Source organism: Taudactylus pleione, unplaced genomic scaffold (assembly GCF_031769625.1).
Source record: "Taudactylus pleione unplaced genomic scaffold, aTauple2 ptg000314l, whole genome shotgun sequence".
NCBI classification, from domain to species: domain Eukaryota; kingdom Metazoa; phylum Chordata; class Amphibia; order Anura; family Myobatrachidae; genus Taudactylus; species Taudactylus pleione.
Window position 1 is genome coordinate 1,441,102 of NW_028284715.1, and position 72,089 is coordinate 1,513,190.

Sequence of the window (72,089 nt, forward strand, 5' to 3'; positions counted from 1 at the left end):
TACACCACTGAAGCTAATACAGGATATATACCGTAGATCACAGGTTCTCAAACTCTGGGCCTGATTCAGGTGCTCGCAACCGTGTCGATGGTGGCCCAGAGCGCATGCGCAAGACGGAGTCGGCTCCATCATGCGCATGCGCGAGACCTGGATAGCGGCGGACAATCCGTCGCTCCGGGTCTCGTACCAAAGGGGGCGTGCTGTTGATGTTGAGTGACAGCACGCCCCCTTTGGTGGGCGGGCCGGAGGAGTGGCTGCCCAAACGGAGGCATTCCCATGTGAACGCCTCCGTTTGGGGGCGGCCCCACTGACATCACGAGTGATGTCAGTGGGAGAGATTTCGGCTCTGTTAGAGCCAAAATCTCTCTGGGGCTTGCGGCAACGAGACCCTACCACAAGGGTCTCGTTGCAAGCCCAATGGTCGCGATGGTCTTGACCATCGCGATCATCTTCCTGGCCGCACGCTATAGCTGTGGGTGGTCACCCACAGCTATGCGAGCAGCCAGGAGGCCATTCTAAAAACAAAAAAGACCGGCCCTTATTCAGAGTGAGCGCTCTGTCAGAGCGTCTGGCTCTGAATCAGGGCCTCAGTCCTCAGGACCCCAAACAGTGCATGTTTTCCAGGTGTCCTCACAGAATCACAAGTGAAATAATTATCTCCCCTTGTGGATCTTTCAAAAAGTGTCAGTGAGCAATAAATACACCTGTTCACCTGCTAAGTGACCTGTGTGGGGTCCTGAGGACCGAGTTTAAGGTCACACATCCACATGCCAACTAGGGAAAGACAGTACGATTACGACATCGTTATCATAACGTCGTACCTTATCCCCTGCAGTGCCTACACCCAGGGGCACAAGAGGGGGGGCAGGTACTATTTACCTAGGCCCGGGCTTCCTGAGGGGTCTGGCGGGGCCCCAGCGGAGGCCCGACATGGCGCCGCCCCCCCCTCCCTTCCTCACAGCAGCCCAGCACACAGCGTGGGAGACTGCTTGCGGCTGTTGAGCAGCAGCCACAGCAGTCTCTTATGCTTGTGGGAGGGATCGATCACACTGATCGCGTCCCCCCTGGCTTTGCGCCGGGCTGAGGGGCTCGCAGCGCCCCCCTCCCCAGCGCGAAGCACCGCTACAAGGTACTGCAAAAGTATTTTAATTTTTAAAAATTAAACGGATGTGGACACGGCTCCTATGATTAGACCACGCCCCCTTCTTCACCTAGGCCCGGCAGGGCTCTCTTCGCCCCTGCCTACACTGATCAATCAGTCGTACAGTGTAGGCACCCTCCATCATCCCTGAAAATGGCCAATCTGTTGTTATCGGCAGATTGACCAGCATGTTCGGGCGATGATTGATGCCGGAAATGACCAGTGGGAGCACGCATCGCTGGTCGTTTCCGACATTTGCATGCCCGATTTGTGCCCGATTAATAAGCGATTGAACGATAACGATGTCATTATCGTTATATCGCTCTGTTTATTTGGGTAGTGGATGTGCGCCTTAAGAACCACTGATATACTGTAGATCAGAGGTGGCCAACCTGTGGCTCTTCCATTGTCCTGATGCGGCTCTCCTGCTGGCTCCCCTGACTGACGCTGACTGCTGGAGTGACACATGAAGAGGATGAATTGTATTATGTGAACCTGTTTTTTTTCCAATGCATTTTTTGTGGAAGTGGCTTTTTCAATGTATTTTATATGGATGCGGCTTTTTCAGTGTATTATTTGTGGATGTGGCTTTTTCAGTGTATTTCTTGGCCGGTGTTCATCTGATGGTTGCGTCCCCGTACACAAACCATGGATCTGTGATGCTGCCAGCAGGGCACCTCAATACAATTCTAGGTAACTGCGACATTCGCATATTTTCGCCCACTCGCTTCGTACAAGTTTGCAGAGGCGGTGGCATTAGCGTCCATCTATGATTGAGGCCCTATGTGCATGTGAGTAGATGTGAGCTTCTGTGCAGTAGATTTGTGCATTGACCTTTGTCGTTAATGTTTATCTGTTTTTTCTAAATTGTTTTTCTGTGGCACTATTTTAAGAAGGGCTGTACATTTGCTGTACTTATTTGTGCCAGCACATAACAGTGGGCCTGATTCAGTAGTGAATGCAATTACGATTACGGATGCACATCAAGCGATTGTTTGCCATTGCACATGCGTCTGAGCCGCACCGCACGTGCGCAGCGATCACATTTCGATTACAAATGCACAGAGGAATCCATCGCAAAGTTAGTGACAGGCTGTCAGCATTTGGGGGTGGTGATGATGGGAAAGGTCGGAAAAACGCAGGCATGTCTGTACGTTTGGACGCTGAGGACCTCATTCAGAGCCGGACGCACAGAGCGTGCGGTCGGTCTGAATGAGGGGAGGACGTCTTGAATTTTCAAGACGTTCTCCTTTGCGGTGGTAAGGCTGTGGGTTAACACCCACAGCCTTACGACCGCCTAAGGTGATGGTCACGATGGTCAAGACCATCGCGACCATCGGGGCTTACTACGAGACCCTAGGGTAGGGTCTCCCTTGTCGTAAGCCCCGGAGAGCTTTCGGCTCTGTCTGAGCCGGAAGCTCCCCACTGACATCACTAGTGATGTCAGTGGGGCCGCCCCCAAACGGTAGGCGTTCCCATGTGAACGCCCCAGTTTGGGCTGCCACCCCCCGGCCCGCCTTCCAAACGGGGCGAGCTGTCAATCAACATCGACAGCTCGCCCCCTTTGGATCGAGACCCGCTACGACCGGCGCTGTCGGTCGTAGCGGGTCTCACGCATGCACACGACGGCGCCGGCGCCGTCGTGCGCATGGTCTGTGGGGGGCCATCGACCCGGTCCGAGCGCATCGGCGCTAACGACCGGGTCTGAATGACCCCCAGAGTGTTCACAAATTAGCCGTTGTGACTGCATGCGCAGGAGGAGAGCTCTCTGCGTGCGAGGAGACTGGCAGTGTCTGCGGCTGGTCAGACTTGTTGTAAACGCTGTGTGACTGCCCGATGTTCGTCGATGGCACCGATGTTTCCACAGAAGAGCGACATCGGACAGGAGTAAGAAAGCAGCTAGCAGGTTTCTTTATGCCGGCTGAGCTTTGGCAGTATAAGCATATTTTCGCAGGGCCTGATTCGGTAAGCAACGCAAAGGAGAAAACGCACACACTTGGCCGATATTTTTGCTCTGCGCATGCATATGCATCGCACTGCATGTGCACGAACAAGCCAGTGCGATCGTATTATGGTACGTAGACTACACGCAACGTGCAAGCAGACCCATCCAGTATTGATTGACAGGAAGTGCCGTTTGTGGGTGGTGACGGGGGGTGGTCGGGCGAAAGCAGACGTTATAACGCCATTATAGGGGCGTGCATAATTAATGCAGTGCGGTGGCATACGCAGCCATACCGTAAGCTGTACACAGGAAACGGACAAAACCCTGCGGCAGGTCAGGTCCCACTATTGTGCATATGGGTCTGATGGTTCTCGATGTTACCGATGTTTACGCTATCTTGCGTGCTGACCAGGCAGTGAGTAAAGGGAGATGGGCAGCTTAATATGGGGCTGGACGTCTGCATTTTGTGCTGTGGTCTCCGAGGGTATGCATTGATTAGCATAATCTCGCAGCGGACTGGTGCATGCGTCTGCGTCCGTGTGTTCCTTGCTGAATCAGGCATAAGATACATCTGTAGGCTGTTATTGTGAGGATTATCCCAGATCAGTAAGAATGACAAGAGGGCTCTGGGGAAAGGGAAATATATAAAATAAAAGGATTATTGTATGTAATTTCTCTTCTTTGTTTGCTCAGGTCAGCATACTAGCAAGCACTGGAACAGAAACTGACTAAAGTTACATAACAAAACTATTTTTACGAATTCCGCACTTATTATATACAATACTCAAAACCCCAAAATATTATAGGGCTAGAAGAAACCCTTTTAATGTTCAAGGTTGTGATAAATCCATTGTATCTAATGAGAACAAGCAAGTACTGTTAGTTTCTTGGAACTGGCAGAGGGTCTGAGGGCCTGATTCAGAGCCGCTCGCACGATGTGTATGCAAATTGCGTAGGCAGTGCTCCCGCACAGCAATGCATTAGCACGCCGATTATTTCTTAGAGAGCGATCACATAGTGTATGCAGACACCCACCAGCCTGTTTTAAGATGCTCACTTGTGCACGTCATGTCCAGGAAGTGTATGCAGCCATCAGTACATCGGATGCTATCGCAGCGCTTGAGGATGACCATACCCTGCCGCAAGCACTGCGATCACTTCAGTGTAAAAACAAGCCAGGTGACGTGTACTATGATGCTGTCTTATAATTATGCACATCTCTAAAACGCCGTTGAGATGCTCAGGCACGCCTGCGTTTGCACCTCCACTCCCCCGGTTTTAATGGCCAGCCCCTGTTACCACCTACAAACGGCTTCCTCTGTCACTCACTCTGCTGGACTGTCTATGTGCAGCGAGCGACCACATTGTGAACTTTCGCTAAGGTATGCGCATGCGCACAATGCATACACACTGCATACCATCAGCAGCAGAAAGAGTATGCATCTTAGCGAGTGTTCTGAATGAGCTCCTGAGTACCTAGAAACCTAGAAACCTCCCTCCCACACTGATCATCTCTGCACCAAATTTTCTATTGAATGATGGATAGCTTTCTCTCCATCTCGTCAGCCCACCTTGCTCTTGCTCAGATATGGCTGCATTACATCATTTAAAAATTTTTAATTTCTCCAAAATCAACCATTTACTTCTTTCAGAATCCAGCGTTTTCCACTGACTGGGGTGGAGGAGAACAGAATACAGCAGGCATATAGGCTGTCAGGGCACAACATCACGGTAAGTGGTAGGTAGTGTATAGATCCCCTTCAGTAGATGTACCTGGAAGTGACGTGGAGTGTACCCCCTCTATGTCTACGTGGATAGTAACTAATGAAGTTGGAAAGTAACGGACGACATCAGGGTACATCTACTGAAGGGGATATATCCACTACCATCAGTGGTAATACTGTAGTCCAGCTGACCTGCACATTCTCCTGGTTAGGAAATGCAGTCCTCTTGAGGGCATTGTTCAAGCAGTGAGCAGATAGTGAGGGCAATGGTGTCTGATGTTTATAAAGAACTTTAGATAGAGTTGATCTTGTATCTTTAGAGAGACAATTGTGTCTGTTGCATCGGGGAGATGTATTAAACCTTCTTCTAAAGAGGACAAAAAAGCAGCCAATCAGTTTCTCACTATCATTTATCAGATACATTCTATAAAATAATACCTAGAATCTAATTGGTTGTTATGGTCAAATTCTCCATCTTTCCTCTTTAGAAGGTTTGATGCACCTCCCCCATAATGTGTACATGTCAACTAACCCACTGTGGTGACTCTAATACACCCTTCCTGACCTTCTTTCCTGATTTCTTTTATCGCCCATTCTGGTTACATTTAGTAAGAAATATGTCTCGTTTATTGTATATATCACTATTTAGTAATATGGATACGGCTTTATGACAAGTTGCTATGCACAAGTCTAAGTTCTCTTTGAATTGAGGTCCTATTAATATTTACATGGTGACACTTTGCCAAATATGATTTTCCTCCTTGTGCCACAGTTACACTGCCCAGCACTTACACTCTTCAATTTACAGTATCTCCTGCCTGTCTGACAGAAGTCTGTTCCCCGTGTTAGTCTGTCACCTTAATCTCCGTTCTGTCTTCTCTCTCCGTCACCTTTCCCACTGATTCAGTTTTTTTTGTTAGAAATCTTTGCCTTTGTTGAGTTTCTGCAGTTCCCTAAATAAATATGGATGAGTTGCTAAGCAATATAGGTTTCGTTTTATATATAACATTTCATATGCTTTTGTGTTCCTTACTTCAAACTGGGAGGAAGTCCGTTTTGGCATCTCGAAATCAAGTTCCTGTAGTTGAGAAGAAAAGTGTATTATATTTCATCATCGGTATAATGAGTAAGGATTCTGCCTTTGAACCTCTATATACCCCTGCCTATACCTTCCAATATCCTACCTATAAACCTCTAAAGATGACGCTAATTTGCGTACGCAGTCATAAGTAAATAAAGACTCCAGACCTAGAATCAGTGGTTCCAAAGCACAAAGTATTATTCAAGTAAAAGTACAGCAGTTACACGCTATGATCCTCATATAATCTTAGCGCAAAGAGATTATACAGACCCAAGTACAATTATACATATGCAGCGCTCTCTGGTCCAGATGTTAGGCATCAGCAAGAAACCCCTCGTCAATCAGCATTCAGCACAAAGACTAGGAACCCAGGGTCAGCACACATATTTATACCCCCCAGAAATAAACAACACAATAGAGAAGTTTGTTGCTAATACCATTGGTCCTAAAGGAGAGAGCATATGTTACAAGGCATTTAACAGGTTGATTCAAATAGACACAACCCAGCCTCTAACAATTGGGGGTCTCTGGTTTCCAGCCTCATGCAACATCCTAACAGTTGCTCATTTTTGTTGCTTGAAGTGTCTGCGGTCCATAAGTTGAGAATGCATGATGCGATCTCCACACCGATGGTACCGGAATACTGTTGAAAGAGTATGCATCAGAGCAATACCAATCTCGGCTTACTTATCATGTATAAAACCTTAGTTACCAAATAATCTTTATTTCACAGCATTTATGCTAAATGAACAAACTTAAATCTTATACTTTAAAGCTTATTAAAACGTTTATGTGAATATGTATTGTGTAAGTATGCGGGGTGTGATGTAAAGACACTAGTTAACTTGGGGCAGATGCGTGCGCATGAAGCTAATAAACAGCGTTTTCATATAGGATCTTATGCATTCGCTAATATGCGACTAGTTAACAGCGCAATTGTGCGTATTAATGTGTGTATGAGAAATGGTGCACTTAAATCTCACTTAAACTAAGTGAACACCTAGCAGTGTGGATTGCTGAGCCTTATAGTTCCATGACTCGCTCATGCCCCAGCAGCCCCCACCATTTTCAGGCTCCAAAATACTGGCCTTTGTTCTCCCAGGGCCTGTGTGAATGCAAATTAGCACAGCTACAAGACCCAAACCTCAGATAACACTCTTGGCTTTGAAGGTATTTTATTGTAGGAAGCCTGCTAATGTAAGGTGCTACAAACGACCCTCTTGCTGTATTCGAGCAGGGCCACCTGGAGTGAGAGCAGACGTTATGTCTACGAAGCTTGTCTACACAGGCTAGTTGTCACGTGGCCATTTGCTCTGTTTAGCTAATGCAATCCAATTTTGACATACTGTACAGCCATTTCTGAAATATATCCTTTAGGGGAATTATAATAATATACACACTTTATCCAGAGCACCCAAACTACGTAAAGTCATGAAATGGGCTTTTGATCAATCACCGTAACTTATGGCGATGGTCACAGATCCAATCACATGATGCTAATAGTAATATCGCCACATGTACTAAAGTGTGAGTTTACCTAAAATGGCGCTTAGGCGGCCATTCGCAAAATGGCGTCTTGCGGTCTCATTTTAAACTGACTTGTCTCAGCCAAATATCCAGCTTCGATAGTCCACCCTTTGATAGCGAACAACATACTATCACAATCTGATTTTAAAATATAATTTAGGCTTACATTTATATACTATTTTGTGTTATTATGGGATGGCACAAGGTGGTTCTTAATCCATCAATAATGTGTCTCTGAGTGGGGACATAAAACTACTATTATACGCACACCGCGGATCTTGGAAGATCATGTGAAAGGTGTGGGGATACACCAGTCCTATAAAGGCAGTCTTGAAGGGGAATTGAGACTTTACATTATCTGAGGTGTTTTTAAAAATAACATTTCAATAATACATGTCTAAATATAATACATTAAATGATGGTATTTCCTAGTTCAGGGTTGTAATGCAGTTCTGTATTTACCTCAGTATTCATACTGACCACCATCATAATTTCGTTCTTTCATTTTACTCTATTTTTACATTTTCCACACTTCAACACAATAGGAACACACCGGACACATATGCCAATTATTATGATGACAATCAGTATAAGGATTAAGAATTTGCCTATACTGGCGATCATTTCCTGGACCCCTAGACCTGAGAACCATTTCACTGGGTTCAGCCATGAAACCCATCCTTCAATCTTCTCCCCTACTTCAGCCACTGAAGCGTTATGGTTCTTACGAAACTCCCATTTTAGCTGCAGAATTTCATCCATCTTCCGGTCTATCACCTCCTTGGGGACGCTGGTATCATTGGTGACATAGGTGCAACATTTTACTCCAAATTGGTTGGCCAATGTTATGCAATACCCTCCAGTAACAGCAGTTAAATAATTTAACACTAGCCTGTGTTGCACCAGTTCTTTCTTGTATTCTTGCAATTCTCTCCCTGTATACCTGAATGTGTCATCGTACATCTCGGTGATATTATCTATCAATTTAGCAAGTTCCTGAATATATCTAAAGTTTAATGTACCCCGAGTGATCCTGGTGGGATCCAATGCGACTAAAACTTGAAAGCCAGTTGTCTCACTAATTAACTTAGTGGCTTTGTGCACGTCACCAGGTATCATATTTTGTTTGCCTCTATGTTCACATTGTGTGTGAAGATATGGTGACGGTGTGTTTTTATGTATACCAAGCATTTCAACATGTGTGAGGGTCATAACTTCTGGGACTACTCTTCCCAGGTAACACAAACCTTCGGAACTTGGGGAGAGCCACTTATACGCTTTTCTTCCACATATAAAATATACATTATCAGGGAGAACATAAGGAATGGTATGCATCATTATCATTAAGCACATTTCCCTTGCAAACAATCCTATTTCTGGGTCTTCCATCTGGTGCATGCAAGTTTCTGGCTGTATTATTTTAGCACAATAACCATCTGGCACCTTACCAATAATTTCTTTGGTGGAACTCAATGTATACCGATACCTAAAATGTTTCCCACTAGATTTAAGTGAGCCTAACAGATCATGGTTTATGGACTCATTATCAGCTCTTTGTGGGAAGATCATCGTCTGATTATTCCCTGTCACTTCCCAACTCCCGGGTTTATTGGGGTTGGTTATGTTTAAACACAAAAGTGATCTATCTACTTGGAATTGATAGAGTTTGAAATGAGGTGGTTTGGATGAGAGGAATTTTCCATCCAATGTTTTCCCTTTCTGTAATTCTAAAATTTCCGTGATATTCAGCGGAAATGGCACCAACCCTACATTATGCTGTCCCTGTGGCACATGAAAACACACCCAGCAATCAGTTTGATTTAACACTTTGCCTACCATGCTATGATAATCCTCTAAAGGATACCCACCCCAGTACGGGTTATATTTAGGCTGGCACCGTTGGATACAGTTCTCATCAACTAGGGACCCACAAAGCTCACAAATATAGGAATCTTCAGACAATAAACCTCCACACCGTCCCCGAGTATCCGGAATGACAGCTCTCTTAACAATAACAGTACTAAGATTGGTCAGACACTCCCCCAATTGGCATTGCACTCCTCCTGACTCCACTCCATCAGCACTGCCATCAGCTCCCATTTCCTCAATCGGTCTCCCATAACAGAAACTGGATATTCCCGAACCGACCAGGATGGTGAACACTCTAAAAGAGAATATGAAAATGAACACAGCAGGCCCGTCCATTGTCACAACAAGACCTGCAAATTTCTCTTAGTTCAGGTATCTCACTACGACCTTTTCGATCCTCCCGGAACAAGCTCACGAGCGACAGGTCCACGCTATCAGCCTTGTCTCCAACTTGTTTCTCCACCGGTTGATTGACCTTTTTGCAGTGAGTGGAATGGACCCAGGTATCTCTCTCAGCCACCTTCAAAGATGTAGTACTTGTCAGCAGCACCTGATACGGACCTTCCCACCGATCAGTCAAACAACCTGAATGCAAGAAATTTCTTATCATAACATATTCTCCTGGTTCAACATCATGACAGTTAGTTTCAGGCATATCATGGGACAACAATTTCAGTTTCTGCTGCTGTTGCTTTAACTGCTTACTCATTGATATAAGATACTTTACAGTTACCTCGTTGTTACGCTTCAAGTCTTCCTGTGGACTTATAATCAAATGAGGTTGTCTACCGAACAGTATTTCAAATGAGGACAGATTTAGAGGTGGTCTAGGAGTGGTCCTTATGCTATGTAGGACCAAAGGTAACGCTCCTGGCCATCCTAGTCCAGTCTCTGCCATGATTTTACTTAACTTATTTTTAATAGTCCCGTTCATCCTCTCTACGTTGGCACTGGCTGACGGTTGGTAGGGGGTGTGAAGTCGGCTATTAATACCCATCAGCTTACACATATTTTGAAAAACATCACCTGTGAAATGAGTACCCCTGTCACTCTCAATGATTTTAGGGATACCGTACCTGCATACAAATTCCTGAACTATTTTCTTGGCAGTAAACGCAGCAGTATTAGTGGCCGCTGGGTAGGCCTCAACCCAATTAGAAAATACATCAGTGCACACTAATACATACTTAAGATTCCTGCAGGGTGGTAATTGGATGAAATTAATTTGTATCACCTGGAAAGGTCCATCAGTGGGACAGTTCGGTAGGCTTTCCCTATGTTCTTCCTCAAGCAGGTCAGACAGGACATTGCTATCTTTTCTGCTTCTGAAGAAAAACCTGGTGGGCACCAGTATGCTCTCACCAACTTGCACATACCTTGTTTACCCAGATGAGTCAGACCATGTGCTGCCTCAGCCAGGCTGGGGTAATATGCCTTTGGGGCTACTGGTTTACCTTGTCTGTCCCTCCAGAGCCCGGAGGACTGTTGCCCACATCCCTTGGACTTCCAAATGGACTTCTCCTGAATTGAACACAAATTTTGCATCTCAATTAATTTCAGCATATCAATTGTTTGGAAAGACATAATTTTTTCAGTGGGAGAAAACATTTTTAACCCTGCTGCCCATTTTGCAGCTTCATCGGCTCTGTTGTTGCCCAGTGACATCGGATCATCCTCACATGTATGGGATTTACATTTAATTACTGCCACCGCTTTAGTTGGATTGCTTCTAAAAGATGTTTTATGTGTCGGGAATGTGCAACTGGTGTGCCTGCTGCTGTCATAAAATTTCTCAGACGCCATAGAGCCCCAAAATCATGCACCACCCTGAACGTGTACCTCGAGTCAGTGTAAATGTTAGCAGATTTGCCTGCTGCCAGTTCACACGCTCTAGTTTTGTGGTACTAACTCTGCCACCTGGGCTGAGTGAGGAGGACCAAGAGGTTTAGCTTCTATGATGTCTGTGTCATTTACAACAGCATAACCTGTACATAATTCACCTGTGTCTGTTTGTCTATGGCAACTCCCATCCATATAAAAAGTCACATCTACATTCTCTAAAGGTGTGTCATGTATGTCAGGTCTAGCAGTAAAGGTCTGATTCAGATATTCCATACAATCGTGCGTATCATTATGTCCACTGAACTCACCTCCCACCAGAAACTCGCCTCCTTCCACCCTTTGTACATCATGTTGTACATATGGTAAATACGTTGCTGGATTCAGCGTGCTGCAACGTTTAACAGTGATGTTTGCGGGTGCGATTAGAGCTAGTTCCCATTTGGTAAACCTAGCCAAAGAGACGTGTCTGGTTTGAACTGAGTTCAACAGAGCAGATACAGCATGGGGGGTGTAGACAATCATATCATGACCCAATACTACGTCCTCACTTTTACTCACCAATAAAGCGGTAGGTGCTACACTTCTCAAACAAGTGGGGAGTGATCTTGCCACAGTGTCCAATTGGGCACTGTAGTATGCTACGGGCCTACTGGCATCACCATGTTTTTGTGTAAGGACACCTGCAGCACAACCATCGGCTTCCGTACAATACAAATCAAGAGGTTTTTCATAATCAGGTATTCCCAATGCAGGAGCTTTTGTCAGACTATCCTTAAGATTAAGAAAAGCCTGCTCTGTTTCCTCTGTGTGTATGACACGATCGGGCTTTGAGGAAGTGACTAATTCTTGTAAAGGCAAGGCCAAAAATAGAAAAACCTGGGATCCACATTCTACAGTATCCACACATTCCCAAGAAGGTACGAATTTGCTGTTGATTCTGCGGCAATGTCATGTTCTGTATGGCCTGGATTCTATCATTTGTAAGATGTCGTAACTCCTGGGTTAGGCAGTGTCCCAAATATTTTACTCTGGATTGGCACGGCTGTAGTTTGTCCTTAGCCACCTTGTGTCCTGTATGCGAGAGATGAAGCAACAAAAGTTTAGTATCATTCAAACATGATATAAACGAGTCAGAACATAGCAATAAATCATCCACATATTGAATTAGAACAGATCCATTGGCAGGTTGAAAAGATTGTAAACAGTCGTGCAATGCTTGGGAGAAGATACTGGGGCTGTCTATGAAACCTTGGGGTGACCGTGTCCATGTGTATTGTACACCTCTGTATGTAAATGTGAATAGATACTGACAGTCAGAGTGGAGAGGCACAGAGAAGAAAGCAGAACAGAGGTCAATGACAGTGAATGGGTTGCATTTGGTGGGATCTGCATCAGGATGACAGCTGGATTTGGCACTACAGGGAATTGGCTCTCTACTACCTTATTAACACCTCTAAGGTCTTGTACCAACCTATAACCCCTCCCACCACTCTTCTTCACCGGGAAGATGGGACTGTTGGCTACACTAGCTGTACGAACTAAAATTCCCTGTTGCAATAATCGCTCAATTATTGGAAAAAACCCTAATTCTACCTCCTGTTTTAGTGGGTACTGAGGAATTTTTGGAGCTTGCCTACCGCTTTTTAAATTTACCATTACAGGGCTTACGTTTGCCATTAATCCAGTGTCCTGTCCATCCTTAGTCCTAAGGGAATCTGGAATTTGGGACAATTCATCTACCTGAGATGGATTTTCATTTAAACTTGTCGAGTGATACATTATCCTTTGGGGAGTGTCCAACATATCCCGCACCTCGTGTGCAACTCTCTCTGGGATAACTAAAAATATGCCATTAGGGGTGCAATATATAACACATCCCATCTTACATAACAAGTCTCTACCCAGCAGGTTAGTAAGAGTCGCAGCAGCAAGAAGGAAAGAATGCCTGGTATGCAACGGCCCAATAGTAACCTCTGTGGACTTTGTTAAAGGATAATGTTCCACTTTACCTGTTACACCCATTGTTGGTACTGTCTCGTTGGTCACCTTTTAATTAACGGGAGATTTTATCACTGAACTGGTTGCCCCTGTGTCCACAAGAAAAGGATATTTAGTACCAGCTACATCAACCATCATGACCGGTTCTTCCCTAGTACTTCCCGTTAACCTGACTATCTGTAGACTACAGGTATGACCTGACCCCTAGTGTTGGCTACCATTCTCCAATAAAGCATTCATGGCCACAATTGGAGCTGGTGCCTGCTGGACATTTGCTGGTCTCTGTGCATATCCCTTATGGGGATGTCCAGGTCTTCCCTGATTTGGGGTTCCTACGCTTTTTACTGTACAGTTTCCACTTAAGTGTCCTGTTTGTTTACAATTAAAACATGTTCGTGGATCGGGTGAAGACACATGTTGTTGTGAGCTTTGAGCAGAGGGTAAAGGTGGTGGATATGGGTTAGGATAGGGAGGGTAAGGGTATTGTGGGGGATATGAGGTTTGTGAGTAGTATGGGCCCTGTGGTTGTATACGGTTTGAGGAATAGAGCTGTGTTTGTTGTTGCGTGGGGTTAGTGAGGGCATATAACTGTTCAGGTGTAAGCGTGTGTGCAGATGCGAGTGTGTCTGTTGGCTGTGATGTTACCGTCATTCCCTCCAGAGCTTGTATACTAACAGCCATTAGTTTTTTCGCTCTGGGTCTCTCTCTTCTTTGAGATGTTTTTATCATGTTCTATGGCAGATTCTATGAGGGTATCTATTGTGACTCCCCTCCAGCCAGGTTGTGAGGTCTGAACCCGAGTCTTTAAATTCTCTTTCAGATCGTCCATGAGTACCGTGACTATCATTCCCCTGTGGTGAGTGCTATCTTTAATATCTTCTAACCCAGTGTACTGGGTGATAGCCTGCAGAGCCCGGTCGCAATAATCTTCTGCAGATTCACTCTCCTTTTGCTTAATGGTGAAAATTTGTTCCAGTTAACTACTACTGGAAATTATATACCCAATTGAGTTACAATGCGGGAAATGTTACCTTGGTTTACTTGGTCTGTTAAGGGAACATCACCATCCAATACACAATCCGTGATAAATTTTGTCACGTCGGTATTGCGTGGTAGACAGGCCCTTAACACCACACGCCAATCTTTATTAGTTGGCTCATGAGAACTACCCAAATTTCTCAAAAATCTTTGATATTTGGCTAGTTCCTTTTTGGGATCAGGGAAATCATTTATGATGGAATTTAGTTCTGCTCTTGTCCAGGGACAATGCATTATTACTTCCCTCGTGGGCACTACACCGTTCGCATCGGCATTTCCATTCGGAATGGTTATTGTCCGAATGGGATGCTGGGGGTTTAATCTGCTGCTGCTACGTATGGTATTAACAACTTCCTCTATGGGTGCAGAGGGTGTTAGCACTTCCCTTGCTGTTACTGATGAAGATGGCGGCACCACTCGTGATTGTGGTGATGCAGCATCTATCATTTGCACAGCATGGGAAATGGCAGACATTACAATAGGCTCATCATCCACATCATAAACATTTTCTTTATGGTTGCTTAAGAGAGGGTACAAATTGCTTGTTACATTTTTATGGGTATTTTTGGTAACTGTACTTGCAACTCCATCCACATAAGGTGGGGGTGGTGAGCGTGAACTGCTGGCAATACTCTCCACAACGCTACCTTGCTGCACGTGAGCGCCATTTTGTGGCTCGCCCATATTGCAATTTAGCGTCGCGGATGTATTCTCTGGCAATGCGCTCGCAACGCTAGTTTGCGTCGCTTGCACATTTTTAAGCCACGCATCCCCTTCATGCTGCCACAACTTTAAACATTCATAATATTTTACATTTTTCTCTCGGGAGCGCATCAGACCTGTGTGATCCCGAACATTATCTAGTACATTTTTATCAAAACTACCAATTCTGGGAAACAGTCTAACACTCTTCATCGTCATTTTAAACAATACATCACAATACCTTATCGCAAAAGTACCGTACATAGTATGCATAATACGACGGGCAGATCCAAACGGCGCTTCCATTAACAGCACATCATTGTCTAACATCTCTTTTGTTTGCATGCCCCCATTCTGAGACAACTCCTATGCTTTTCAATAAAGATTTAAACTGGTGAAAGACAATCAAGATACTTTCACTTACCTGTGGACGATTTAAATGGCAGCGCCCACACACCTGGATAAGATTTGAAAAAGGCAACTTCCACACCCGGATAAGATTTAGTAAGGCAACTGCCACACCTATGGAAGTTTATGTTGCCTACTTCCATGCACCTCTCTACAACAAAGACAACATGTACACCTGCTACTGTGTATAGAACGGTAAGCTGCTTACTGAGCGACTAGCACTTAGCCCTTAAAGGTCATGCGTTACCTCTAACTGTAGGGAACAAGTTACCCACAAGTTACCAACAAATACTCACTGTTACACACTTTTTCCTGTGCAGAAAAATACACGTTAACCCAGATATTGATAACAATTGAAAAATGTAAACCTCAACGGCTTTATTTAAACACGTGGCAGCACAACCGGAAGTACGTATATGCTATTGTGCGACCAGTCATATACACAATAATGCGACTACCACACAACCGTATGACAACTTTTTAGCTGCGTATGCAAAAGTGCGTCTTTACTGTGCGCAAGACTGCGACTCAGCCGCGTGCTCAATACTGTGGCACCCCTTTAAACATTAGGTTCTATCAACAAAGGAAAACAAACTTTTTCCTCTCTTGTCCCTGGATTCTAGTCAGCTTCCTTGAATCACACGAAAACGGATAGCGATCTTTCAGCACAAAGCGGTTGCAGGTAAACCCTGCATGTGGCCACTCCACCCTTTGCTGAGATATCGATAACTGTATGTGCCGTGTGAGTAGGTAAGTGACTTCCTGGATGAGCCCCCAACTAAGGATTCTGCCTTTGAACCTCTATATACCCCTGCCTATACCTTCTAATATCCTACCTCTAAACCTCTAAAGATGATGCTAATTTGCGTACGCAGTCATACAGTAAATAAGACTGCAGACCTAGAATCTGTGGTTCCAAAGCACAAGGTATTATTCAAGTAAAAGTACAGCAGTTACATGCTATGATCCTCATATAATCTTAGCGCAAAGAGATTATACAGACCCAAGTACAATTATACATATGCAGCGCTCTCTGGTCCAGATGTTAGGCATCAGCAAGAAACCCCTTGTCAATCAGCATTCAGCACAAAGACTAGGAACCCAGGGTCAGCACACATATTTATACCCCCCCAGAAATAAACAACACAATAGAGAAGTTTGTTGCTAATACCATTGGTCCTAAAGGAGAGGGCATATGTTACAAGGCATTTAACAGGTTGATTCAAATAGACACAACCCAGCCTCTAACAACTGGGGGTCTCTGGTTTCCTGCCTCATGCAACATCCTAACAGTTGTTCATATTTGTTGCTTGAAGTCTCTGCGGTCCATAAGTTTAGAATGCATGATGCGATCTCCACACCGATGGTACCGGAATACTGTTCAAAGAGTACACATCAGAACAATACCAATCACGGCTTACTTATCATGTATAAAACCTTATTTACCAAATAATCTTTATTTCACAGCATTTATGCTAAATGAACAAACTTAAATCTTATACTTTAAAGCTTATTAAACCTTTTATGTGAATATGTAATGTGTAAGTATGCGGGGTGTGATATAAAGACACTAGTTAACTTGGGGCAGATACGTGCGCATGAAGCTAATAAACAGCATTTTCATACAGGATCTTATGCATTCGCTAATATGCGACTAGTTAACAGCGCAATTGTGCGTATTAATGTGTGTATGAGAAATGGTGCACTTAAATCTCACTTAAACTAAGTGAACACCTAGCAGTGTGGAATGCTGAGCCTTATAGTTCCATGACTCGCTCATGCCCCAGCAGCCCCCACCCTTTTCAGGCTCCAAAATACTGGCCTTTGTTCTCCCAGGGCCTGTGTGAATACAAATTAGCACAGCTACAAGACCCAAACCTCAGATAACACTCTTGGCTTTGAAGGTATTTTATTGTAGGAAGCCTGCTAATGTAAGGTGCTACAAACGACCCTCTTGCTGTATTCGAGCAGGGCCACCTGGAGTAAGAGCAGACGTTATGTCTACGAAGCTTGTCTACACAGGCTAGTTGTCACGTGGCCATTTGCTCTGTTTAGCTAATGCAATCCAATTTTGACATACTGTACAGCCATTTCTGAAATATATCCTTTAGGGGAATTAAAATAATATACACTTTATCCAGAGCACCCAAACTACGTAAAGTCATGAAATGGGCTTTTGATGAATCGCCGTAACTTATGGCGATGGTCACAAATGCAATCGCATGATGCTAATAGTAATATTGCCACATGTACTAAAGTGTGAGTTTATCTAAAATGGCGCTTAGGCAGCCATTCGCAAAATGGCGTCTTGCGGTCTCATTTTAAACTGATCTTGTCTCAGCCAAATATCCAGCTTCGACATGAGTATTAAATAAAACACTGTACTATCTATTGTGAAGATGTTATTATTACTATTATTATTCTTAGTTACTATTTTAATATTTTATTTTCATGTAACATACGGTGACATTGAACCCCAGGATAGTGGCAGACAGTACAATTCAGGCTGAATCACACAGAAATTCACAGCATTACTGTCATTAACAGTTAAGTTATTGTAATTATAAAAGTTTGTGAATGCTTAAGTTTGAGGCTACAGTATATAAGGGTTAAATATCTGATATTGCTTTACATCCATAGGTAAAGGCAGGGGGGTTTCCAGTTGTCTGGAAACCCCCCTCCCCAGCCCAGACCATGACCACAATAGCAATAGTGTATAATATAATTATACTAGAGATGTATGTTTGTTAGATCGCCTCAGTATCACAAATGAAATAATTAGTACTTCCTGTGGATCTTTAAAATATGTCAGTAAGTACACCAACTAAGAGTTCTGGAAAACATGCACTGTTAAGGGTGCATTGCTATATACCATCTCTAGGGTTAATTATTAATACTATAAAATAATACACTATACAGTGCATAACAAGACCAATATGTACATATATGTCCAGGTGCTAGGTTCTTCTGCTGCTCCCCCAGACTCCCGGACTTGCTGCAATGCTCTGGAATCGTGGCCACATCTGAAATAAAAACATTCAGCTCAGGCAGGATGGACCTACTGCCGCATCTAATGGCTCACTGTGATCTCTGTCCCTGTATATGCTGGAATTATGACATATAGTGCACTTTGTATGATGGTTAAGTGCTAATTATGCCCTCTTCATGGACTGTCCACACTCCCTTTAAAATCAAGCATTTGGAAACCCCCCTCTAGAAACCCTGTGTTTGCTTCTGACATCATCAGTTACAGTAGGTGTCAATTTCCTTAGCCAGCCTATCAGCTTTGCGGATAGCAGTGCTCTGTGGCGGCTTATTGCGGTGCTGGAATGTTCGGTAGGCATTTTCTGTTTGAGAGCGACGAGTTTGTCACTACTGCAGGGGAGGGATCTGGACTCCATCTCAGGGAGGAAACAGTGCTAGGCCATTTAAGGGGGTTTGAGACTGCCCCATCCTGCATTTTATCTGCCATGGGTGTGATGGAGCTATTGCATCATTGTGGCGCTGCCCCCAGCTAGTACAATGCCAGGCTTGTCGGCATTGTAAAACAGGGGGCATGGCTACATTGAAATGATTCAGCGTGAATCGCATCATCGGCCGACTGGACCGCCCACTTTACTCGGGAAGTGAATGGCACCGGGCAGACGCAGTTCAGCTCCGGGTGACTTGAATTCTCTTTCGTGCAACTGGGTCATGCTTTTCTTTTTAAAGGCGTGTGTTATATTGAGCCACTGGTCTGGTCATTTCAGAAATTGTGACGGAGTTGATAAAATGTCTGACATTTTTTGAATAAATGGTATTTCACTCAGGTGAGAGGCATGATATGGCCTGATGTCCGACAAGCCCCTACTTCCATTAGTGTCTGGTCATCAGACTTATCTTGGGCCATTGTGGGTCTACACACATAGAGCAACAAGGTTTGGAACCTAAAGGGATCAGGAGGCAGCAGATTCATTTTTAACATTACAATTCTACCTAGCCATATATATATATAATATATATATATATAATACTGTATATAAAAAATTTTTTCCCACCTGAAGATGTCTTCATAAGAAAAGCAGAAACGATGATCAGTGCTATAAATAAATAATAATGTGGCAATAAATAATAAGTAAAATAATAAAAATCACTTAAATATTATAAATAACATTTATAATTAATATTGAGTGTATCACGCTTATTGTAGCCATTGTTCGGTAACAGGCACTGTCCATAAGCAGGATCACCTGCAAAAAGTCACACAGATTTAAATGCCCTCTACCCTCTTGTGCTTCTCCCAATTTTGCTTTCATCTACTTTTTACTCACCACTAGGGCACCTAACACTTGGTTGCTTATGCTCGGTTGCTTATGTGGGTGTTATGGTTGCTAATGTAGCAATGTATTTTATCCATGTCCTGTATTGTATTGTAATGTAAGTCACTGGTCACCTATTTGTTTATGTACTTTGTAAGGCGTTGCGGAACACTTTTGGCGCCATATAAATAAATAATAAGTGCTATATCAGTGTCCTTGGACGTCTTGTCCTGCTAAAATCCAGTGGGGGACTGAATGTTATGCATAATAATATGCCATATTATTAAAGACCACTATATATAGAAGGGCTTTAGCTCTTCTTAATATCCGCTGATGAAGTTGCTATTGTAGAGCAATGAAACGCGTCAGTTTAAGACTACTCAACTGACTACTTTTTGGTTCATTTGTTGGTTTCATTACCAGATTCAATCTGGCACAAAGAATCAGACAAGCCCAAAAATTGGGATGACTTTTTATATTTCTTAGTTCCTCACATATAGGACCTCATTCAGAGTCGGTCGAAGCGGCCGCACGGTCGTACGGGAAAAGGGGCTGAATATGCAAATGATTCCCTCGCAAGTTGCGTCCCTAAGTTCGGATCGGTAGCTGACCGACCAAGGGGAGGAAGCGGTCGGAAGACAAAAAAATACGCCCCCTTCTCGTACGCATTACACGTCATCTCCGGGCATATAAGGATTAATCGAGACCATCGGGAACCATCGGAACTGGTCGTAGAGCTTAAGGTTGACCATACCTTCTCTTAAGCTCTACGATCATGTCAGTGTAAAAACCTCCCATGTCACATGTGCCATGACGCTACTTTGTTAATTATGCACTCCCATAATCCGTATGCACTCCCATAAAACGCCGTTCGCATAATGAGGCACGCCTGCGTTCGGATCTCCACTCCCCCGTTTTCAAGCACCTTCCCCTGTTACCACCCACAAACGCCTCCATCTGTCACTCAAACTACCGACCTTGCTGTGTTCAAGGAGAGAGACATTTCTGATCGTAGCGGCTAGTTTGTGCACGCGCATTGCGAACTTTACGCATGCGCAGTATAGCGAACATCGGTGGCGTACGACCGTGCGGCCGCTTCGACCGACTCTGAATGAGGTCCATAGTCTCTCTGGCTGAACCCTGAATGATGCATTATAATATCTTCCTGTGGGCAGGGCCGTAGAGAGCAATGATGGGCCCGGGTGATGGGAGGTGTGTACAAGTCCTGGGGGCATGTAGCAAGACCCCCCTCCATCCCAAAAGAGAATGAAAACTACTTTGCGTGTGGGGGGGAGGGTGGCTTTGTTCCCCTTGCATGCTCATGCAGGCTCCCTGGATAAGGCTGTGCCAGGGTAAATAGTGCCACCCCCTTCCTTGGCAGCCCTGCTTGTGTGTACACAGTGTTCCAGATGATTCTCAGCTACATTTACTTTACATTGATTTTAAATAAATGCTTTTACTGTACAATAACCGTCCACAGACTACAAAGCACTACCCGGCGTACAAATGTCAGCACAATAAATCAGCTGTAAGAGCCACTTCATTATGCAACCCTGGAATGGAAAGGTTTAATTGTGCTCAATTAATAAATACAAACGTACCACTATTTATCTCCTGTTCCGCCACAAATTGATAGTAACATGCAGGTTTATTTACAGCATGGAGCTGTATTCAATTTGAGCGGACCTGCAATACTTTTCTGCCTTCCAGACTTTCGCCTACAGTACATCGCGTGTTTTGTAGGTGGAAAAGTATTGCGCGTGTGCCCGCTTTACCCCATATTCAATTTGAAAGTACGTGACAACGGGACCCGGCGTAACTTAAACAAGCGGAAAGTACTGTCAGATTTTGGAAATCATCGTGACACCCCCTAAAAGATGCTCTGACATGGGGGTTAGCTATGGTTACCCCCGATTTGGCTTGCTGAAGGTATTTGGTGTTTTTAAATAGTCTCAGTAGCTGCTAAATAGCGTTTTTGTATACATGGTGCAGAATAGTATTCAGGAGTATTTTTTTCAGAAAATAACTTATCCCAGCAAGTTTGGGGTACTTGAAAATGGGGGTCAAAATATTTTAAAGTTGCTAAAGTTAAGTTGAAAAAATTGTGAAAAATCCACCTGCCGCAAACCCCTGCAATGTAAAAAACACTTGGGCATACTTGGGGACCCCCCAGAGTCAAGTTCGCTAGTTTTTATCTTTGCCCCCAACATTTTTTTTTCACCCCCAAATTCAAAATGATTTTTTGGGGTGTCCTTAAGTGGTTTTTTTTATTATTTTTGACGCAGTTTACCTTTGGGGGACTGTCTGAAGGCTGCACGGGGGTTCCCGCAATGTTGCACTGCAAAACCCCAATTCTGGAATTTTTTCCGCCTCCTATTCATAGACGAAACTTTTCCGCCTACTACATTGCATTAACTTTCCACCTTGGCGGAAAGTTTTTCAAATTGAATACGGGGTAAAATCAAAACAGGCGAAAATTACATAATCGGTGAAATGTTTCCGCCAAAAACTCTCCAGTGTTATCTCTCATGTGTATAGAGGATTATACCATACTTCTATAACAGTTGTGAAGGGAAAAAAATATTTTTCCTGAATTCTGGGGATGATTCAGAGCGCTCGCTCTTTGCGGTCTGTTGACGCTTCTATGTCTGAGCGAACGAACGAAACATGCGCTCGCTAATTTGTAAAGACGCTCCCTGGCCGTTCGCATCATACGTCATCTCCGCTATTTATTAGATTAATCGAGTACATCGAAAAGGCGTCTGAACTGCTTGCAGTGCTTGTGCTTGGATTTTCCTACCGCAATCATGCGAACAGTTCAGGCTAAGAGACAACCAAGTGACGTTGCCGATGACGCTGCTTTGTTAATTATGCACACCCTTAAAACGCCCGTTTTGACCGTTTGGCACACCTGCGTTCGGATCTCCACTCCCCATTTTCAAGCACCTTCTCCTGTTACCACCCACAAACGCCTCATCCTGTCACTCAAATTAGCAGGCACTCGCTATTTTGCGAGCGCACAATTTCCGACCGCAATGACTGGTTGGCGCATGCGCATTACGACCCTTACGCATGCGCAGATGTGCGAACATCGCTCGGAGCAAACGAGCAGCCGCTTATGAGCGGCTCTGAATAGATAGATAGATAGATAGATAGATAGATAGATAGATAGATAGATAGATAGATAGATAGATAGATAGATAGATAGATATGAGATAGATAGAGAGATAGATAGATAGATAGATAGATAGATAGATAGACAGATAGTCATTAGATCGATAGATAGACAGATAGATAGATAGAAATGAGATAGATAGATAGATATTAGATAGATAGATAGATAGATAGATAGATAGATAGATAGATAGATAGATAGATAGATAGATAGATAGACAGACAGAGTAGATATGTGTAGCAGAGTTTAATTTATGCATGTCCAGTTAATCATAATATTATGTACATAACCAGTCAGCTTTAACACAGTTTTCACCAAGTACTCAGACACAGTCCATTAGGCCGCTGGAGCTTCAGTAAAGGGAAAAAATTGGAAAAGATGTGAAATAAACAACAAATAAAATGTAAAAGTGGTAATAAGTGCAAAGCTCTTGTCTGGAAAAGAGCAGAAAACAGCCCTTTACAGAAATCAACATAAATCATTACCAACACATCGCTACACACTGAGAGGTACAACAAAGAATTGCCACTTGTATGTATCAGAGAACATTATTCCAAAAATCATGCCAATAAGAGTAGCAGTACTAATTTGGGATAAATGCTGTATATATATATATATATTATATGCAACATCAATAATTAAAATAAACAAACATAAAAAAATTCTAGCCCATCTGGGCTCTAACTAGACAGTAAATTCCCTCACTAACTGAACACTAAAATAAATTCATGTCCACAGTACCTTCTGGTTTGTAGCAAACAGTGTCTCAGAGCAAGCTAACCTGCGGGCCTGCTCTCCCAGGTGTGAGACATTCAGCCACAAGAAAACCTAGCTTATCACAGCCATCTCAAGATGCAAGCCCTAATGACCTGTTACCAGGCTGAAAGGCCCAACACCCAGAGTGGCCTGTGGATGGAGCCCTCCCTCTCCTCACATCCACACCCCCAGGACCCATTCCGGCTTTTCACAAAAGCCGACATTTCTAGTCTGCTTTGTCCAACAGACTTCTCCTGGGGGTTTTAAAACACGTCGGACAGGAATCTGGGACAGATATAGAAGCCATTCCACACTTCTCCAGTGCTTCTATCACTCAAGGTTCAGTAAACGGATAAACTGCAGTTAAGTTTCCAATGTTTCAGTGAATTTAATTACTGTCTCCAGGGAACACCCAGAAGATAGTAAATAATGAAAACACTGGAAATTTATCTGGTGTTTATCCATTTATTGAACCCTCAGTGCAGCACCTATATACATAAAATGAGTTTTGGTATGGGATCTCGACGGTTGGGATGCCACTGTCAGAATACCCAGTTCCTTTACCCATTAATTGGCTCACAAAACATTTTACCACCCCGACAAAATTCTCCATATGTGGGCACCAGAGAATAAGCACATTCAGAGAAAAATATACAAATACTTATATTGCAATACAAATCTAATACAGCCAACTGTACTTCATTCAGACACATCAGTCCCTGCCCCAGTAGAGCTTACAATCTATTTTCCCTATCTCAGGGACATACACACATCAGTGCCAATTTACTCTGAAGATACTCAGCTAAAAGCCCAGTCTGCTAAATATCAGACAGAAATAATGACAAGCAATAAAGTACAGTATTTATAGCAGTTATTTTTCTCTCAATCATCTGTTTATGCTCTTCACCGAAGTTAGGGCCTGATTCAGACTTGGGAATAGAGTAAGAAAAAGCAAGTAACTGTGCACTTTTAGGGGCTGATTCAGACCCAGATGCTAAGCCGCGAACGCACGCTATGGGTGATTGTCGCCCGTCTGCGCAAGCATATGCATCAAAATACAAATGCGCGAATCAGTCACTGCGTCCGGGAATCGTGCATTCGTAGTACACAGACTGGACGCTATTTTGAGTGACAGATAGCGCCGTTTCTGGGTGGTAACGGGACGGTGCTTGTGACAGGGGGAGTGGTGGTGCGAATGCAGACATGTCTGGGCGTCAAAACAGAGTTTTATGGGTGTGCATAATTAGCATGGAAGCTTCATTGTACACTAGTGGCGTAACCAGGGTATTTGGAGCCCAGGGCAAATGTAAAAATGGAGCCCCTCCAACCCCTATGTGCTGGTCACAAGGGGCGTGGTCACTTAAAAATAGGGTGTGTGAACATGACACACACCCCTTTCTCATCACTCTAAATATTCCTTTCCTTATGCACCTTAACCCCACTAGTGCCCCTTATACAGTACCCCCAGTATGCAATGTTACCCCCAGTTGTGATCCTTCTTATGCAGGCCCCTAGTAGTGCCCCTTATACGTACCCTCAGTAGTGGTCCCCCTTATGCAGCCCCCATTAGTTCCCCTTATCCAGTACCCCCAGTATGCAATGCCCCCAGTAGTGGTCCCCCTTATGCAGCCCCCCATTAGTTCCCCTTATGCAGTGCCCCATGTAGTGGTCCACCCTATGCAGTGCCCCATGTAGGGCCCCTTATACAGTGCCCCCAGTAGTGGTACCCCCTATTCAGTGCCCTTTATATAGTGGCCCCAGTAGTACCCCATGCAGTGCCCCCAGTAGTGGTCCCCCTTATGCAGGCCCCCAGTAGTGATTCCCCCTATCCAGTGCCCCTTATACAGTGTCCCCTGTAGTGGTCCTCCCTATTCAGTGCCCCCAGTAGTGGTCCACCAAGTGCAGTGCTCATTGTGCCCCTAGTAGTAAGCCCCTTATATAGTGCCCCCAGAAGTAGTCCCCCCCAGTAGTAGTCCCAAGTAGAGGTCCCCCCTCCCAATGCAGTGCCCCCAGTAGTAGCCCCCCCAGTAGTAGTCCCCAGTAGAGGTCATTCTCCCCCAGTAGTGCCCCCAGTAGAGTTCCCCCCCAGTAGTGCCCCCAGTAGTGGTGCTCCCCGGTGCAGTGCCCCCAGTAGTAGTCCCCAGAAGAGGTCCCCCCCACTAGTGCCCCCAGTAAAGGTCCCCCCCAGTAGTGCCCCCAGTAGTAGTGCCCCCAGTAGTAGTCCCCCCCGATGCAGTGCCCCCAGTAGTAGTTCCCCCCTTCCTATGCAATGCAGACACATACAAGTAAGAAAATAAATAAAATACACTTACCTGAATCCATGCACCGGCTACGGCCACTGCTCCCGCACGTCAGTCCTTCTGGGCTGGCACGCTCTGCATTATGGGAGAGACGTCATGACGTCTCTCCCATTACCCACTGCAGGAGCCGGAAGGTGGAGCTTATGAGTGAGTTCCAGCCCAGCTCTTGCAGTGGTGCAGCAGCCAATGAGAGTCTGTCTGACTCTCATTGGCTGCTGAAACACATACATTGCCTGCGCGCTAGCGGCAACGTGTGTGTAAATGCACCAGCCTGAGTCTGCCTCCCACCCACCGCCTGGCGCTATTGGGTAAGTGCTCCGGGGGAGGGAAGGGGCTTGGCTGTGCAGCACAGGACGGCGCTGGGCGCAGGGAAGCCTAGTGCCGATCCTGTGTAAATGTGTAGTGCTGAAGGCACTCATTACGGTCAGCACTCGATGTTACTGATTAATCATACACTTCCTGGAGATAACGTGTGTTAAGAAAGAACAGTGGGTGTCTTTAGACTGGCGTGTGTTCGCTCTGCCGTCGCTCTCTAAGACATCGAGGGCGTCCTTACATCGGACAGTGCGATCGTGGAATTTGCATACCTGGACCCTTTTGGCTGCGAGAGAGCGCAGCTTAGCGTCGGGTCTGAATCAGCCCCTTAGGTAAAACCATGCTACACTGCAGGTCAGTGATGTGCAGTGAGGTCTATGGCTGGGGAGGCACACATAGAGATGGGTCTGAGTGCTGGGAGCCTGTCTTATCCCCTACTCACTGAAATGCTCCCTCACTGCACTAAGCTTCAGTGTCCATTGATTCTCCTACCTGCATCACTGTGTCTTCTCTTGCTGCTGCTGACTGAGCTCCAATCTCTAAACACTGCAGTGCACTTCCTAGTCATATGACACATCCGAGGTGTCCATCAGTGATCAAGGCACGCTCCCCATACTCAGAGGAATGCCTTTATTAGCTCTCTCTGTGCAGCTTACTGCCCGTGGTGTGGCCCCACCCCCCAAATCTGCAAGCAGTGTCTGACTATACAGAAGCGAGGCTGAGCTGTTGCTGCCTCATCTCTTGTCTCCCTGCAGTCCCAGGGAGCTCCACAAAGCTGGTGAGTGTTAACTATAGAAATGAATACAGTAAACAAAGAAGATGTTTATAAGTTATAAATATGTTCTTTTTTATTATTCTAATATTTTTATATCAAATCTCAGGCTCTGCCTCCCCTGTCTACCCTGACTGCACGTCCCTGCTGCAGGTGGGGCAGATGTAAAATGTGCAGAGAGATTTAGATTTGGGAGAGGCGTGTCCAAACTAAAATCTAAATTGCAATTATAACAATAATGCTGTCCAGCATTTGTGGGCTACATACAAAAGCAGCCAGTATTTGCCCCACATTCAAAACAAATTTATGTATTTGCACCCCTTGCATTGTGACATGGTTTGTCCAGGTAGACCAGGATTAGAAAAAAAACAAGGTTTTTAGTTTTCTCAAAAAATTTAGTTTTTTTGTTTAACCACTTGCCTGGCACGGTCGTATCAGATACGATCGCACCTGGCTGGGCTTTCCCTAACATGGTTGTATCTGATATAACCAGTCAGAAGTGCCCACTATACAGCTGCGGGAAGCTAATCTTCCCACAGCCGCCTACATCAGAGGCACCTCATGGTCCATAGATGCAATGGCTGATGCTGTGTCCCGATCACTGTGGCCAGCAGAGATCGGGTAGCCAGCGCCGCATCTTCCCCATCCAGCACGGCTGCCTGCTTACCTTTGTGTGGTCAACCCCCTCCATGCGGCGCTGCGGCAGCCCGTCCACCCCTCTCATCCGGCGGTTGATCAGTGTCCGGGCCGTCTTCCCAGCTGGCTCCTCCCAGCGCTGCAGCGGCTTGGCCACCCCTCTCAACCCGGCAGTTAACCTGTGTCCCCTGCAGTCCTCCCAACACTGCAGCTGCTTGGCAAGTGGCCACCCCTCTCATCTGGGTGGCCGCGGATCTGTGTCACCGGCCATCCTCCCGCCACTGCGTCTGCTTGGCCAGACCTCATCTGGGCGGCTAATCTGTGCATGTCCCCAGCCGTTCCTCCAGAGCTGTGTCAGGTTGGCCACCCCTTTCACCTGGGTGGTCGCTGGTCTGTGTCCCCTGCCACCCCCCACCTGCTCCTCCCACCACTGCATTGTTTCGGACAGCCCTCATCCGGGTGGCTGATCTGTGTCCCCGACGCTGCTGTCTATAGTCGGCGGCACCCATACCCCATCCCTCCCATTCCAACTCTGCCTCGGTCCTCGGCCAGTGTTTATATATATAATATATATATGTATATATGTATGTGTATATGTATATATGGATATGTATATATGTATGTGTATATATTAGGGGTGTGCACCGGCCACTTTTCGTGTTTTGTGTTTTGGTTTTGGATCTGGATCTTTCTTCGTGTTTTGGATCTGGATTGGTTTTGCCAAAACCACCCTTCCGTGTTTTGGGTTCTGGGTTTTGTGTTTTGGATCTGTATTTTTTTTAAAAAAAGCATAAAAACAGCTAAAATCACAGAATTTGTGTGTTTTTCTGCTCCTATACTATTATTAACCTTAATAACCTTAATTTCCACTCATTTCCAGTCTATTCTGAACACCTCACACCTCACAATAGTGTTTTTATGTCCAAAAGGTTGCACCGAGGTAGCTGGATGACTATGCTAAGCGACACGAGTGGGCGGCACAAACACGTGACCCATCTAGGCGTGATACTGCAGTGGCAGACAGGATGGCAGTTTGAAAAACTAGGCCCCAAACTGTACATAATGCAAAGAAAAAAAAGAGGTGCAAGATGGAATTGTCCTTGGGCCCTCCCACCCACCCTTATGTTGTATAAACAGGACATGCACACTTTAACAAACCAATCATTTCAGCGCCAGGGTCTGCCACACAACTGTGGCTGAAATGATTGGTTCGTTTGGGCCCCACAAAACAAGCTGGCAATTAATCTGTCCCTGCACAAACTGGCTCTACGGAGGCAAGATGTCATCCTCATCCTCCTCATCCACCGATTCCTCACCCTCTTCAGTGTGTACATCCTCATCCTCACAGAGTATTAACTCGTCCCCACTGGAATCCACCACCACAGGTCCCTCTGTACGTTCTGGAGGCTGGTCTCCCTGGAAGAGCTGATAATTCATTTTGATGAACATCATCTTCTCCACATTCTGTGGAAGCAACCTCCTACGCCTTTCGCTGACAAGGTTCCGGCTGCACTAAACACTCTTTCAGAGTACACACTGGAGGGGGGGCAACTCAGGTAAAATAGAGCCAGTTTGTACAGGGGCCTCCAAATTGCCTCATTTTCCTGCCAGTACAGGTATGGACTGTCTGACATGCCTACTTGGATGCTGTCACCGATGTAATCCTCCACCATTCTGTCAATGGTGACAGTATCATATGCAGTGACAGTAGACATGTCAGAAATTGTTGCCAGGTCCTTCAGTCCGGACCAGATGTCCAAACTTGGTCCTGCCTGCCCTGCATCACCGCCAGCGGGTTGCTTAGGATACCTAAGTTTTTTCCTGGCAGCCCCAGTTGCGGGAGAAAATGAAGAAGGAGCTGTTGACGTGTCACGTTCCGCTTCAGCTGACAGTGTGTTCACCAGCAGGTCTTTGCACCTCTGCAGGCTTGTGTCGGCCGGAAAGAGAGACACCACATAGGCTTTAAACCTAGGATCGAGCACGGTGGCCAAAATGTAGTGGTCTGATTTCAACAGATTGACCACCCTGGAATCCTGGCAAAGCGAATGAAGGGCTTCATCCACAAGTCCCACATGCCGAGCGGAATCGCTCCGTCTTAGCTCCTCCTTCACTTTCTCCAGCTGCTTCTGCAAAAGCCTGATGAGGGGAATGACCTGACTCAAGCTGGCAGTGTCTGAACTGACTTCATGTGTGGCAAGTTCGAAGGGCTGGAGAACCTTGCACAACACGGAAATCATTCTCCACTGCGCTTGAGTCAGGTGCATACCCCCTCCTTTGCCTATGTCATAGGTGGATGTATAGGCTTGTATGGCCTTTTGCTGCTCCTCCATCCTCTGAAGCATATAGAGGGTTGAGTTCCACCGCGTCACAACCTCTTGCTTCAGGTGATGGCGGTGCAGGTTCAAGAGTGTTTGCTGGCGCTCCAGTCTTCGGCACGCAGTTGCTGAATGGCGAAAGTGGGCAGAAATTTTTCGGGCCACCCAAAGCGTCTCCTGCACACCCCTGTCGCTTTTCAGAAAATTCTGCACCACCAAGTTTATTGTGTGAGCAAAACATGGGAAGTGCTGGAATTTGCCCAGATGTAATGCCCGCACAATATTGGTGGCGTTGTCAGATATCACAAATCCCCAGGAGAGTCTAAGTGGGGTAAGCCACTGGGCGATGATTTCCCTCAGTTTCTCTAAGAGGTTGTCGGCGGTGTGCCTCTTACTGAAACCGGTGATACACAGCGTAGCCTGCCTTGGAACGAGCTGGCGTTTCTGAGATGCTGCTACTGGTGACGCTGCTGCTGTTGCTGCGTAAGGTGATACATCTACCCAGTGGGCTGTCACAGTCATATAGTCCTTAGTCTGCCCTGTTCCACTTGTCCACATGTACGTGGTTAAGTGGACATTGGGTACAACGGCATTTTTCAGGACACTGAGGACACTTTTTCTGACGTTTCTGTAAAGTCTCGGTATCGCGTGCCTTACGAAGTGGAATCTAGACGGGATTTGGAACCGGGGACACACTACCTCCATCAATTGTCTAAATCCCACTGCACTAATGGCGGATACCGGACGCACGTCTAACACCAACATAGCAGTCAAGGCCTCAGTTATACGTTTTGCTTCAGGATGACTGCTGTCGTACTTCATCCTCCTCGCTAAGGACTGTTGGAGGGTCAATTGTTTAGTAAAAGTAGTGGTTTTCCTACTTCCTCTCTGGGATGATGAACGACTCCCAGCAGCAGCAACAGCAGCAGCGGCAGCAGGAGGCGTAGCAATGCAGGATCCTCCGGAGGAATCCGGGATAGGAGAGTCAGTCATGCCAGTGACATGGCCTGCAGGACTACTTCCGATCCTGACTAAGGAGGAAATTGACGAGGAGGGAGTTGACGGTGTGGTTTGCAGGCGCTTGGATACAACAGGACAACGGGATTTAGGTGTCCCTGGACTGCTTACGGTCTTAGCCAAAGTTTCTGAACTTGACAGTAACTTATTATGAACACGCTGCAGGTGCCGTATAAGGGAGGATGTTCCTAGGTGGTTAACGTCCCTACCCCTACTTATTCCACCTTTACATATGGTACATATGGCAAGAGAGTTGTTGTCCGGATTTGGATAGAAATATTGCCAGACCAAAGAGGTGGAATGTTTGGTCTTCTGCCCAGGCATGACCGTGATGGGCTTTTTCATCCCACGGACAACAACTGTCTCCCCCGGAGCCTGATTTAAACAAACCACATCACCATCAGAATCCTCCTCGCCAACTTCCTCCTCAGCGCCAGCTACACCAGTATCCTCATCCTGTTGTACTTCCACAGTGACATCTTCAATTTGCATATCAGCAAGTGGACTGTGGGTGCTCCTTTCAGCACTTGCAGCGGGTGTGCAAATGGTGGAAAGAGCCACCTCTTCCCGACCAGTGCTGGGAAGGTCAGGCATCGCAACCACCACCACACTTGGACTCTCCTTGGGGATTTGTGATATCTTCTTAGAAAGCACAGTTCTTCGCTGTACTTTTGCCAGCTTAACTCTTTTGATTTTTTTAGTGGGAGGAGGGCTTCCATCGTCATGTGAAGCTGAACCACTAGTCATGAACATACTAGGGATCGACCTTAGCCGTTCCTTGCCACTCCGTGTCGTAAATGGCATATTGGCAAGTTTACGTTTCTCTTCAGATGATTTAAATGTTTTTTTCAAGGTCATTTTCCTGAACTTTGCCATTTGGGATTGTATGTGCCCTCTACTATGACATTGGGCATCGGCCTTGGCAGACGACGTTGATGGCATGTTATCGTCTATGTCATGACTAGTGGCAGCAGCTTCAGCACTAGGAGGAAGTGGTTCTTGATCTTTCTCTATTTTATTTTTATCGGAGAAAGTTTGGTCCTCCATTTATGTTATATCGATTTGATATATACGTGCGGCTAAACACAGAAAATATTTTTTTATTTTTGCTGGAGAGTAGTGCACTTTGTGGGTAACACCACCCTTTAAGAAATGAGCCAGCCGGCTCTTTACTTATGGGACACAGGCGCACGCTTGGCGCTGCTCCTTTGTTGATGCACGTGCGGCTACTGCGCACACAATTCACAAACACAGAAAAAATATTTTGTTATTTGGTTTGGAGTGTACTTTGGGGGTTACAGCACCCTTTAACTGTCAAGCCAGCCGGCCCTTTACTTATGACACAGGCGCACGCTTGGCACTACTTTGTTGATGCACGTGCGGCTATTGCGCACACAATTCACAAACACAGAAAATATTTTTTTTTTTGGTTTGGACAGGAGTGTACTTTGGGGGTTACAGCACCCTTTGACGGTCAAGCCAGCCGGCCCTTTACTTATGACACAGGCGCACGCTTGGCACTACTTTGTTGATGCACGTGCGGCTACTGCGCACACAATTCACAAACACAGAAAAAATATTTTGTTATTAGGTTTGGAGTGTACTTTGGAGGTTACAGCACCCTTTGACGGTCAAGCAAGCTGGCCCTTTACTTATGACACAGGCGCACGCTTGGCACTACTTTGTTGATGCACGTGCGGCTACTGCGCACACAAATCACAAACAAAGAAAATATTTTTTTTTTTGGTTTGGACTGGAGTGTACTTTGGGGGTTACAGCACCCTTTAACGGTCTAGCCAGCCGGCCCTTTACTTATGACACAGGCGCACGCTTGGCACTACTTTGTTGATACACGTGCGGCTACTGCGCACACAATTCACAAACACAGAAAATATATTTTTTTTTGGTTTGGACTGGAGTGTACTTTGGGGGTTACAGCACCCTTTAACGGTCAAGCCAGCCGCCCCTTTACTTATGACACAGGCGCACGCTTGGCACTACTTTGTTGATGCACGTGCGGCTAATGCGCACACAATTCACAAACACAGAAAATATTTTTTTTTTGGTTTGGACTGGAGTGTACTTTGGGGGTTACAGCACCCTTTAACGGTCATGCCAGCCGGCCCTTTACTTATGACACAGGCGCACGCTTGGCACTACTTTGTTGATGCACGTGCGGCTACTGCGCACACAATTCACAAACACAGAAAAAATATTTTGTTATTTGGTTTGGAGTGTACTTTGGGGGTTACAGCACCCTTTGACGGTCAAGCCAGCTGGCCCTTTACTTATGACACAGGCGCACGCTTGGCACTACTTTGTTGATGCACGTGCGGCTATTGCGCACACAATTCACAAACACAGAAAATATTTTTTTTTTTGGTTTGGACAGGAGTGTACTTTGGGGGTTACAGCACCCTTTGACGGTCAAGCCAGCCGGCCCTTTACTTATGACACAGGCGCACGCTTGGCACTACTTTGTTGATGCACATGCGGCTACTGTGCACGCAATTCACAAACACAGAAAATATATATTTTTTTGGTTTGGACTGGAGTGTACTTTGGGGGTTACAGCACCCTTTAATGGTCAAGCCAGCCGGCCCTTTACTTATGACACAGGCGCACGCTTGGCACTACTTTGTTGATGCACGTGCGGCTACTGCGCACACAATTCACAAACACAGAAAAAATATTTTGTTATTAGGTTTGGAGTGTACTTTGGAGGTTACAGCACCCTTTGACGGTCAAGCAAGCTGGCCCTTTACTTATGACACAGGCGCACGCTTGGCACTACTTTGTTGATGCACGTGCGGCTACTGCGCACACAAATCACAAACAAAGAAAATATTTTTTTTTTTGGTTTGGACTGGAGTGTACTTTGGGGGTTACAGCACCCTTTAACGGTCTAGCCAGCCGGCCCTTTACTTATGACACAGGCGCACGCTTGGCACTACTTTGTTGATACACGTGCGGCTACTGCGCACACAATTCACAAACACAGAAAATATATTTTTTTTTGGTTTGGACTGGAGTGTACTTTGGGGGTTACAGCACCCTTTAACGGTCAAGCCAGCCGGCCCTTTACTTATGACACAGGCGCACGCTTGGCACTACTTTGTTGATGCACGTGCGGCTAATGCGCACACAATTCACAAACACAGAAAATTTTTTTTTTTTGGTTTGGACTGGAGTGTACTTTGGGGGTTACAGCACCCTTTAACGGTCATGCCAGCCGGCCCTTTACTTATGACACAGGCGCACGCTTGGCACTACTTTGTTGATGCACGTGCGGCTACTGCGCACACAATTCACAAACACAGAAAAAATATTTTGTTATTTGGTTTGGAGTGTACTTTGGGGGTTACAGCACCCTTTGACGGTCAAGCCAGCTGGCCCTTTACTTATGACACAGGCGCACGCTTGGCACTACTTTGTTGATGCACATGCGGCTACTGTGCACGCAATTCACAAACACAGAAAATATATATTTTTTTGGTTTGGACTGGAGTGTACTTTGGGGGTTACAGCACCCTTTAATGGTCAACCCAGCCGGCCCTTTACTTATGACACAGGCGCACGCTTGGCACTACTTTGTTGATGCACGTGCGGCTACTGCGCACACAATTCACAAACACAGAAAATGTTTTTTTTTTGGTTTGGACTGGAGTGTACTTTGGAGGTTACAGCACCCTTTAACGGTCAAGCCAGCCTGCCCTTTACTTTTGACACAGGCGCACGCTTGGCACTACTTTGTTGATGCAAGTGCAGCTACTGCGCACACAATTCACAAACACAGAAAATATATATTTTTTTGGTTTGGACTGGAGTGTACTTTGGGGGTTACAGCACCCTTTAACGGTCAAGCCAGCTGGCCCTTTACTTATGACACAGGCGCACGCTTGGCACTACTTTGTTGATGCACGTGCGGCTACTGCGCACACAATTCACAAACACAGAAAAAATATTTTGTTATTTGGTTTGGAGTGTACTTTGGGGGTTACAGCACCCTTTGACGGTCAAGCCAGCTGGCCCTTTACTTATGACACAGGCGCACGCTTGGCACTACTTTGTTGATGCACGTGCGGCTACTGCGCACACAATTCACAAACAAAGAAAATATTTTTTTTTTTGGTTTGGACTGGAGTGTACTTTGGGGGTTACAGCACCCTTTAACGGTCTAGCCAGCCGGCCCTTTACTTATGACACAGGCGCACGCTTGGCACTACTTTGTTGATACACGTGCGGCTACTGCGCACACAATTCACAAACACAGAAAATATTATTTTTTTTGGTTTGGACTGGAGTGTACTTTGGGGGTTACAGCACCCTTTAACGGTCAAGCCAGCTGGCCCTTTACTTATGACACAGGCGCACGCTTGGCACTACTTTGTTGATGCACGTGCGGCTACTGCGCACACAATTCACAAACACAGAAAATATTTTTTTTTTTGGTTTGGACTGGAGTGTACTTTGGGGGTTACAGCACCCTTTAACGGTCAAGCCAGCCGGCCCTTTGCTTATGACACAGGCGCATGCTTGGCACTACTTTGTTGATGCACGTGCGGCTATTGCGCACACAATTCACAAACACAGAAAATATTTTTTTTTTGGTTTGGACTGGAGTGTACTTTGGGGGTTACAGCACCCTTTAACGGTCAAGCCAGCCGGCCCTTTACTTATGACACAGGCGCACGCTTGGCACTACTTTGTTGATGCTCGTGCGGCTACTGCGCACACAATTCACAAACACAGAAAAAATATTTTGTTATTTGGTTTGGAGTGTACTTTGGGGGTTACAGCACCCTTTGACGGTTAAGCCAGCTGGCCCTTTACTTATGACACAGGCGCACGCTTGGCACTACTTTGTTGATGCACGTGCGGCTACTGCGCACACAATTCACAAACACAGAAAAAATATTTTGTTATTTGGTTTGGAGTGTACTTTGGGGGTTACAGCACCCTTTGACGGTTAAGCCAGCCGGCCCTTTACTTATGACACAGGCGCACGCTTGGCACTACTTTGTTGATGCACGTGCGGCTACTGCGCACACAATTCACAAACACAGAAAATATTGTTTTTTTTGGTTTGAACTGGAGTGTACTTTGGGGGTTACAGCACCCTTTAACGGTCAAGCCAGCCGGCCCTTTACTTATGACACAGGCGCACGCTTGGCACTACTTTGTTGATACTCGTGCGGCTACTGCGCACACAATTCACAAACACAGAAAATATATATTTTTTTGGTTTGGACTGGAGTGTACTTTGGGGGTTACAGCACCCTTTAACGGTCAAGCCAGCCGGCCCTTTACTTATGACACAGGCGCACGCTTGGCACTACTTTGTTGATGCACGTGCGGCTACTGCGCACACAATTCACAAACACAGAAAATATTTTTTTTTTCGGTTTGGACTGGAGTGTACTTTGGGGGTTACAGCACCCTTTAACAGTCAAGCCAGCCGGCCCTTTACTTATGACACAGCCGCATGCTTGGCACTACTTTGTTGATGCACGTGCGGCTACTGCGCACACAATTCACAAACACAGAAAAAATATTATTTTTTTAGCACTTGGGGGGAGCACCCCTGATGGACAGAGCACCCCCTGGACAACACTACAGCATCCCTTTAGGACTGGGACACTGCACAGGACTTTGTAGTGGACACAGCCCCTATGGAGAACTGACTGCACAACACAGTCCAGCCAGCCCCTATGGACTTTGAAGTAGTGGACATAGCCCCTATTAACAACAGCAGCACAGCACAACACAGCCAGCCCCTATGGACTTTGAAGTAGTGGACAACAGCAGCACAGCGCAGCACAGCACAGCACAACACTACTCTGCACTACACTACACTACACTACACAGCCCAGCCAGCCCTAACTCCCACCCTCCCTCTTCACTGTCCACAGCCGAGTGAGAAAATGGCACCGACGCAGGTACCTTATATAGGATCCAAAACCCGCGAGAGCCGGAAGGCGGATGATGACGTTTTGCCTCGATTACAGATCCGAGTCAGGCGGGAAAAGTCGAGCCTGACTCGGATCTGACTCGGATCGGGGGGGCTCGGGGGGGTTCGGATTTCAGAAATCCGAACCCGCTCACCCCTAGTATATATATATATATATATATATATATGTGTGTGTGTGTGTAATGTATGTATATATATATATATGTATGTGTAAAGCAGTTTATAGTCCGGCACTCTTAGTATATGATCACTTTGCTGGTTGCCTGCATAAAATACGTCAGAGATATCCCCTTGGATGCGGCACTCCATGCAAAAAGAAACACACTGGTGAAACCCGATATATCTGGCCCTGATCCCTGGGCAGAAAATATCGGCAAATTAGGTTGTATTAGATGTACATGCGTCACCTGTAGATATCTCATCTCAGGTGACAGTTTTCATCATCCTCTTTCAGGTCATAAGTATTTGATTCGCCACAAACTCACTTGTAATTCATCGCTTATAGTATACCAGATCCAGTGGCAAACACAGGATTTCTTGAGGGGGGTTTCCAAATGCTTGATTTTAGAGTGAGTGTGGCCAGTCCATGAAGAGGGCAGAATTAGCACTTATCCAGCTTTGCATCATACAAAGTGTATAGAGGGCCTGATTCAGACCCGCTCGCGAGCGCTAAGCGCTCGCAAGCGGGTCGATGTTGGCCCAATACGCATGTGCACGAGGGAGCCGGCTCCGTCGTGCGCATGCGCAAGACCCGGATAGCGATGGCCAAGCCGTTGCTATGGGTCTCGCTACAAAGGGGGCATGCTGTCGATGGTGAGTGACAGCACGCCCCCTTTGGTGGGCGTGCCGGGGGCGTTGCTGCCCAGACGGAGGCGTTCCCATTGGAACGCCTACCGTCTGGGGTCGGCCCCACTGACATCACAAGTGATGTCAGTGGGAGTGCTCTCGGCTCTGATAGAGCCGAAAGCACTCCAGGGCTTGCGACAACGAGACCCTACCACAAGGGTCTCGTCGCAAGCCCGATGGTAGCGATGGTCTTGACCATTGCGACCATCTTTTTGGCCGCTCGCTATAGCTGTGGGTGGTTACCCACAGCTATACGAGCGGCCAGGAGGCCGCTCTAAAATTAGGAAGGACGGCCCTGATTCAGAGCGAGCGCTCTGTCAGAGCGTCCGGCTCTGAATCAGGGTCAGAGTGTCATAATTCCAGCATATACAGGACCAGTGATCACAGTAAGCCATTAAATGCAGCAGTAGGGCCATCCTGCCTAAGCTGGATGTTTTTATTTCAGATGTGTCTGGGAGCAGCTGTGGTTAGCACTGAACCTAGCACTGCCCTGGACATATATATACATATTGGTCTCATTATTCATTGGATAGTGTATTATTATGTAGTAGCTCTTTCAGAGCAGGAAGCTCCCTGGGGCTTGTGGCTGCCTAGACCCAACCTTAGGGTCTTGTTGCAAGTCCCGATGGTCGCGATGGTGTTCACCATCGCGACCATCAACCTGGTCGGTCGTTAAGCTGTGGGTGGTAAACCACAGCTTACCTAACGACCCGGAGGCCGCACTTCAAAATTAAGCGGCCGTCCTCATTCAGAACGAGCGTTCGCTCCTTGCGAGCGCCTCTGAATGAGGGCCAGTGTCTCTGTCTAATGGTGTCCTTTTTATTGGTAAAACTTTATTGAGTAATTGGTTAATTGGGATAATACCAATCACCTGCTGCTATGAAGCAGATGAAAGTCATGAGTGGCAATTTGTCACTCCATGTTAAAAACAAGCATTTCTTTGAAAAAAAAAAATACACAGCTGAAAGTTAAAATACGAAACAGGTTTTGCATTGAGAAGAAAAAAGTAAAAAATAGGATAAAAGAATTAGAAAAATATTAAAAGAATAAAATGCTAAAAATAAAATAAATAAAAAATAATACAAAAATGTAATTAAAATAAAATAGAATACAAATAAATAAAAATAATAATCAAAATGAACATGACTATAGTGTATGATGATTTGCAATGAGTCTTATTTCAGATCACGTTCTGTGGACACGTGTGCATCTTATTCCATATAGTGGATGTATATGCATCTTATTACAAGTAATTGGTAGTGTGGTGTCTTAGTCCAGGGATAGTGGTTTATTGTTCACTTCATAATTCTTGTGTGAAAATCTTTTTGAAAATCATAAGAATGCATTGAATTCCATATCTATATTTAATCCTGTTGGTTGTAGGGTTTCCATTATATAAATCCACTTTGCTTCTTTCTTTCTTAGTTCTTGGGAAATATCTCCTCCTCTCCATTCTTGGTAACTTTTTAGATCCCCATGAATTTAAGTCCAGAGGGATCTTTGTTATGATGCTCTGCAAAGTGTTTTGACACACACGTGATGATGTCAGTGGTATGCAGTGGGTGAGCAGTCCTGCTCCGGCAAGGCAGCTGTATAATCACTTGGTGAGAGTACTTAAGGTAAGACACTTTGTAAATGTTTGTATGTCCCGATGAAAATGCCAATGGTATAGGCATTGAAACGTGAAACCAGCCATGACTACAGTGTGTTTCTTTTTGCATGGAGTGCCGCATCAAAGGGGATATATATGTATGTGTATATTTATATATAAATATATATATACTACAGATGGCCACAGAGAATCGATAGTTTGCAAACCATCGATAGTCTATGACAAGTGTTTTTTTTCCATCGCTGACGGGCACTGTTGCTGCACCAACTTTGGCAGCCACCAATTGATGTTGCTGTTTTGAGCATTAGCAGAGCCAATAACACTGACTGTACCTTGCTAGAAGCCTTGAAATATGATGAGTACAGCTTTGAGGTAATCTGAGACTTCAAAATGATGGGAATCCTAATGGGTCTCCAAGGCGGTTTTACCAAGATTCTCTGTTTTCTTTGCCTTTAGGACAGCAGGGGAACCAAGGCGCACTACAACAGATGATACTGGCCACAGCAGACAGAGTTCTGTGTGGGGAAGAGTAACGTCAGGTGGGAGCCACTTGTGGACTCCAGGAAGGTGCTGATGCCTCCACTACATATCAAGTTGGGCCTTATGAAACAATTAGTTAGAGCTCTAGATAAGGATTCGGTAGCCTTCAAGTACCTTCAAGACTTCTTCTCTAAAGGTGCCTATCCATTAGGTGACCTGAAAGTCTGAACGTCTAGTGTTCAGACCTTCAGGTTGCTGAGGTGCGGTGCCCGAACTGAATGACGTTCACTAAACGTCATTCGGTGCAGGAGTCCGACCTCCTATCTCTAAACAAGCTGAACCTGATGAGCGTTGTCAGGTTGACGGGCATGTTCAGTAGATAGTCTGGGTCGGCAAAGACCCAGCATGCACGCGCATTGCTGGTCCTTGCCGGCTATCCATTAGCAGACTTTGTGAACAATGCGACCAAAACCTCCTGGTTTTGGTCGGATTGCTCACAAAGTCGGGTAATGGACAGGCCCCTTAAGTTGTCTGAGGCAAAGGTCAAAGCTGGTATTTTTTTGTGGGACCACAGATTAAGAAGATCCTACAGTGCAAGGAATTCCCAAAGATGTTCGCTCCGAAGCAGAAAGCTGCACATTGGTCCGGGCTTCCTGGGCAATCACAAGACCGACAACTAAGTGGAGTTGGTTGAGACTTTGGTGAAGAACTTCGGCACAATGGGGTGCAAGATGTCCCTCAAAGTCCATATTCTTGATGCTCATCTTGAGAAATTCAAGGAGAACATGGGAGCGTACTCGGAGGAGCAAGGCGAGTGCTTCCAACAGGAGATACGATTGGACCTCTGCTACCAAGGACAGTATAACGAGAACATGATGGGAGACTACATCTGGGGGCTGATTCGTGAAGTGATGTACTGTATAATCTAGGTGTGAGCGGGTTCGGATTTCTGAAATCCGAACCCCCCCGAGCCCCCCCGATCCGAGTCCGATCCGAATCAGGCTCGACTTTTCCCGCCTGACTCGGATCTGAAATCGAGGCAAAACGTCATCATCCCGCCTTCCGAGTCTCATGGGTTTTGGATCCTATATAAGGTACCCGCGTCGGCGCCATTTTCTCACTCGGCTGTGGACAGTGAAGAGGGAGGGTGGGAGTTAGGGCTGTGTAGTGTAGTGTAGTGTAGTGCTGCTGTTGTCCACTACTTCAAAGTCCATAGGGGCTGGCTGTGTTGTGCTGTGCTGCTGTTGTTAATAGGGGCTGTGTCCACTACTTCAAAGTCCATAGGGGCTGGCTGGACTGTGTTGTGCAGTCAGCTTTCCATAGGGGCTGTGTCCACTCCAAAGTCCTGTGCAGTGTCCCAGTCCTAAAGGGGTGCTGTAGTGTTGTCCAGGGGGTGCTCTGTCCATCAGGGGTGCTCCCCCCAAGTGCTAAAAAAATAATATATTTTCTGTGTTTGTGAATTGTGTGCGCAGTAGTCGCACGTGCATCAACAAAGTAGTGCCAAGCGTGCGCCTGTGTCATAAGTAAAGGGCCGGCTGGCTTGACCGTTAAAGGGTGCTGTAACCCCTAAAGTACACTCCAGTCCAAACCAAAAAAAAAATAATTTTCTGTTTGTGAATTGTGTGCGCAGTAGCCGCACGTGCATCAACAAAGTAGTGCCAAGCGTGCGCCTGTGTCATAAGTAAAGGGCCGGCTGGCTTGACCGTTAAAGGGTGCTGTAACCCCCGAAAGTACACTCCAGTCCAAACCAAAAAAAAAATTATTTTCTGTGTTTGTGAATTGTGTGCGCAGTAGCCGCAGGTGCATCAACAAAGTAGTGCCAAGCGTGCGCCTGTGTCATAAGTAAAGGGCCGGCTGGCTCATTTCTTAAAGGGTGCTGTAACCCCCGAAAGTACACTCCAGTCCAAACCAAAAAAAATAATATTTTCTGTGTTTGTGAATTGTGTGCGCAGTAGCCGCACGTGCATCAACAAAGTAGTGCCAAGCGTGCGCCTGTGTCATAAGTAAAGGGCCGGCTGGCTTGACCATTAAAGGGTGCTGTAACCCCCAAAGTACACTCCAGTCCAAACCAAAAAAAAAAAATTAGTTTCTGTGTTTGTGAATTGTGTGCGCAGTAGCCGCACGTGCATCAACAAAGTAGTACCAAATGTGCGCCTGTGTCATAAGAAAAGGGCCGGCTGGCTTGACCGTTAAAGGGTGCTGTAACCCCCGAAAGTACACTCCAGTCCAAACCAAAAAAAAAATTATTTTCTGTGTTTGTGAATTGTGTGCGCAGTAGCCGCACGTGCATCAACAAAGTAGTGCCAAGCGTGCGCCTGTGTCATAAGTAAAGGGCCGGCTGGCTTGACCGTTAAGGGTGCTGTAACCCCCGAAAGTACACTCCAGTCCAAACCAAAAAAAAAATTATTTTCTGTGTTTGTGAATTGTGTGCGCAGTAGCCGCACGTGCATCAACAAAGTAGTGCCAAGCGTGCGCCTGTGTCATAAGTAAAGGGCCGGCTGGCTTGACCGTTAAAGGGTGCTGTAACCCCCAAAGTACACTCCAGTCCAAACCAAAAAAAAAATAATTAGTTTCTGTGTTTGTGAATTGTGTGCGCAGTAGCCGCACGTGCATCAACAAAGTAGTGCCAAATGTGCGCCTGTGTCATAAGTAAAGGGCCGGCTGGCTTGACCGTTAAAGGGTGCTGTAACCCCCGAAAGTACACTCCAGTCCAAACCAAAAAAAAAATTATTTTCTGTGTTTGTGAATTGTGTGCGCAGTAGCCGCACGTGCATCAACAAAGTAGTGCCAAGCGTGCGCCTGTGTCATAAGTAAAGGGCCGGCTGGCTTGACCGTTAAGGGTGCTGTAACCCCCGAAAGTACACTCCAGTCCAAACCAAAAAAAAAATTATTTTCTGTGTTTGTGAATTGTGTGCGCAGTAGCCGCACATGCATCAACAAAGTAGTGCCAAGCGTGCGCCTGTGTCATAAGTAAAGGGCCGGCTGGCTTGACCGTTAAGGGTGCTGTAACCCCCGAAAGTACACTCCAGTCCAAACCAAAAAAAAAATTATTTTCTGTGTTTGTGAATTGTGTGCGCAGTAGCCGCACGTGCATCAACAAAGTAGTGCCAAGCGTGCGCCTGTGTCATAAGTAAAGGGCCAGCTGGCTCATTTCTTAAAGGGTGCTGTAACCCCCGAAAGTACACTCCAGTCCAAACCAAAAAAAAAATTATTTTCTGTGTTTGTGAATTGTGTGCGCAGTAGCCGCACGTGCATCAACAAAGTAGTGCCAAGCGTGCGCCTGTGTCATAAGTAAAGGGCCGGCTGGCTTGACCGTTAAAGGGTGCTGTAACCCCCAAAGTACACTCCAGTCCAAACCAAAAAAAAAAAAATTAGTTTCTGTGTTTGTGAATTGTGTGCGCAGTAGCCGCACGTGCATCAACAAAGTAGTGCCAAATGTGCGCCTGTGTCATAAGTAAAGGGCCGGCTGGCTTGACCGTTAAAGGGTGCTGTAACCCCCGAAAGTACACTCCAGTCCAAACCAAAAAAAAAATTATTTTCTGTGTTTGTGAATTGTGTGCGCAGTAGCCGCACGTGCATCAACAAAGTAGTGCCAAGCGTGCGCCTGTGTCATAAGTAAAGGGCCGGCTGGCTTGACCGTTAAAGGGTGCTGTAACCCCCGAAAGTACACTCCAGTCCAAACCAAAAAAAAAATTATTTTCTGTGTTTGTGAATTGTGTGCGCAGTAGCCGCACGTGCATCAACAAAGTAGTGCCAAGCGTGCGCCTGTGTCATAAGTAAAGGGCCGGCTAGCTTGACCGTTAAAGGGTGCTGTAACCCCCAAAGTACACTCCAGTCCAAACCAAAAAAAAATAAATTAGTTTCTGTGTTTGTGAATTGTGTGCGCAGTAGCCGCACGTGCATCAACAAAGTAGTGCCAAATGTGCGCCTGTGTCATAAGTAAAGGGCCGGCTGGCTTGACCGTTAAAGGGTGCTGTAACCCCCGAAAGTACACTCCAGTCCAAACCAAAAAAAAAATTATTTTCTGTGTTTGTGAATTGTGTGCGCAGTAGCCGCACGTGCATCAACAAAGTAGTGCCAAGCGTGCGCCTGTGTCATAAGTAAAGGGCCGGCTGGCTTGACCGTTAAGGGTGCTGTAACCCCCGAAAATACACTCCAGTCCAAACAAAAAAAAAAATTATTTTCTGTGTTTGTGAATTGTGTGCGCAGTAGCCGCACGTGCATCAACAAAGTAGTGCCAAGCGTGCGCCTGTGTCATAAGTAAAGGGCCGGCTGGCTTGACCGTTAAGGGTGCTGTAACCCCCGAAAGTACACTCCAGTCCAAACCAAAAAAAAAATTATTTTCTGTGTTTGTGAATTGTGTGCGCAGTAGCCGCACGTGCATCAACAAAGTAGTGCCAAGCGTGCGCCTGTGTCATAAGTAAAGGGCCGGCTGGCTTGACCGTTAAGGGTGCTGTAACCCCCGAAAGTACACTCCAGTCCAAACCAAAAAAAAAATTATTTTCTGTGTTTGTGAATTGTGTGCGCAGTAGCCGCACGTGCATCAACAAAGTAGTGCAAAGCGTGCGCCTGTGTCATAAGTAAAGGGCCGGCTGGCTTGACCGTTATAGGGTGCTGTAACCCCCAAAGTACACTCCAGTCCAAACCAAAAAAAAAATTATTTTCTGTGTTTGTGAATTGTGTGCGCAGTAGCCGCACGTGCATCAACAAAGTAGTGCCAAGCGTGCGCCTGTGTCATAAGTAAAGGGCCGGCTGGCTTGACCGTTAAGGGTGCTGTAACCCCCGAAAGTACACTCCAGTCCAAACCAAAAAAAAATTATTTTCTGTGTTTAGCCGCACGTATATATCAAATCGATATAACATAAATGGAGGACCAAACTTTCTCCGATAAAAATAAAATAGAGAAAGATCAAGAACCACTTCCTCCTAGTGCTGAAGCTGCTGCCACTAGTCATGACATAGACGATAACATGCCATCAACGTCGTCTGCCAAGGCCGATGCCCAATGTCATAGTAGAAGGCACATACAATCCCAAATGGCAAAGTTCAGGAAAATGACCTTGAAAAAGACATTTAAATCAGCTGAAGAGAAACGTAAACTTGCCAATATGCCATTTACAACACGGAGTGGCAAGGAACGGCTAAGGTCGATCCCTAGTATGTTCATGACTAGTGGTTCAGCTTCACATGACGATGGAAGCCCTCCTCCCACTAAAAAAATCAAAAGAGTTAAGCTGGCAAAAGCACAGCGAAGAACTGTGCTTTCTAAGAAGATATCACAAATCCCCAAGTGTGGTGGTGGTTGCGATGCCTGACCTTCCCAGCACTGGACGGGAAGAGGTGGCTCTTTCCATCATTTGCACACCCCCTGCAAGTGCTGAAAGGAGCACCCACAGTCCACTTGCTGATATGCAAATTGAAGATGTCACTGTTGAAGTACAACAGGATGAGGATACTGGTGTAGCTGGCGCTGAGGAGGAAGTTGGCGAGGAGGATTCTGATGGTGATGTGGTTTGTTTAAATCAGGCTCCGGGGGAGACAGTTGTTGTCCGTGGGATGAAAAAGCCCATCACGGTCATGCCTGGGCAGAAGACCAAACATTCCACCTCTTTGGTCTGGCAATATTTCTATCCAAATCCGGACAACAACTGTCTTGCCATATGTACCATATGTAAAGGTGAAATAAGTAGGGGTAGGGACGTCAACCACCTAGGAACATCCTCCCTTATACGGCACCTGCAGCGCGTTCATAAAAAGTTACTGTCAAGTTCAGAAACTTTGGCTAAGACCGTAAGCAGTCCAGGGACACCTAAATCCCGTTGTCCTGTTGTATCCAAGCGCCTGCAAACCACACCGTCAACTCCCTCCTCGTCAATTTCCTCCTTAGTCAGGATCGGAAGTAGTCCTGCAGGCCATGTCACTGGCATGACTGACTCTCCTATCCGGGATTCCTCTGGAGGATCCTGCATTGCTACGCCTACTGCTGCCGCTGCTGCTGTTGCTGCTGCTGGGAGTCGTTCATCATCCCAGAGAGGAAGTAGGAACACCACTACTTTTACTAAACAATTGACCCTCCAACAGTCCTTAGCGAGGAGGATGAAGTACGACAGCAGTCATCCTGAAGCAAAACGTATAACTGAGGCCTTGACTGCTATGTTGGTGTTAGACGTGCATCCGGTATCCGCCATTAGTGCAGTGGGATTTAGACAATTGATGGAGGTAGTGTGTCCCCGGTTCCAAATCCCGTCTAGATTCCACTTCACTAGGCAGGCGATACCGAGACTGTACAGAAACGTCAGAAAAAGTGTCCTCAGTGTCCTGAAAAATGCCGTTGTACACAATGTCCACTTAACCACGGACATGTGGACAAGTGGAACAGGGCAGACTAAGGACTATATGACTGTGACAGCCCACTGGGTAGATGTATCACCTTACGCAGCAACAGCAGCAGCGTCACCAGTAGCAGCATCTCAGAAACGCCAGCTCGTTACAAGGCAGGCTACGCTGTGTATCACCGGTTTCAGTAAGAGGCACACCGCCGACAACCTCTTAGAGAAACTGAGAGAAATCATCGCCCAGTGGCTTACCCCACTTAGACTCTCCTGGGGATTTGTGATATCTGACAACGCCACCAATATTGTGCGGGCATTACATCTGGGCAAATTCCAGCACGTCCCATGTTTTGCTCACACAATAAACTTGGTGGTGCAGAATTTTCTGAAAAGCGACAGGGGCGTGCAGGAGACGCTTTGGGTGGCCCGAAAAATTTCTGGCCACTTTCGCCATTCAGCGACTGCGTGCCGAAGACTGGAGCGCCAGCAAACACTCTTGAACCTGCCCCGCCATCACCTGAAGCAAGAGGTTGTGACGCGGTGGAACTCAACCCTCTATATGCTTCAGAGGATGGAGGAGCAGCAAAAGGCCATACAAGCCTATACATCCACCTATGACATAGGCAAAGGAGGGGGTATGCACCTGACTCAAGCGCAGTGGAGAATGATTTCCGTGTTGTGCAAGGTTCTCCAGCCCTTCGAACTTGCCACACGTGAAGTCAGTTCAGACACAGCCAGCTTGAGTCAGGTCATTCCCCTCATCAGGCTTTTGCAGAAGCAGCTGGAGAAAGTGAAGGAGGAGCTAAGACGGAGCGATTCCGCTCGGCATGTGGGACTTGTGGATGAAGCCCTTCATTCGCTTTGCCAGGATTCCAGGGTGGTCAATCTGTTGAAATCAGACCACTACATTTTGGCCACCGTGCTTGATCCTAGGTTTAAAGCCTATGTGGTGTCTCTCTTTCCGGCCGACACAAGCCTGCAGAGGTGCAAAGACCTGCTGGTGAACACACTGTCAGCTGAAGCGGAACGTGACACGTCAACGGCTCCTTCTTCATTTTCTCCCGCAACTGGGGCTGCCAGGAAAAAACTTAGGTATCCTAAGCAACCCGCTGGCGGTGATGCAGGGCAGGCAGGACCAAGTTTGGACATCTGGTCCGGACTGAAGGACCTGGCAACAATTTCTGACATGTCTACTGTCACTGCATATGATACTGTCACCATTGACAGAATGGTGGAGGATTACATCGGTGACAGCATCCAAGTAGGCATGTCAGACAGTCCATACCTGTACTGGCAGGAAAAAGAGGCAATTTGGAGGCCCCTGTACAAGCTGGCTCTATTTTACCTGAGTTGCCCCCCCTCCAGTGTGTACTCCGAAAGAGTGTTTAGTGCAGCCGGGAACCTTGTCAGCGAAAGGCGTAGGAGGTTGTTTCCACAGAATGTGGAGAAGATGATGTTCATCAAAATGAATTATCAGCTCTTCCAGGGAGACCAGCCTCCAGAAGGTACAGAGGGACCTGTGGTGGTGGATTCAAGTGGGGACGAGTTAATACTTTGTGAGGATGAGGATGTACACACTGAAGAGGGTGAGGAATCGGTGGATGAGGAGGATGAGGATGACATCTTGCCTCCGTAGAGCCAGTTTGTGCAGGGACACATTAATTGCCAGCTTGTTTTGTGGGGGCCCAAACGAACCAATCATTTCAGCCACAGTTGTGTGGCAGACCCTGGCGCTGAAATGATTGATTTGTTAAAGTGTGCATGTCCTGTTTATACAACATAAGGGTGGGTGGGAGGGCCCAAGGACAATTCCATCTTGCACCTCTTTTTTTTCTTTCCATTATGTACAGTTTGGGGCCTAGTTTTTCTAACTGCCATCCTGTCTGCCACTGCAGTGTCACTCCTAGATGGGTCACATGTTTGTGCCGCCCACTCGTGTCGCTTAGCATAGTCATCCAGCTACCTCGGTGCAACCTTTTGGACATAAAAACACTATTGTGAGGTGTGAGGTGTTCAGAATAGACTGGAAATGAGTGGAAATTAAGGTTATTGAGGTTAATAATAGCATAGGAGCAGAGAAACCAACAAATTCTGTGATTTTAGCTGTTTTTATGCTTTTTTAAAAAAAAATACAGATCCAAAACACAAAATCCAGAACCCAAAACACGGAAGGGTGGTTTTGGCAAAACCAATCCAGATCCAAAACACGAAGAAAGATCCAGATCCAAAACCAAAACACAAAACACGAAAAGTGGCCGGTGCACACCCCTAGTATAATCGTAAATCTCAAAAAGCTACTCACTTCGTAATTCTTTTGTGGTCATGTTTGTACATCTTTATATGTTCACTTTCATACATACATTGATTTTTTTTCTCACATTGTGTAAAAGAAAATGTAAGTTTGCCCTTTTCTCATCTGAAATAGGTGCATTTCAAAGTAACCATTTTCCATACTTTTGAGACATAAGCAATTAGGAAATATCACTTACTACCCAAGGACAAAAAATGTGTTACATAGTGTAATTTACCAATTATCTGTGTTTTGCATGATCACGTTGCATGATCCCATTCCACTGTATTCACCACTAATATGAATGATAGTTATTTTTTACCAAGAAGGATTGCAGACTTAATTAACAGATGGCCTGGAGAGCAGTGCACTGATCAAAGTTACACCATGTCCCTGTTCAACACCCAAAACTGACTCAAACATTTTTAAGCAGGATGGGAAAATCTATTCCATGAATGGCCTTTATGTTATCCCCTCAAACTTGGAGTCTTATAATAACATTTTCGACAAAGGCCTTGTCTCTTGGAATGACACCAAACAACCAGTCAAGACACATCTCAGAGAATATCCAAAGTTTAGTCATTATTGAGGGTCCTGGGATTCTAACGACTTAGGGATAGCATTAAACCAGTTAATCCGGTTTTAATCGTTTTAAAATTAAATTGGAAGTTTAATAAGCTGTTTATTTAAAACCCTTGGTTTGTTAAAAACAGGAAGATGTCTTATAATCAAAAGAATATATGGCGGCTCAGTGGGTATTGTTGCTTATTCAACACTGGGACTATAGGTTTCATCCTGACTGGAGGGTGCCATCTGTGTGGAGTTTGTATGTTATCTCCACGTATCATGCTGGTAGTTTGCTGCTAAACTAATGCCCTGGGCAGTCCTAGGCATTTAAAACAGGGAGACCCTGGCTCCATGGTATAAATTTAAGGGTACTTTTACTCAAAATTCACAGTCTGCTTACCTGTCAGCCCTCAAAAGCACTTCACCTGTGGCAGGTTACAATGCGGATGGACATGCTCAGGTGGAGCCAGATTAAAACCTTACTGGGGTATAAACATAATACTGACAAGGGGTTTCCCCTTCTTTAGTCCACCCAAATATATGAAAACAAATACAGTATATGTAGGACGGAGTGCATTTCATATGCATGGAGGTAATTAAACACCCAAGCCTGTGGGTTTTGGCCTCTGGACAAGAAGGGGCTAGTTGTTTAGTGAGGTGATGTTGTGGGGTGGGGTTAGGTTTGGTTAGCCTATAGGATTGGGCAGGGGGTGGGTTTTTCAGTGCTCTTTCAGAGTTGCTGCTTGGCAGCCATTTCATAGAAATTTCTCAGGTCGGCTGTTTCCCGCCCTCCCTCCCATACTTATTGAATTGATTGTTGTCAGCTTTTCTTGTGGGGGGGAAAGAACGGTAGCAGTCGCCATCTGTCTTTGGAGCTTGAGGTGCTCTCCCTTCCAATACATGGCTTAGGCTGATTCTACCCTACTGCGGTCAGCGGCAATCACCTTACCAGGTGGGCATCACGTCGTGTCATTGGGATGGGAGGTGGATACCTTGGGCGTGGTAATGGGCTGGCTGCTCGCCTCCCATTTAGAAGATCGGTGTGAGTATGCAGTTGGTGATCTTGCATTATGGGGCCGTTCTGTGCCACCATACTTTGTCTGTCTTTCTTCTTCATTTAGTTAGTTCAGTTATATATTAAATAGTTTAATTAGTTTAAAAAAAAAAAAAGCTGACCTTCCTTTCCCTTTATTCAAGTCTCTGTGTCATTATTTCATTATGACATTATGATTATGGTTGATGTTTTACCCTGCACTGTTAGGAGGGAACACTCATCAGGCGATTGGGAGTTTAAAGTTTTGCAAATGTGGACCATCTTTAGATGGCATTAGCTGCTGGGGCCAAACTCAGTTTAGTTAATCTGACAGCTTTGCAAAACTTGCAACCTATGAGGGTAGCGACTGCTGTCGGAAATGGAGAGACTGCAGCATATATTGGAGATATCTGCTGCAGTCCCTCCTTCATACATTGGGGTGATACTTGTGGGTCTATTTACTAAGCAGTGTTAGGAGACAGAGTGAAAAGTGATAAGGTGCCAGCCAATCAGCTCCCAACTGTCATTTTTCAAACACAGCCTGTGAGATGACAGTTAGGAGCTGATTGGCTGGCACCTTATCACTTTTCACTCTGTCTCCTAACACTGCTTAGTAAATAGACCCCTTAATAGTAGTAGGTATTACCCCAAAATGGCTGTTTTGTGGGGATATGCTGTGAATGATAAATGGGCTCCTAAACCTTATCTCTAAAATAAAGACACAGAGATATACTGTATAATACATTTTGGCAGAAATTGTTATGTATTTTAAAACATAAATTAATACTAAAAGGGGAAAGAACTGTTGTGATGGTTGGAGTCTGAGAATTACCTGACTCAGGTGTTGAAGTGGATTCAGCGGAGTCCGGCTTGACTGGAACCATGGTTGCGTTAAATAGCTCTATTCGAAAAAGAATTCTATAGCAGTGAGAACTGTCTTTGGTGATAAATGACAGGAACACTAAACTTGTAACGTTGGAGTGGAACCAGTAGAAGACTTGGAGGAACCGGACTGGGACCGGCAGGAAGACTTGCTGAACTGGACAGGATATCAGTAGGTGACTTGGAGGAACCAGACTAGGACCAGCAGGAAGATTAGCTGAATAGACTGAAGGAAAGAGTCTTCCAATAATCGCTGAACCTGGACTGAAGTAACGTGGACTGAGCTGGTGAACTTGGAACTTGACTCCGGACTGGAGTAATGAGAATTGAACTGGTGAGCTTGGAACTTGACTCCGGACTGGAGCAATGTGAATTGAACTGATGAACTTGGAACTTGACTCCGGACTGGAGCAATGTGAATTGAACTGATGAACTTGGAACTTGACTCCGGACTGGAGTAGTGTGAATGGACTTGGAATATCACTCTAGACTGGAGTATCGTGGAATGGACTTGGAATATCACTCCGGACTGGAGTATCGTGGAATGGACTTGGAATATCACTCTGGACTGGAGTATCGTGGAATGGACTTGGAATATCACTCCAGACTGGAGTATCGTGGAATGGACTTGGACTATCACTCCGGACTGGAGTATCGTGGAATGGACATATCACTCCGGACTGGAGTATCGTGGAATGGACTTGGAATATCACTCCAGACTGGAGTATCGTGGAATGGACTTGGACTATCACTCCGGACTGGAGTATCGTGGAATGGACTTGGAATATCACTCTGGACTGGAGTATCGTGGAATGGACTTGGAATATCACTCCAGACTGGAGTATCGTGGAATGGACTTGGACTATCACTCCGGACTGGAGTATCGTGGAATGGACTTGGAATATCACTCCGGACTGGAGTATCGTGGAATGGACTTGGAATATCACTCTGGACTGGAGTATCGTTCGCTGTGCTGGGAAGCACTGGTAACACACAGGGAACTCAGGATCATAAGTCATGCAACAGCAATGGATATTATGCACTGACCTGGGAACTAGTAGGATTTCTGGATGCTCCAGGTATATTCGTGTAGCAGGATTACTGATAGAACTAGTCTGGGAACCAGCAGGATTTCCAGAAGCGCCAGGTATAGCTATCGGCCAGATTGCCGAATGAACTGATCAGGAACCAGCAGGATTTCTGGATGCACCAGGTATAGCAATCAGCAGGAGCCTGGAATACACTTGTACATGGATGAAGCACAAACAATACATCATGAGAAGTAACGAGATGTTCAGGCACTGAGTGCTATCAGAGGAGGATCTTTATACTCTGGGTCTAGCAGGAATTTGTGGATACAGTCAGGTGGTCTGGCACTAGCATTCAGAGTAGTGGAGGACAAACATATCTGCAGCACTGAGAGTCAGAACTACACCTGCAATTCCAATCAAGCCTAGCAGTGTTCACAGACAGAGGAGAGCCCAGGTGAATAATCAATGTGGAAAGGAGCTCAGTCCAAATGCAATCACAGAAGTGTTACAGCCAGTATGATTTAGAGCTGATCTCCCAGGTGAATTGCACACACAGGCCCTGATTCAGAGCCGGACGCTCTGACAGAGCGCTCGCTTTGAATCAGGGCCGTCCCTCTTACTTTTTGGAGCGGCCTCCTGGCACAGCTATAGCGAGCGGCCAAAATGATGGTCACAATGGTCAAGACCATCTCGACCATCAGGCTTGCGACGAGACCCTAAGGTAGGGTCTTGTCTGCCGCAAGCCCTGGAGTGCTTTTGGCTCTATCAGAGCCAAAATTGCTCCCACTGACATCACTAGTGATGTCAGTGGGGCCGGCTCCAGATGGTAGGCGTTCCCATGGGAACGCCTCCGTCTGGGCAGCCACGCCCCTGGTACGCCCACCAAAGGGGGCGTGCTGTCAATCACCATCGACAGCACGCCCCCTTTGGTGCGAGACCCATAACGACGGCTTAGCCGTCGTTATTCGGGTCTCGCGCATGCGCACGATGGAGCCGCCTCCGTCGTGCGCATGCGCACTTGGGCAACACCGACCCGCTTGCGAGCGCTCGCGAGCGGGTCTGAATCAGGCCCACAAATCCATGGGACAGCTGACAGGGGTAAGTCTCAAGGCAAATGGTGAAAAAGTAGCCAGGGTTGTGACAGTACCCCCCTCTTTATGTGTGGACTCCGAACATCCAAATAAATACATTAGAGAACACGAAAAATTATACACTAGAAAAACTTACTTTCAAATATAGGAACACCATTACTCTTGAAACATCTCTTTAGACAACTTCATACTTACACTCAGTAAACCATTCTTCCTCACTACAGGTGGAACCTTCATCACCTAGGAAGTCTTTAGTAGTCTCAACATGAGGACACTCTTCTGTAAATGTAGTGCACAAAGATTTGGTATGAGAAGATGTAGAACCGACATTATTTAGCTGGCATCTTTGGTGGAAAGATGATCGTCTCCCCCGGAAGGCTGTAGCTCTCACGGGCAGCTCCTGAGGAAATACGTGACTAGAGCCAAACGACAGATGGTCTTCAGGGAATGGAGAATTATCATATGCAGGATCGAGCTCAGCTTCCGAGTCAGTATCTAAAGGTAGATTACAAGAATTAATATGGCTTGAAGACTGATAGGACTCCTGGGAAGAATCAAGCGAAACATGATCAATTCTGATGGTGTTAGACAGTTGGTTCCTAAAGGTTCCTTGAGACTTCTTCTCTCGGAGTGTTTGATTCTGTACCATACAAGCAGTATATAGGACCATAACATCAGAGGGTGACCCCTTCTCACTAGAAACTTTGTCAGAGTCACTATTTTCGGAGGTACAGTACTACAAAGGAGACAAGGAGGTGTGCACACATCTCATGTTCAGGGATACAGATTCTGTAGTGTTGCTTTCCTTGGATACCTGGAACTCAGCACGATGGCCCTTGACAACATGACCTTGTTCGGACTTCAGGGAAGTGGTAGACTCAGCAGAGGGTGTTTCCTTGGTAGAATCAACAGATTGCTTGGACAAAATTTTGGAACTGAGAACTTCGCTAGAATTTCGTTTGCCAGATTTAGGACCAAATTCTTTAATAACAGCTTCACTGAAAGTCTTTATATTTAGAAACACTGGATCATTAGACTCGATGATAGGATTGGCCCAGTCCAACGCCCTCCCTCTAAAGGAAGAGAAAAGGAACTTAGTGATGTTGGTAGGAGTGATACTACAATTTGGATCTGCTTCCATGATGGCAGAATATTGCTTCATTAATGCATAGTATTGCGGTAAGTTCCCATCAAAATAAATGCACCCTGGTGTAGCCAACGAATCCTGTGTGTTCAAGGATTGTGGAGCACATTCAGATGCAGGACTGGAAGAAACTTGAGGATGCTCCGATTGATGGAGGGTCGAGATAACTGAAGCTAACAGGTGCTCTGTATTTGGACCAATTGATTGAACTGGAAGAGATCCAGAGGAGCTAGAGACAGTATAATCAACAACCAAAGCTGAAAACAGACTACAGAGATTGTCGTGCACTGGAACAATATTCTCAGGAGATGCTGAACAGGAACCATGATCGGAATTAGTAGTACAAGACACTCCTCCCTGGGGACTGCAATCTGAAACCCGCTCCTGGGGTACAAGACCTGAGACCCTCTGTTGGGGAATAGCACTATGAACCCCATCCTGGGGTGAGACACTTGAATTCCCTCCTGGGGTATAACACTGGGAACCCCATCCTGGGGTAGGATACTTTAAATCCCTAGCACTTGAAGTTCCATCCTGGAGTGAAGCACTTGAATTCCCCTCCTGGGGAATAGCACTAGGAACCCCATCCTGGGGTATGAGACTTGAGACCCCTTCCTGGGGCATAACACTTGAAATGAAGGCCCTGTCCTGGGGCGTAGAACTTGAAACTACAGTCTTCTCCAGGGGTACAACTCCTGGGGCTGGGGTTCTGGAGACCACTCCTGCAATTGCCGACTGGAGTCCCCTGCTGGGACAAGCAGAATCCGGATTGGGACCAGAACAGGCAGAATCCGGGCTGGAACCGGAACGGGCAGAATACGGGCTGGGACCGGAACAGGCAGAATCCGGGCTGGGACCGGAACGGGCAGAATCCGGGCTGGGACCTGAATGGGCAGAAACCGAGCTGGGACCGGAATGGGCAGAATCCGGGCTGGGACTGGAATGGGCAGAATCCGGGCTGGGACCAGAACGGGCAGAATCCGGGCTTGGACTGGAACGGGCAGAATCTGGGCTGGGGCCAGAATGGGCAGAATCCGGGATGGGACCGGAACGGGCACGGAGACGTTGACACTTGACTGGAGTCCCCTGCTGGGACAAGCAGAATCCGGATTGGGACCAGAACGGGCAGAATCCGGGCTGGAACCGGAACGGGCAGAATACGGGCTGGGACCGGAACAGGCAGAATCCGGGCTGGGACCGGAACGGGCAGAATCTGGGCTGGGACCTGAATGGGCAGAAACCGAGCTGGGACCGGAATGGGCAGAATCCGGGCTGGGACTGGAATGGGCAGAATCCGGGCTGGGACCAGAATGGGCAGAATCCGGGCTTGGACTGGAACGGGCAGAATCTGGGCTGGGGCCAGAATGGGCAGAATCCGGGATGGGACCGGAAAGGGCACGGAGACGTTGACACTTGGAATTACTGTTGGAATTGCAAAGGGAACAGTCTTTAATAAAGTGGTCAGAACCCCCATAATAGAGAAAGAGCTGTAAATCTTTGCGCCACTGGCATTCAGCCACAGAGAGCTTGGGGCGTGGGTAACTTTGACGTCTCACATTACTTGGTATGGTAGGATCTTTGGTTCTTAGGGATTCCAAGGCGGAGGTTTTAATTGATTCTGGGGTAGTACTAAGAAATTCAGGTATGATCCGAAAAATTTTGAGGAGTAGAGCTTGTAGGTGTTCTAGCAGTTGATGGAAGGTAGTTAGGGGTTCAGGTATGATTTGAGTATCATCTAGCCGATTAGTCAGAAATTGCAGAAACTGTAGCAATTGATTCTGTACTGCCTCCTGTGAATCCAAGCGAGCGAGCAGGTTACGGAAAGCAGTTGGTCCAGTATTATATGCTTGATCCACCACCATTGTTAGGCCTGAACATACTGTCACGGTTGGAGTCTGAGAATTACCTGACTCAGGTGTTGAAGTGGGTTCAGCGGAGACCGGCTTGACTGGAACCATGGTTGAGGTAAAAAGCTTTAGTTGCAAAAGAATTGTATAGCAGTGAGAACTCCCTTTGGTGATAAATGACAGGAACAGGAAACTTGCAACGTTGGAGTGGAACCAGTAGAAGACTTGGAGGAACCGGACCGGGACCGGCAGGAAGACTTGCTGAACTGGACTGGATATCAGTAGGTGACTTTTAGAAACTGGACTGGGACCGGCAGGAAGATTAGCTGAATAGACTGAGGGAAAGAGTCTTCCAATAATCACTGAACCTGGAAAAGAAACTGTAGACTTGAAACTTAAGTGAGTACATATGTATATACACCCAAGGGAGCGCTGAATTAATTGATAATAAATGTAATACATATATAACATTGCATATGAATACATCAATAAAATTGAGTTAAAAGATACAATATAACCACTGATGACTGGCAAATATTAGTCGCTTGAAAATGGTCATTCAAAGGATCCTGTGGAAATCCACTAGTGGTATAGAAACTTGATTAGCAGAGCCAGTGTGTTAGTATGATTTGCATCAATATAGTCTCACCACTCTTAGGGAAATCCTGAGCAAAGGCAAAGTCCCCAGATAGTACAAGTGGTAGGGCTAACTTCTGTGAATCATGTTCCCCGTCTGATAATCAGAATTGCCGCTTGCCAATGTGATGACGTCAGCAGCAGTGGGAGCAACACATCAGTGCCCAGATATGAGAAGAAGTCACAGCTCTTGCATAAAAAACTTAGGTTTTGCATCCGTAACACGACAATGTTCAGACAGATCCTTTTTATCTTCTGAGGAAACCGTTGTATGGTCTAATAACGGTGAAACATGTTAAGTTTGTGGACTTAACACTGGCTGCTTGACAAGTGGATCTCCGGACAGGAGTAACGACGTTTGAACTTGAAGGATTTGGAACTTGACTCTGGACTGGAATAATGTGGATCGGACTGTAGAACTTGGACTTGGACTCCGGACTGGAGTAACGTGGACTGAGCTGGTGAACTTGGAACTTGACTCTGGACTGGAGTAACGTGGACTGAGCTGGTGAACTTGGAACTTGACTCCGGACTGGAGTAATGAGAATTGAACTGATGAACTTGGAACTTGACTCCGGACTGGAGCAATGTGAATTGAACTGATGAACTTGGAACTTGACTCCAGACTGGAGTAGTGTGAATTGACTTAGAATATCACTCCAGACTGGAGTATCGTGGAATGGACTTGAAATATCACTCCGGACTGGAGTATCGTAAAATCGACTTGGATTATCACTCCAGACTGGAGTATTGTGGAATGGACTTGGAATATCACTCCGGACTGGAGTATTGTGGAATGGACTTGGAATATCACTCTGGACTGGAATATCGTGGAATGGACTTGGATTATCACTCCGGACTGGAGTATCATGGAATGGACTTGGAATGTTACTCCGGACTGGAGTACCGTGGAATGGACTTGGAATATCACTCTGGACTGGAGTATCGTGGGATGGACTTGGAATATCACTCTGGACTGGAGTATCGTGGAATAGACATGGAATATTACTCCGGACTGGAGTATCGTGGAATGGACTTGGATTATCACTCCGGACTGGAGTATCGCTTGCTGTGGTAACACACAGGGAACTCAGGATCATAAGTCATGCAACAGCAATGGACATTACGCACTGGCCTGGGAACTAGTAGGATTTCTGGATGCTCCAGGTATATACGTGGAGCAGGATTACTGATAGAACTAGTCTGAGAACCAGCAGGATTTCCGGAAGCACCAGTTATAGCTATCGGCCAGATTGCTGAATGAAGTGATCAGGAACCAGCAGGATTTCTGGACGCGCCAGGTATAGCAATCAGCAGGAGCCTGGAATACACTTGTACATGGACGAAGCACAAACAATACACCATGAGAAGTAACAAGATGTTCAGGCACTGAGTGCTATCAGAGGAGGATCTTTATACTCTGGGTCTAGCAGGAATTGGTGGATACAGTCAGGTGGTCTGGCAGTAGCATTCAGAGTAGTGGAGGGCAAACATATCTGCAGCACTGAGAGTCAGAACTACACCTGCAATTCCAATCAGGAGTAGCAGTGTTCACAGACAGAGGAGAGCCCAGGTGAATAATCAATGTGGAAAGGAGCTCAGTCCAAATGCAATCACAGAAGTGATACAGCCAGTATGATTTAGAGCAGATCTCCCAGGCAAATTGCACACACAGATCCACGGGACAGCTGGCAGGGGTAAGTCTCAAGGCAAAAGGTGACAAACTAACCAGGGTTGTTTGGTGGCAACTAAAAATGTCCAAAATCCATGCAACCCATCAGAGCACCGCAAACAATAGCAACACAAAGGGGCATATTCAATAGACTTATTATTATTATTATTATTATTATCAGTAATTTATATAGCGCACACATATTCCGCAGCGCTTTACAGAGAAAATTTGGCCATTCACATCAGTCCCTGCCCCAGTGGAGCTTACAATCTATGTTCCCTATCACATGCGCACACACTTACACACTAGGGTTAATTTTTGTTTGGAGCCAATTAACCTACCAGTATATTTTTGGAGTGTGGGAGGAAACCGGAGTACCCGGAGGAAACCCACGTAAGCACAGGGAGAATATACAAACTCCACACAGTTAGGGCCATGGTGGGAATTGAACCCACAACCTCAGTGCTGTGAGGCAGTAATGCTACCATTACACTGTCTGTGCTGCCCATAGACTGTGATATTTTTGCTGCAAAACTTAACGCGGCTATCAATACCAATTTTTGATTGAAGTGGCTATTTTATGAAAATGGAGAAATCAACATGTACCCATAAAAACATAATACATATTGGATAACAGATAATATGTATGGTCTGGCGCGCTCTTGAACTGCAAGCTAGTAATGGGTTGGTTTCTCATAAAGTATTGGGGTTGCTGTGTTGATCTTAATCCTAACACTGCCTTGAATAAAGTGGCTTTATTTTGTCACTGTGACTCAAAATAGTAAATGTAAATCGTACAAGGCGCAAAATAGGATAAATTATTTTATTGGGGTGTCTTAAAAGGATGTTTATAAAATTATTTTAAAAGTGTGCAGTAAATATAGTTGTCCTGATAGTAATATAAGGTGCTCAGAATAGTTCTGTGTATACTTATAACATGTTCATATTAAATGACAAGCTTATATATTGGACAGACATACACCAGTGTCCCTAGGTGGGTCAATAATGAAATTAAAACCTGAATGATGAATTGATAAAAACCTTAGAAATAACAGGTAGTGCAGTATTGGATATCCAATGCAGTGTCACTGCGTGGACCATGTGCACACTGCATATGATATTTCCACGGTTTGCTGATTAAATGTACAACAATAATATTCAATAAAGTATGCAATAAAATATGAGGGCAAAAAGTCCTTTAGCATAGACAGTTCACAGTTCTGAGGTGCCTTGTAATATGTCCAAGTCACCTCATGACTCCTTTCTGGGGAAAAGTTTAGGACGTTGATTTCCCAAATGTTAGTACAAGATAGTTGGTCGGTGCATGCACCTCCTACCTCCATGTCAGTGATGTCAATGATGGGTCTTGTGACTTGTATTGCCTCCGTGCGGTTGCTCCCTGGGTCCTGCCAAAGATGTATGAGACCTGTCCTCAGTGGGTCCCGTCGTGCAGCGGCCGGATTGATGACAGTCTTCGGCTGCTGTATAAGGGTGGTTACCGGCGGTGTGCATGCACGCCTGTGTCACCTTTGGGTTCCCTCTTCTGGGTAGCATTCCATGCAGGGGCATGGCCTATGCATTTTGCCCATCCAATCAGAGGTTGAATATATACAGCAACAATATCCGAGAATGCCTGTGTTCTATTTTCTTCCAAAAATTCACAAAACATGCAATAACCCGCCTGGACGACCAATAGTTTCAGGAATAGGATCACTCACCACCAAACTATTAGAATTTGAAGACCTAACATTACAACCATTAGTCATCAAACAAAAAAGTTACCTAAGAGATACGACCCAAATCTTGGAAATTTTGAACAAAACCATATGGGAATATGGATATGTACTGGTCACATATGATGTCAAATCTCTCTACACCTGCATTGACCATCAACAAGGTGCTGATGCCATAGAATCAATAATGAAACTCAATTCAGAAATTCCAGAAGACAACATCAAGTTTGTGATTGAGAGTATAACATTAATCCTCACACATAACCATTTTTGGTTCAACGACTCCCACTATAGACAGGTTCGTGGCACAGCTATGGGGACCAAGTTTGCCCCTAGCTACGCGATCCTGTTTATGGCAAAGTGGGAGAATGAGACCATATGGCATAACAACCCTTTCAATCAACACATATTAGTTTGGCAACGCTACATAGATGACGTCTTTATGATCTGGACAGGGGACTTGGAAGAACTCCAAACGTTCAGTAAATACATCAATGAAAACAACAGAAATTTAGAATTCACAACAACCTGGAGTAACAAGTCAATAGACTTTCTAGACCTGACTATCTACATAGATCAAGATACGTTACAAACATAGACATTCACCAAACCAGTAGACATGAATAAATTCATTCCCCCTGCAAGCAACCACCACTGAAATTGGATCAGGAGTATTCCAGGAGGCCAGACGGAATTGCTCCAAAAAGGAAGTATTTGAAGAAAAATCAGAACGTTTAAAAATTCAATTTATTGATCGAAAATATGACCCATTAATCCTGGAAAAAGCCCTTCAAGAGGCAAAGGAAACAGAACATATCTTCGAGAATACAAACCCAAGAAAAATTACCCCTCTTCATTATCCAATTTAACAATCAATATAAAGAGATTGCAAGGATTATTTGCAGACACTGGTACCTTCTTTTAAAAGATTACATCCTGAAAAACCATCTACAAGAAAAACCCAGCTTTGTATACAGAAGAGCACCAAACTTAAATCAAAAAATGACCACAAGCTATTTAATGCTAAAAAAGGAAAAGAAAAGCTATAAAGATACTTGGCTTGGAAAAAAGAATCAAGGATTCTATTATTGTAATAGATACAAGGCATGTAAAACAACGGGAAAAAAACAAACTTCACCAATATGTGACTTCATCTCAAACACCACAAAACAACACTACAAGATTAAAGAAACCATGACATGTGATACACAAGGGGTAATCTACTTTCTGACCTCTCCTTGCGGCCTACAATATATAGGCCACACAAAAAGGAATTTGAGTATACGAATAAGAGAACATATTAACAACATTGAAAAGAAATTTGAGGCACATAGTGTATCCAACCACTACAAAAATGTCCATAATGGAGACCCAAGTACTCTACAGTTCCATGCTATCAAAAAAATAAACAAACCCTGAAGAGGAGGAGACTATATAAAAATAATGTCACAAGAAGAATCAAAATGGATTCATGAACTTAAAATGCTCAAACCGAGAGGACTAAACATCGACTTTGAATTTTCTTATTTTTTGAAAGATTAAAAGACGGGAACTCAAGCAAGTATTTATGTGCATCACCAGTACGGAAACTTTAATTTGGGAGACAAAAGGCACAAAAGAGGTCACTACTTACACACCTCCCTGCCACCACCCAACCACTTCCGAACTTGGAAGCTAAACAGGGAAGGACCTGACAAGTAATGTGATGGGAAACCACACATGAACATCAGGTTATGTAGACCAACCTCTTATACAGTGTCAAAATCTCCCTAATTGTGGAAGTACGATGCCATAAATCAGCATAATACAAGGGACAGAAGATCAAATTAATCATAACAATAACAACAAAATCCATTTACTGAGTATATTAATTCCCACTCAAAAAACATTAAGTGAAATAGAAAGAAGAAGAAAATCAATAAAATCCATAAAAGAGATACCAAATGGATATGACAATTACCAACGATTCCAGTCCAGAGATCTCATAAATTGAAGGCAACTGAACTAGAATATCCATCAAATACCTCCTGACAACATGCTTAACAATAATCTACATGTTTTACATATATGTAATATCTAGAGTAACACACTACAAGATACCTGGATTCCTCTACATATATTCCCAACAGGCAACACTTCCGTCCCTCTATATCCAAATTTTCCAAATTATCCACATAAATCCAGTTGCAAGAAATCCTTTTGACCTTTCCAATTCCATCTCATTTTATTTACAATTAATCACTTATTCTATACAATTGTAATTAATAAATACTCAACAATATTTTCTCTAGTTTCAAAACAAAACTGTTAGTTTTCTGTATTAAGAATCTCATCTCCATCTATCTATTTGGTACTGTTCACCTTTTCCATAGGCCATTTGATCTATGCTAAGGTTCTAAATTAGAAAACAATTTTCATTTACCATCTCCTGCCTGCTGATAATATACAGGCAACAAAGGAGTTAACACCAAAAAAGAAGGAGTTAAAACCCCTACATAAGAAAATCTTAAGGAAGGACATTCACCCACAGCCCTGACAAAACCCACATTTGATTGGATGGGTGAAACGCGTAGGTCACACGCCCCCTGCACGGAACGCTACCCAGAAGAGGGAACTCGAAGGTGACACAGGTGTGCACGCACACCGCCGGTAACCACCCTTATATAGCAGCCAAAGACTGTCATCAATCCGGCCGCTGCATGACGGGACCCACTGAGGACGGGTCTCATACATCATTGGCAGGACCCGGGGAGCAACCGCACGAAGGCAATACAAGTCACAAGACCCATCATTGACATCACTGACACGGAGGTAGGAGGTGCATGCACCGACAAACTATCTTGTACTAACATTTGGGAAATCAACGTCCTAAACTTTTCCCCAGAAAGGAGTCACAAGGTGACAAGCAGACTTGGACATATTACAAGGCACCTCAGAACTGTGAACTGTCTATGCTAAAGGACTTTTTGCCCTCATATTTTATTGCATATTTTATTGAATATTATTGTTGTACATCTAATCAGCAAACCGTGGAAATATCGTCTGCAGTGTGCACATGGTCCACGCAGTGACACTGCATTGGATATCCAATACTGCACTACCTGTTACTTCTAAGGTTTTTATCAATTCATCATTCAGGTTTTCATTTCATTATTGACCCATCTAGGGACACTGGTGTATGTCTGTCCAATATATAAGCTTGTCATTTGATATGAACATGTTATAAGTATACACAGAACTATTCTGAGCACCTTATATTACTATCAGGACAACTATATTTACTGCACACTTTTAAAATAATTTTACAAACATCCTTTTCAGACACCCCAATAAAATCATTTATAATATTTTGCGCCTTGTACGGTTTACATTTACTATATTGGATAACAGTATAGGGGGTAAATTTACTAAGATTTGAGATTGTTCCAGATGACAACATGTTTTTTATCTCGCAAGTTTACTTAAGGCAAACTCTGGTGAGTTTGGGAGAGAGTTCTCTCTTCTCACTTGTAAAACTCAGATGAGATCGCAAACTCGAATCTTATCACCATCAGGCTAACTCGGAAGTACTTTTCACCTAAAAAATACATATCGCAAATTTACCAAGAATCGAGATGACAATCTCGGGTGAGATTACAGCAAACTCTCTGCCAAATTTAAGTTTTAAACACTCACCTCCAGAGCTGCGAGTTTGCCAGAAACATACACAGATCAGTGTGATGTGTGTATGTTTCTGCCAGTAAATATTATAAATAGTAAAAAAAAATAATAATAAATTACGTAGGGTTCCCCCCAAAAGCCATAACCAGCCCGGTCTTGTCAGCCAGTCCTGGTTCCGAAAATTCAGGGGAACAAAATGAGTAGGGTTCCACCGTAATCTAGGAACCTACACCTGGCTGCAGCAACTGGCCCACGTGGGTTCCAGCCAATGAGCGGCCGCTACATGTAAAGTGGAAGCTGATTGGCTAGTGGCCCGTATGAAATAACATGATTTTGGTCATCTGTCATTTCACGAGGTGTAAGTATATGTAACAACATAAACTTACACATGTTCGCATAAGCGTTTTTTTTATTTTGCCAAGATAGTGGATGCTACGGAGAGCGGCGCCAGGATGGAGGTGAGTATAGGATCTCTACATGGGACAAGGGGATGTGTACATCTGGCAGCAGGTAAGTTTGTGTGAATGGGATAGGTGTATGTAATAAACTTTTACTATATACGGTGTTTGTGTACTGTCTTTATTTAACTATTTATTTTACATTGAAGGTACGGGTGCCGGCCGCCTTCTGGCACTTGTAGTTCCACAAGTGCCAAAGGACAGGCATGCTGGCATCTGTTATTATATATATTCAGGGTGTGCAGACTAGGGTCCTTTTCCATATGCTGGCACCTGTAGTTCCACTATAAAATACAATAGTTTCGTACTATTTATTATTATTACCAGTTATTTATATAGCGCACACATTTTCTGCAGCACTTTACAGAGAATATTTGGCCATTCACATCAGTCCCTGCCCCAGTGGAGCTTACACTCTATATTCCCTATCACACACACACACACATACACACTAGGGGTAATTTTGTTAGGAGCCAATTAACCTACTAATATATTTTTGGAGTGTGGGAGGAAACCGGAGTACCCGGAGGAAACCCACGCAAGCACAGGGAGAGTATACAAACTCCACACAGTTAGGGCCGAAGTGGGTATCGAGCCAATGACATCAGTGCTGTGAGGTACTAACGCTAACCATTACACCATCTGTGTTACTATTCAACACTATATTACCCCCGTACCCACATCCCAGGGGTGGGGGGAAAAGCCCCTGGCTTCAGACCAAGCCTGGGGTTTTGGGAGAGGGGGGACCTTTTCTTGGGGTGTCCTCACCTATCCTGAGTTCCCCAGCTTGGCTGTGGTGTTACACCTGGGTCGGTTTGGGTCTGGTGCTGGTTTTAAATATAGGGGGACCCCTACACAATTTTTTTCCCCTATATTTAAAACCAGCACTGGCCCTGCAGCCAGGTGCTGGTTCCTAAATTACGGGGGAACCCTACTCATTTTGTTCCCCATAATTTTTGGAACCAGGACTGGCTGACCAGTCCGTGGCTTGTTATACTTTTGGGGGGGACCCTATGTCATTTTTAATAAAAAATAACACTTCTTTTACAGGTCTAACACACAAGCAGCCTTCACATATCTCACTGATATGTGCAGGCTGCTAGCTCGGAAGAGATTTGCCTGGAGAAAACACTGCAATCTCGGGTGAGTAAGTTCATCTAAACTTGCAACTTGGGGGAGAAATCTCGATCTGCATCACCATCGGAAAACTCACTTTCAGCTAAACTAACTTCTTAGCAAATTTGCGAGATGAAAAACGGGAAAATCACCCGAGATTCGGCAATTAAATTTACCCTTAGATGTCTAAAACCTTCCCAAAGAAAAGTATTTTGCACTTTCAAAATGTTTCAAATGGATGATTTGTGCATTTTTTTATATCAGTGCAAAATTATAGAAAGCTATTTTTTTTTTGTTAAAATAAATGCTGTAGTTAAATTTGGGGTTCCACAAAAATGCCAGTAAGTTGATTTTTGAGTAATGTGAAGCCACTTTAAAAACATCTGTAACTCCAAGGTTAAAAATACCCATTAGTCTGCACTTTGCAGAAAAGGGCATGACTCTTGAAATGAGCCTGATCAATAGGCACATATGCACAGATAAAAATTGGTTGCGCGCCCTCCTCTTTTGCACTAGGTAATTGAACCTTAGATTGTAATAAAAATTATCTGTTGTGTTGTGTCTAGTTTTAAAGAGATATTAATGAGGTAGATTTATCAAAGCTTGGAGAGAGAAAAAGTGGAGAGATATAAAGTACCAACCAATCAGCTCCCAGCTGTCATTTTTCAAACACAGCCTGTTACATGGCAGTTAGAAGCTTATTGGTTGGCACTTTATCTCTCTTTAAAGCTTTGATACATATCCGCCATTGTCTGTCGCGCTAAGATACAGTAATTATAAGATCATATAATGCATCATTTAATTAACCCTCTATGTAAACACTGATGTTTGTAGATTATTTATTTTGTAGAGATGATCGGTTAAGTTTTGCGGAAAACCGAACATACCCAAACCTTGGGGTTCCAAGATGAACCGAGTCCTGATTCGTAATCACTTTGGGATTCCCTCAAGTGGGATCTAGGATCTAAAAGACATATCTTGTGTGTTTCTAATAGCATGTAAGTCCCTCCTTCGTGATTTCAGGTGCTGTGAGGTGGCCAGACTGGAAATTACTGGAAATTAATGTTATTTATGTTAATAACACTGTAGTAACAAAAACAGGTCCAAGTTACATGATTTTAGCTGTTTTTATCACTTTTTAAAGAAATCCCAACCCAAAAAACCCCAAAATTTGAGGGTGGTTTTGCTAAAACCATAACATTCGAAGGTGGTTTTGCCAAAACCCAAATAAAGGGCTCTGTGCACATCTCTATTATATTGAGGAAAATGTAGATTATGAACAGCTGCAATTTAATTATACTCCACAAGGTGGAGCTCAGTAGCTAGTTTGTTAGTGAATTTACAAAAGATCTTATTTAAAAAAATATTAAAAGCAGGACACATGAGGGCTGATTCTTTAGTTGGGAGCAAAGGAAAAAAAGCTTGAAAAAAGACCATGTTGCAATACGAGCAGGGGGGCTAAAACATTTTTTTTTGTATGCAGGGTAAGTACAGGCTGCTTTTGCATGTACCCCATGTAGCTTTGAAATTTAGTTTTCAGTTTGGAACCCTTACCCCCAAATCTAAATCTCTCTGTACATTTAGTATCTGCCCCACCTGCAGTACGTACAGTACAACATGGTTTTGCGAAGGTGCAATGTTACTAGTTTTCTTTGCTTTGAAAAATGTTTCAATTATAAAGTAATTTAGGAGTTTACAAAGTTGTTCATGTACATTTGTTCAGCTTGTTATTTGTAATAGGTTTTATTTTTATACGACTGGTTGTTAAATATGACATTTTGAAAGAGAATTTTGATCAGAAGCGATTTTTAAAGGCCAATTTTTTTTTTCGGAATCTGACATTATTTTCGGTTTGACTTTCTACCAAATCAGCAGGAGAAGCACTTATATTAAAGCAGTGCAATATAAATCACCGTGACGGTCTATAGAACTAGATAATTAGCATTTTTTTTGCTTTGTTTCTTCAGACTATTATTTATATTCTTGCACAGTGCTATATGACTGCCATGGCAACCACAGTCACGTAGGGTCTGATTTAGCGTGCACTGCTGAATGCAGATTCCCAATTATCGGGAATCTGGGCGTGCACAGGACCCATCCTGGATGATCGAACGCAGGCCCCCGTATGCCTCTGCCTTATTGACATACAGAGTAATTTATGGGGACAGCCTGCATTCCCAGAAATGGCAGCATGTCGTACCCGTTCCCCAGGAATGGCATGGCCAGAAGCTGCATCCATAGATGCAGATTCCTGACCTCTCAAGCCAGCCAGCCTGTGTGAGGCTTACTCAGCCGTCCAATGGTGACCCTATGGGATTGCCTGTGCGGCAGGATGTGTCACACACCTTCTGCTACATTTGCAATTCCATCCTCAGCTGAATCAGGCCCATAGAACATGATGCATACTTCACAACAACCTCTAAAGTGAGGCCGGGACTTTTGTGTACTAAAAAAAGCGGGGTGTCCTACCGGCAAGGGGCATGGCCTTGCGGGTAAATTGTCGTGCCCGCGAGCCACACCCCTCATTTTTGGCACTCTGGAGGCATGCTCCACATTCCATGAGCTGCTGGGCATGCCCCCTGTGTCTCTCTCCAATAATTACAGATGCCACACACATGCACTTGGCACCTATTCACCACTTGCTCTACAGTGTGTGAGAAGGTGCCCCCCCTCTGTGGAACACTACGGTCCAAAGGGTGGGACAGCAGGACAGTGGCCGAAAAGCTGGATTGTCTCACAAAAAATTGGATAGTTGGGAGAGAGGTATGTATGATGTAGTGAGCGGAGAAATGTTGAAATACCCTTCTGAGCTCAGTCTACTCTGTATAATGTAACCCCGCCCCCTCCCATCTGCCTTTGCATGACATGCTTAGACTGGCAGACAAATGTTATATCCACCAGAGAGATTTTAAAAAGGTGATCGTTTGTAGGAGGACAGCTGTGAAATTGCTGCTTTAATCAATGTATTTTATGTCTACTTTGCACTAGTATCATCTGTTGCATTAAACTTCCCCAACATACAGTACACTTACAATGCTCAGTAAAATTGGCTATTGGCTATTCAGTCAAGAAAACTTGACAACTCTGTCTCCCTTTAGAAGAGTTCTCTGGTATCGCAGTCTGGACTGGCAGCAGTGGCGTAACTATGGTCTTTGGAGCCCAGGGCAAGTTTAAGATTGGCGCCCCTCACTATACAGCAAAACATATTTTGTGCGGAGAAGGCACGCTCCAAAATATGGGCGTGGTCACATATAGGAAGGGGCGTGGCTACTGAAAATGGGGCGTGCCAACATGACACGCTACCCTTTTCTTCTCACTCTGGGAACATTGCTTTCCATTCCATTTGCTACACGAAAATATAAAAAGGACCTGCACAGTGGAGATTAACACATAACGAGGGTGTCTGGTATATAAAATTTAATATAGAATAATTCTAAAACATAAAAAATACTGTATCGATAATACACTATCTAAAATAACACTGTAACTAAAAAAGTATCAAAATAATGGATAGTCACAAGGGTAATATACATTAAGAATAAGAATGATCTAATCCATTGAACTTTGAGATGAAAAAGGGAGAAAGAAACACCCAATGTTAATTTTTTTTAAAAAGGCAGCAATCTGCTATAACAGGGATATCCCTTATTTCAAAGTTCAAATGCCCATGAACCAATTGTAGGTGTCGTACCACCATCCAGGGCAATAATGTACATATATAATTCCGTTCTTCGATTCGGAGGTATTAATTCATTTGACTGTGGTAATGGGTAGATCTAAACCCCGTTAATAACAAGTATTGGCAGGTAGACGAAAACTCACAGCTGCTCCGTATGAGCTCGGAGTCCCAGTAATACCAACAAGCAGTCTCGTTAACGCAAGAAGCAGCGGGTAGTCAATTACTCACAGTTCTTCTGTCTAATCCTGGAGTCCCGGTAATAGCAGCGAGCAACCTAGCACTTGCTGTGACAAAGAGAGATGCCCAGGAAGTAAGTACAGGTAAGTATCTAATCCGTCCGAGCGTCCTCAGAATCTGTGCTGGGTTGTACTCCCCCTGGTGGCTGCAAACAGTTAGGAAAGTCTGGATGTAGAGACGATCAGGTTCTCTGGCACGTGAAATTGTTAGGTACTGGAGCCCTTAACGCCTTTTGTCACGCTCACGTGACTTTCTCAAAAGGTGTGGCTCCAGACCTCAGGTGTTGCTAATAAATGCTGTTTCCAGCCGCAATATTCAATAGATCCATGTTTATCCATATGGCAAGAGAAAAAAATCGAATATTCAATGATTTACACGGAGAGAGCACATCTAGGGGTAAATTTACTAAAGTGAGAGTTTTTAGAAGTGAGTTTTAAAAGTGATGTTGCATATAGCAACCAATCAGATTCTACTTACCATTTAACTAGCACCTTCTAAAAGATAATAGCTAGAATCTGAATGGTTGCTATGGGCAACATCACTTTTAAAACTCACTTCTAAAAACTCTCACTTTAGTAAATTTACCCCCTAGAGTTACATAAAAAATACTAATCACCTGTAATAGCTTAACATTCGGAATTGCTAATATAATACATTATGTGCGTAATAAAATATACATAAAGACACCCTCAGTATTTTACCAGTAAATATCTGAATAATAATAGATATATAATAAATAATTCAAAATAGAAAATTTTAAGAAATTAGTCTAGAACAAATATGGCTAATCTTCAATTAACCCATTCATATACAGTATGTACCTTCCCTATACGGTGGTTTCTCACAATGTGGAACCTCTGAAGAAATGTATTCACTATTCATGTAGGTCACATCATCCGGAAGATGCCTGTTTGTGTAGGAATATTAACATGGCCATCATCATACAACAGCGGATCAACCAGACTTGTGCCCCCTGTGTAACTTCTGGCCCCCTGCGTCTTTCAGCCACAGCATCATCTCACTACATCCTCTCTTATGGTGCATACACACGGTCAGATTTTCCTTCAGATTTGTACAATAACGATTTAAAAAATCATAAAATTGTTCATATCTGAAAGAAAATCTGACATGTGTCCCTGCAACGATGAATGATGCGTGTTCCCGTTTGTCAGATAATGATATCTGACATCTGATGTGTTTGCAATTTGGTCGTTTTTCATTCATTTTAATACAGTCAAAAATCGTTCGTAGTTCGTAGTTCATGAAATCATAGATAAATACTTTAAAATCGTTCATAGTTCATCATTCGTCTGACAGATCTGACCATGTGTATGCACCATTAGCCACACACACCATCACCCCCCCGCATCATCTCTCAGCATACCATCACCACCACCCCTGCGTCAACTCTCAGCACACCATCATCTCCCCACCACGTTGTCTCTCATCACACCATCACCGCCCCCCCTGCGTCAACTCACAGCACATTATCATCTCCCCCTGCATCATCTCTCAGCACACCATCACCTCCCCCCTGTGTCATCTCTCAGCACACCATCACCACCTCCCCTTACGTCGTCTCTCAGCACACTATAACCTCCTCCCCCTACATCGTCTCTCAGCACACCATCACCTCCTCCCCTACATCGTCTCTCAGCACACCATTACCTCACCCTCTACGTAGTCTGTCACATGATCAGCTCCCCCCTGCATTGTCTCTCAGTCACACCATCATCTACGCCCGCATAGTCTCCCAGCACACAGACATACACTGACACAGGTACACACACACTGACATAGATACACACTGACACAGATACAGACACACTGACATAGATACACACTGACACAGATACACACACACTGACACATATACTCACACACACTGACACATATACTCACACACACTGACACATATACACACAGACACTGGCACATATATACACACACACTGACACATATACACACAGACACTGACACATACAGTATATACACACACACTGACACATATATACACACACACACTGACATATATACACACACACACTGACACATATTTACACACACACTGACACATACACACACTGAAAGCCTACACAGACACACACACCTCTTTCACACAAATGCAGCCAGCAGCTCCCCCCATCCCCCCTCCCCTGGCAACACACATGATAATTTAACACACACCAATGGTGAGCCACCCCCCTCCCTCCCGAGGCAGCTTAGCCACCCCAACTGCAGCTGCCCCCCACCTCTCCTCCCCCATAACCCACCTGCAGTAAGCGGAGACTGAGAGAGCGATGGGGAAGGAAGAATCACTCCTCACCTGGCGCAGATGGCAGCTCTAGTCTCAAGTCAGGATAGAGCTTGGTAAGAAGACTGCCTGGTAGGGGCTGCGCGCTTCCGCTGCAGCTCCCCCTACAGACAGCCCATCCAGCACCAGGCTAGCAGGCACACTTGCCTGCTCATTAAAGAAGTCAGGACACAATGGTGGCGGGGGGATGGCGGGCATGAATGTACGATGCCCTGGCCGGCGGCGCCCCCCTCTGCACCCCGCTCGACCCCCGCTAGTAACGGCACTGGTGCAGAATGGGTCCTGCATAGTCGCACACAGACCCTTGAATGCCTCTGTCTGATTGACAGGCAGAGGCATTTCAGGAGCGGTGCGGGGGCATGGTCGGCCGCCGTTCCAGGAAACTGGGGCGTGTCTGGCCCATTTTCAGGGAGTGGCCATCCCAAGATCTGCATTGATCAACAAGGAATGACTTGATCACCAAGGTACATCAGCTACAGTCACTGTGAGGGGCACTGCTAATGCTATACAGGATACAGAGTGGAATGACCTGATCACAAAGTTACATCACCTACTGGCACTGCGAAGAGCACTGTTACACAAAGCAAAGAGAACGATGA